We start from the raw sequence: 72,089 nt of genomic DNA, 5'->3' as shown, positions 1-72,089 counted from the left end.
GAATAGAATTCTTTGTTAGCCATTGAATAACATGCAACAATAGCTGCAACTATGTATTCTGTGCTACACATATGCCAATTCAGAAGAACAGGGCCCATGGAAATATCTATAGAAAGCCAAGGTATATGAGACAAAGAGTGGAGAGACTGTAAGAGACGGGTCATTAATTAATGCAATTACCCTCTTCTGAATAGTCTAGAAGGTTGAGAGGTTTTGGGGAACTACCCCCAGCTGGGGGAAATATTCCATGGTAGGACAGATTTGGGATTTGTACTGAGCGAGTAGCTGTTTAAAAGAAAAGTAACGCCGACAGCGAATAAGAAAACACAGTTTTTTAGATGCAGAGGATGCAATATTTGTAATGTACTTATGACAAGGGAGATTAGAAGTCAGGGTCATCCCTAATGTAGGTATGTGATCTTTAGAAATCTGAGTGCCATCGAAGGCAAGCATTGGAGCAGTAGACTCCTTTTTGCGATTTGGAACAGAGGAAAACTAGTATTAGTGAAATTAGAAGACAAAGAGGAGAGCAGTGAGCATTTAGAGAGAAAAATGACTACCCAAGTTCATAAAAAACTATTAGATAAGAGAAGCTTGTTCTGAAGACCTCCATGTAAAACACGATTAAAAGCCTTAAAAAATTCAAGGGCAGCTGCTTAAGGTTTAAATTTTTTGACCAAAGATATGTAACATAAGCCATGTCGCCAACGTACCAACATTGGAACTTTTAATAAGGAATTTTCGCATGGTAGCCCCAAGTTTGTCCAACTCGAGCAGCGAAATGCAATATTTTCCCCTTATAAAAACTTTTTTTCGTCTTGATAACGTATGTTATGAACACAAAATACACTCCATTTTGGGATATGCACAGAAGATTGACTTACCAATAGCCAAGAAATTCTTCTATTTGGGAGAGGAAGCCAAGCAATTCTTGGTCAAGTTGCCTCTCCCTCTCAAGGAATTCTTAACCATTGAATGTTGGTTAAGAATTTTCTTCCTTGCTCATAGATTTGTTGCCTGTCTTCATTATATTTTTCCAACGTGAACATAATTTGATTCGATACTATGACGTGGTCACAAAGGAACTGGATGTAAAAAATAATTTTGATATCATATACTTGAATTTCGGGAAAGCTTTTGATACTGTTGCACATGGGAGACTGCTGTACAAATTGGAGAGGTATGGCATTAAGGGTAAGTTGCTACAATGGATAAAGGGTTGGTTGAAAGAGAGACGACAGAGAGTGGTAATCACTGGACACTGCTCTTCGTGGACGAATGTTAATAGTGGAGTTCCACAGGGTTTGGTGCTAGGCCCATTGTAGTTTTGCGTATTCATCTATGATATTGAGGAAGGTATATCAGGCTTAAAATCCAAGTCTGCAGATGATACAAAGGTTGGCAGGGTTGTTAATGACAGTAAAGACAGTATGCTACTCTAACTGGATTTAGATAAGTTGGGCAAATGGGCTGAGAAGTATCAACTGAAGTTTAACATTGACAAATAGAAAGTATTGCATATGGGTAGCAATAACCCAAGAGAAAAGTACCAACTGTGTGGTACAACATTCAGAGAAGTGGAAAATGAAAAAGACCTGGGGTAATTGTGCAGTCAAATATGAAGTTTGCTGAGTAGTGCAGACGGGCTGCCAGGGCAGGTCATGGAGCCTTGTTAATGATATGTAGGAATTTTGCTAGCAGGGACAGAGAGGTGATTATCCCATTGCACAAGGCAAGTCAAGGTGTGGCCTGACCATTGCCTTTAACAGGATAATTACCTCCTTGTTCCTGCTAGCAAAATTCCTATATATTATTCAATGAGGTCTGGAGGCCTCATTTTAGGATGTAGAGCTGCTAGAACGAGTACAATGAAGGAAAACAAGGTTGGGCCAGTTTATCAAGAAACAAAGAAGGGTAACATAAGGCCAGTTTATCAAGAAATTGACTTAATAATACATAGCATCTTTTGGAATCGAAATAGTCTTGCCATTGTGACGAGAACTTACAAGGTCCCAAAAGCATTCCACAGGAACGTTGGTCCATGCAGAATTAATTCCCTTCGACAGTTGCCTCGGATTAGTCTCATATCGCTGCTGTGAACTGCTCAATCTACATCATCCCAGATTTGAAATCTGTGAATGAGCAAGCTTTTTTTCACTCTGTCGCTTAGTTAATCAGTCTCAAGCACAGATAGCAAGGGGTTTTTTCGTCCATCAAAACAGGCAAATCGACTAGAGAACACACGCAATTTACAGATTATATGGGTATATGTAATCATTTACAGGTGACCCTAATGTCATATCAATATCAATCTCGTGACATGGTGCTTTATCTTACTAGCATTAGCATAGGCACATGATGCAAGAAAGCAAGCTTATAAGCATCAGGCAGAAAAAAAAACCACCTCATTTCACCCATCCATTCGCTCCAAATGTTTGTCTAGTTGTGCCTTGAATCTGTTTGAGCTATCAACTTCAACGACAGGTGGAAGTTTGTTCCACCAATCAACCACCCGCTGGCTAAAGAAATCTTCTGCACATCAATCCTACAACTGTCTTTCCTCGATTGAATTTATGCCCTCAGGTGATTATTCTGAGCAAGAGGAAGAATCCCATCAGTATTGAGCATGCTCAAACCATTCACGGCTTTATATACCTCAATCAGATCGCCTTGCAGGTGCCTAGTCTCCAGACACTGTAATTTGCAAAACTTAAGACTTTCTTCATAAGAGCAACCCTTTGTTCTATTCACTAATCTTGTTGCCCTTCTCTGTACTCCTTCCAACAGCTCTACATCCTTCTTAAAATGAGGCCTCCATTGCCTTATACAAGGGCTAGCTAGATAATCTTGTAATAACTGAGAGTAAAGTGGAGGAGAAATTGTTGAAGATAAACATAAGAAAGGCACCTCAGGTGGATGGAATCTATCCAGTTATATTAATGGAGAAAGCAAAGGAAGTAAGCAAACTCTAAGCCATAATTATGAGAACTTCCTTGGACTCAGGGGGGGGGTACCCATGGACTGGAGATGTGCAAATGTGACCCCAATCTACAAAGGAGGATCAAAGGTTGACACAGGTAATTACAGACCTGTTAGATTAACTTCTGTTCCAGGGAAATTACACTGGTTAAAGCAACATTGTAGGATCATCTAGACATGACTTCAGTTATAGCTCAGACATAGCATGGGTTTGTTAAGGGGAAGTCTTGTCTGACCAATTTAATTGGATACTATGATGTACTCACAAAGGAACTGGATGCAAAGAATAATTTTGATATCATTTATTTGTATCTTTGAAAGGCTTTTGATATTGTTGCACATGGGAGACTGCTACACAAATTGGAGGAGTGTGGCATTGGAGGCAAATTGCTGTACCCCAGGGGCTCACATCTGGTGAGTATGGGTTTGGACCTTGGCAAACCCAGGGTCCTGAGCTGGATATCATCATTCTTTTCATTCTTGGTGATTCCCCTCTGACTCTCTCTCTTTCAGGATAATGTGGGAATTTTTTTTTTTTTAGCTGGTACAGCATAAGCCTGGGGCTTCCTTGCACCATGTGGCTAGTAATAATAATAATATCATCAGAGAAGGAACACTTCCATTGGAGGCAGTGTTTTTGTGTGAGGCAGAATAATGATCACAGCTGCACCCCTCTTCATGTTTTTGATAGGGCTACCATAACTGAGTACAGGTCCTTTGAACCTTATGTGCGACTCTTTGGGTGTCTGGTTGGCCCAGATTTTCTTTTCATGTATGACGGTACAGCACATAGAGCTCAAGTGGTGGAGGAATATCTTGAAACTGAAGTTATCCAACTGCCGTGGCCAGCACGATCACCAGACTTAAATCTGATCACACATGTGCAAGACGCCCTTAGACATCGCATTGCTACACCAACAGCTGTTATTTGGTGAGCTAAGGTCTGCACTGTTGGAAGAATGGGATTTGTTTCCACAAAATCTTATAGACACCCTTATATCAGACATGGTTCACCACTCTCAGGTCTGTTTAGCTATTCGAAGGGACCATATGCCATACTGATATCATGTAACCATATTTTCGAGCATCTTATATCAACTTCTGTAATGTGACTTTTTTAGTAATTTTTATACAACTCCTATAAAAGTCCTTTATACATAGTTTCTTGCTCTCTCATTTCATGGTTATTGTGGTACATTACCATACTAAATTTTGTACCGCTTCATCACAAGCTACACGAATTACACATTTTCTACACGTTCTGTTAATTTGTCAAGCAGTGTATTCCACTTTCCAACACTTTGCACCTGGACATGATCACTTCTCTTAACAGAATCCTGCCTGCACACATGTGAAAACTATTGCCAATAGCCGTAAACAAAAAGATTGAGAAATTAAAATATGTTTCATAAAGCTTCCATTGGTTATTCCTTTTTTTGCCTAACCCCCTATCTAGTCAATATTTTTGTCCTACCTCCACACATTTTCTAAATACTTCAGAGTAGCCATTGTTTGAGAGATGGCTTAAGATACTTTGAGAAATGTTTACCAGCTGTCGAATAGAAATCGCAACATTTTAGTTTGGCCTTGTTCTTAATTCCACAGCTGGTAAAGTGTTTTGATACTTAAGTCATTTAGTGTCTCCTGAATAATTTAGGATGTGTGCACAAATGCTTTGTTGTGATACAGTAGTTAACTAGACGTTTCCTGTCCCACTTGAAGATTCAGTTTTAGACCTTCAATATAACTGTCAAGACACAGTACTAATAACATTTTTTATAATAAAAAAGGTGATATTCTCACACTTGCCAGCAACATTCACAGGCAGCATACCTCCTTTGCATGTGGAGATGTGCTATGCTTTCATTGTGTGAATTTCATTTGATTCAGGATTGCACCGTTGGATCCAAACTCATCTCTAGTGATTTATTCTGCTTAAAATGTCTTTTTTCTGAAATCAGTTGGTGTTATGAGGTGAACATAGATGTCAACCTTTTTTCAGAAGTCAAGAGACCCAACATAAATTTTTCATTCTTAAACCTTTCAAAATGCTCATGCATAGCCATGCTCAGAAAAGATTCTACCTGAGCCTTGCATCTCTCCAGGGCTGAACTAATTGTTTAAATATGCAAATTGTATAAAAACTATGTATAAACTTAGCTTAAATTATGATTTAGAAAAATTAATTAAATGCTAGATTCTCATTAGTATTTGTTTTCTTTTGAAGGTTAGCTGAAAAGCAACAGCACTTCCCACACCAGTTCATAAGGGAAGAAGCTGTGTCCACTACAAAACCTTCATTACACAAGGATGAAGCAAGTTCTGCCAAAATACTAAGTTCTGTAGTATCAGAAGCATTGCATCCTGAAAACAGTGACAGAAGTTCCACTGCAACTGCAACTTCTCTTTCACGGAACTCTGCACAAGAGACCATTGCCGAAGATACCCCTCTTAGTATAGAAGAAATTACAGATGAATCTCTAAAATCAGCATCACCTAAAAGAATTTCTGAAGTAAATAAAGTAGTAAATGTGCCTACACTATCTATTCCTGAACATCCCATAGCAGCATATGGTGATTCTTATTTAGTTTGGTCGAGAAATTCTTTACCATCTGAAAATCACACAGTACAGCAATCTCCAAAAATACAAAGATCTAAACGTGGTTTTCCAAAGAATATGTGTGCAGTTATGTTTGTTCACGAAGGAAGAAATGAAACACTAAACTTAGGTGGCATAAACTTAACACCTGCTGAGCCCTTTTACTCGTTTTCAAAACATAATCAGGTAAAAAATCCTCCATGCACAAAATTATCTGTCCAACTTCCATCAGAATGTTTTGCACAGTGCAGAAATTTCAAGAATAAATCTTCCCTCAATACCAGAAAGTACAATTTAAAAAGGAATTCTGGATCTCTGTCAACTACAACCCAGAGAATCAGACAGAGAGGAAGAATTATGGGCCGACCTGATCACGACTGTAATTATTCAGCATATCCACATTCTTTAATAAGTCAGCTTATGCCATCACGTGAGAAGCCAGCTCACACTTGTGTATCGGATCATTCCCACACTAAAAAAGAAGAGAGATAAATACCCTACATGTGAAAAATTACAACCCACCAAAACTATCTTCCAATGGCAAACCAGATTTTTTTTAAAAAAAAGAATCAAGAAAAATTTATTCTTTGAATAACCAATTGGGGTGAGAAGAATACATCCCTCTACAAATTACATTCAATATGAAACAGAAAATATAATAGCAGGAAGAAATATAATTCAGCCTTTGAGCTCTGAAATGTTCCTTCTCAAGAAACTTACTTCTCTCCACCTCTGTTTACTGCTTCACTTGATATACACTAATGGAAATGTCCTCTAAAAGTATGGGATATCTGATAGAAATGAATTTGAATCTCTTCTTATAATTCAGAAACATCAAAACAAAATGTATGTATCCAAAATGTTACCAAGAATGGCTGTCAAAAAGGAAATCATTTAACCAGATTCAACAAAACAAGGGTATGCCATGGAACTTTTCCATCAAGCAGAAGAGCAAATACCATTTTGAAACAGAAACAGCAGCTGAGTAAAATCAAAATATACTAGAGTAAGAAGACAAACAGAGAAGACCAAATTATAAGAAACTTTCGATATGTATGGAAAAAAATTATCTCAAGCTTCTTCGGTCCACTGAATGCTACAACTAAATTCATAATTAAGGTAAAAAAAAAGAACTCTGTATTCAGTTGTCATTCTCTTACCAGTCATGACAGGAGATACCAATCCAACTAATGTGTAATCACAGATTCAAACTGTTTCATCCATGTTATCTTCTTTTAAAAATATACAATGAAAAGGTCTTCTTTCACAATTAATGAGAAACCAATTGAACCAACTGTCATCAACCTCTTATAATGTACATTCTGCATCTGTATCACGTGGAACTACAACAGCTGTCGTGAAAAGGAGGAAAAAATGGCAAAAGTCATCGAACTTTTGAATGAACCCACAGAATCTGATGGCCCAATTACCAAAAAACTAGAAAAGCAAAGGACCTATATTAAGAGGCAATAATTGGTATCGTTTGCTATAATATTCATGTGAGAAACTGTTTGATTATGAATGAAGATGGAAAAATTCATTGTGAAAATACTTTAATGGCTGTGCTATACTCACTGTAAGTCTGATTAAATTATCAGAATTAAATGGTAGTTTTGTAACTCAGTTTTTTTTGTTCTATGTTCTGATCACACACCCAATTCTGACATATAAAAAAAATCAGATACCACAATACCACAAAAAGTTGATTTATATAGTTATAACGTTTAAGTTTGTTCATACAAACAACTGAACAAAATTATTCAACAAAAGTAGTTTAGTTATCAAAATTCAGATAGTTACCATTCCCTAAGTACTATTTCTTGCAATGCCAAACTTGTATCTTATATCTGTGTACATCACTTGGAATATTTCTGTGCTCATTTTAGATGGCAAAAAACAAGATGACAGTGTCAGAAGAACAATTCAGGCATATAATGTCTATAGGAAATGGTGTGGAAAAGAACAATAAAATTAGTCAAAATGATGTTTCAAAATTTGCATTCAGCTAGAGCAAGGGTTCCCAACCTTTTTTTGCTTGTGGACCCCCCTGAGTTCTAACTTTACATATGTGGACCCCCATTTACACATATGTAATATTCCTAAATGAAATATTTATTTGTAGGTTAGTAAAAGCTAATAATTAAACAATTCCAATATAATATAAAAAATGTAAATTACAAATTTTGAAAATTTTAATTGATAAAACTGAAACATTTTTTCTTGTAATGACAGAATTAGTAAAAAAAAATTAATAAAAATACTATTTCAAACAACATATATAAATTTATTCCTAAGGCTATTAAATAGGATCCCATTAAATAGGCCCTACTAATGAGATCCTGTGGCTGATGTTTTGATATTAGCATTTTAATATCTGGCTCCAATTTTGTGAGAGTCAGACGAAGATGACCTCTTTTTACTATATCAAGTCGATTACGATTTTTTGTTAACAACTGTGTTACACGACTAAAGCCAGATTCCACAAGATAAGATGATGGGAAAACAATGACATACATTTTAGTTTTCTCCCATAAAAGTGGATATTTACATGCAATGTCACTATTCTTCCGTACATCATGCTTTCCTTTTTTGAATAGACTTCCAACTGTCTCATCAGACTGCAATTCAACAAGTTTCTCTTGTAAATCAATTTCAACATCAGCAACATTTACCTCAAATGGAATCAGCACCCAATCTGGGATGTTCAGTTCTAGTAGGTCCTTGAACCGAACTTGCATGTCTTCATAATTTTTTTTAAATGATCAACATACACAACACAATCATCATCTTTTAAATCACTGCTAACTGAAGCAAGGTTTGGAAACTGGTCAAACGCACGGCGTGAGATATTAAGACTGTACAATTTGAGTTTTCCTAGGAATGCATTAATGGCTTCTTTGCTAGATATTAAATCACAATTATGTCCTTGCTGCAGCTTATTAAGAGAATTCAGTTTTTCAAACACATCTGAGAGATAAAATATGTCTGTTTTCGTGGCAACCAACTGTTTTCCAATCTCCTTTTCGTTTAGAAATGATACAATACTGTCCCAAAGGACGACGAAGACTTTGATGCACCTCTGTATGCATTACAAGAGGTCACATCCTTCTTCATTGTCATCACAAAATTTGCGAAAGAGACGATCTTGAAGAGCATTAGCCTTAATGAGGTTGACAGCTTTTATTACAAGAGTTAAGGCTTCATGAAGACGTCCACTCAATCTCTTCGCCACCAGATGTTGGCGGTGAATCATGCAATGTATGTAAAATACTTTTCGAAATGCACTTTTTAAATGAGTGATAAACCTTCTGTACCTACCGACTATGGAAGGAGCGCCATCAGTAGCACAAGCCATTAAATTTTCGAGTGGAATATTTTTTTCTCTAAAATAAGACTGGACTTCCTTAAATATTGTTTCACCTTTAGTATCTGTTTTGAGGAATCTTGCAAAAAGCATTTCCTCTCTAAGTTGATTATCATCCATACATCTTACATATGACAATAAAAGTGCTTCATTGTCCATCAAAGTTGATTCATCGAGTTGCATTGCAAACTGTTTCACTCATAATTGAGCAATAAGTTGATTTTCTACATCTTCAGACATTTCATCAATTCATCTGGATATTGTGTTATTGCTGAAAGGAAGGTTATCGGTAATTTCACGTGCATTTTTGTTTAACATTGTTGAAATTACAACTGATATCGAAGGCAAGATGACAGTTTCACCAATGCTATGTGGCTTTCCAGATTTTGCTATTATTTTGCTGATTTCATATGATGCTAATAAACCGCTATCTTTATTGCTTGCTTGTTTACTAAAAATCTGATCCAATTTGTTTCTTCCTTAAAAATTATCTCGTAGTTTTTGGAAATACTCCACTGATTTATTTTTCTTTTCGCTGTGCCGTCTCCAAATGTTGACGAAGCATACTTGGCTTCATGCTGTCATTAGACAGCACAGTCATACATATAAGACACATTGGTTTTGTGATATTCTTTGGTGATTCAATAAAACCATACGACAGATATTCAGTCAAATATTGTCTTGTTTTCTTCTTTGCATGAGCCATGGGTAATCTGAAAACAATAATATTATTATCAACCTCAAATATTTAATGTTGGAAATGCTTGTAGGTACTAATGTAAATATAGTTCACTAGAACAATAAAGTTCAATAACACAAACAATAGATTTCACCATGACAATGCCGATTACTCACTATAGAATGAAATTACTGCCTCTGACTGACTGACTCTTTCTAGATTAGTCGGTGCTTAAATAATGTTTTCTTCTTCGAGAATTTTCTATGGAAAGAAATTTTTTTTGCGTCAACTAAAGAAGGCTCCAGAAAATGCGAGTATCTTCTAACTGCAAATTTCTGGACTTTTCTATGACATTAGTTTATTTTATTATTATTATTTTTATTTAACAAATTATTTTATTTATAATATTTTATCATGAACCCCTTAGCTCATATTATGGATCCCCAAAATACAATTTTTTTTTTTCTTGTGGACCCCCTCAAAGCTTCTATGGACCCCGGTTGGGAAACGCTGAGCTAGAGTAACTGATTGTTGGAATAAATTTAAAGAAAGTTTGAACAAATTATTAGAAAGATAATTTCTTTTAGAAGCCTGAGTGAAAAAAAAATTCCACTTTCTATATTCCCTAAACTTTACTATCCACCATTCTATGCTTGTGAAATCCCTGTATGCTTTATAAAAACAAAGAAATTTTCTTTTCTTTTATATACATCTTTTTTTTATTTTAAAGAGAGAAAAAACATTATTTATGGGACTTATGGGCAAAGCCTGATATCTGCATATGATATTGCAATAAATACTTATCTTAGATACAAATTTGAGAATTTCTAATTTTCAAGCAGTTCCAAGTCTGCACAGAAAGCATTTTGTGTAGGATACTTAAATTTCTTTCTGCAGCATGAAATACTGGCATGAGCTCAAGTAAAGCTTGCGTTTGCTATGATCATCCATAAATATTATAATCAGCGGCAGTGTGAGAAGTTAGTATTACTATTAGCCATATAGTGCAACAAAGGTATAGGCTTTTGTTGCATTGGCCAAAAAAAAAAAAAAAAATAGATAAGAAAATACAAATTATGCACTTTCCTCATCATGTAGATTCCACTTTCTATATTTTCTTCAAACTGTCAGCCTCAACTACCTGCGAAAGAAATTGATTCCAATAATCAACAATTCACTGGCTAAAAGAGAAGTTCCTAACTAGTCTTAAATCTTCATCCCCTGTAATTTGAATTTACAGCCTAGTTCTGGAATTCTTTATAACAGTCAAAATTCTGACTGCATTCATTTTACTCACCTCTCAGAGCCTTAGAAACTAAATCAGGTTCCCTCTAACATGCCTGGTTGCCAAGCTCTGCAGCCCATATAACTGAAGTCTTTCCTCATATGGTTGTTTCTATGCAAATTGCTTGTTTTTCAATCTTTTTAAGAAGCTCGGTGTCTTTTTTTTTTTTCAGTGAGGCCTCTATACTTGGATACAGTATTCCAAATGCAACCTTACACAATGGGATTATGACCTCCCTATCTCTACAAGACATTGTTTGATATATTATCAATAGATGGGCTTTCTTGGCTGCCTGTTTACCCTGCTCCAAGAACTTCATATCTGCCAGTATTGTTTTTATTTCAACCCCACCAACTGTATGTTATTTTGGGGTTGCTATTCCCCCAAGTGCATTCTGCTGCATTTCTAACCATTCTTGAAGATCGTTAAAGTTGTCCTGAAGGAGTGCTGCTTGGTATCAATCATTAAGGACTCTGAAGCTTGACATAATATATAAATTTTGACTTCATGCCCTCTATCCTCTTACTGATGTTGTTAATAAAAATCAAAAACAACAGTGATCCAAGAACTGATCTTGAGAGGCCCACCTCTGACGTTTGTGAGTAATGAAGAATATTCATTACTCACAAACTTCTACCTCCTGGCCTGCAGCCACCCTGTAATCCATTTTAGAATCTTTCTAGTAATTTTAACATGTTCCATCTCATACAGTAATTTGCCCAGTTCTCAAATGCCTTGCTAAAATCCAGATAAACTATGTTGAAATTGTTCCCTACATCTAGGTCATGTAACATCAAAATACATAGCCGGGTTAGTTAAACATGATTTTCCCTTAATAAAACTAAGTTGGCTGTCTTTCAAATTCCATTTCTATCTAAATGTTCCTGGCTTGCACTGCTAAATCACTGCCACTACAATTTTCCCTATCACTGAAGTCAGACTAACCAGTCTGTAGAAACCAACTTCACTCATAGAACTGCATTCGTGCATTAGTGATACATTGGCACTTCTCCAATCCAAAGGAATCTCTCCTTAGTCCAATGATTTTGGCCTCATAATTAACCTCAATGGTTCAATACACTCTCTGGCTCACTCACTCCCTCAAAATTACTGGATATATGCCATCAACTCCAGGAGTCTTAACTTGCTTTTAGGCTTGAAAGTTTTTCTAATAAAGTCATCTGTAATTTCAAAAATTCTAATTTCATATCTCAGCCTCTCCTCATTAAAGGGCCTTTCAACTGTAAAGACCGATGTGAAATACCTATTCAAATTCATCAACAACTTCAGCTGGGTTACCTAAGACTTTCCCAAACCCAGTCTACAAGGATATCTGATCTGATTCATTTTCTTCTTTGTACTGTATTTGCATACATGAAAAATTCCTTTTCCCCCATTCTTTGCTCACTCAACCAGTGCTTTCTCATACTCAGCATTGGCCTCCCTAACCTATCTGTAGTACTATTAAAGATCAGCTTGTAACTGTTGTAGGTTTCAGTACCTTTTCATTGCTCTGTAACTTTCTCATTATATCTTTTTCTGCTCTATTTAGACTGGCCAGCTCCATATTTATCCTTTTTGGCATCCTCTTCATGCTATATATTCTTAAATGGTATATATGCATTCGTGGCTCCTGTGATCACTGCTTTAAAGGTATTCCATAATGCTAATGTATTTGCCGTCCCTTTGTAATCTGCTCATATTAATAGATGCCGTATAGTGCTTTAAACTATCATAGTACATATACTTTTCTGAAATTAAAACCTATGCCTTTAACTACTTAAACATCTTTCAGCTTCCAACTAACAACTGTAATGATGAGGTCTAGAATATTCTTATCTCCAGTATTTTCTCTAACATGCTTGTGCAAATAATAATCATCAAATTTATTTAAATATTTTGTTCTCCACTGGCGAATTTCCCTCCTACTTATTTCAATCAATTAGGGACAGATTGAAGTCACCCATAATAAAACATTCACACTTTCCTGCCCATTCCATCCGCATACAGACTCTCATTATATTCAGCACAATCCTCTGTGCTGAATATAATGAGAGTTTGTAGATTAGTCCCACTACACTGATTCTATGCCGGCAGGCACAATTCTGATTCAGCAAAAGCTCTTTTCACACACTCGAGCTGCATTTGATAAGAAGCATGACCCCATCACCCTTTCTATCTCCACCTTTCCTAAATACATTATATATATCAAAGTGGAACTCTTCATTCCCAATTTCCATATTACATTTCTGTTAATCCTATTATGTCCAAATACAGCATTAGTTGTCTTAATCAGGAGTTCAAATTCACATTTTACAACAACATATCTGACATTACTGACAATAACTCTCAGTTAAGACTAAATGTTCTTCTATAGTTTACTACCCCAATAAAGCCCTTGAAGTTATTAAGGCTTCTTTCCCTAGCTTTATCTTCCCACTCCTTTGAAACATTGCAGCCTTTAGATCATGCCAATATCAGCTTTTGCAGCAACCTGATAGAAGTACCCCCCCCCCCACAAGGCACTAGGAGGAATCAGAAAAATGAATAAGAGAGGTATATCCTCGCTGGCAGAAGAGAGAACCACAGGGCACATATACAAAATTTTTGGGAGTAACAGAAGGCTGGTTCATATGAAGTTTACTTTCAAGTAGCATGTCGTAGATTATTAGAATGAATTGCTTGCCACAATGATCACAGCAGACAGTTTGGTAAAGTTCAGAGCAGAACTGGATAGCCACCACTTTTTGGTGACAAAGAAGGTATGAATGGAAAGTTTTTCCCTTTTCTTTTCTTTTTTATTATTATTTTTTTCTTATATTATTATAAGACAGACAAATATTATTATTTGTCTGCTTCCCTGCATCATTTATCCATTATAATATTAATACTATTATTGTAAAATTTGCTACAGATTTTTTAAAAATTATATTGAGTAAAAATGTTTGTTTCAGCATAGAGCTAAAAATCATTTCGGATTTCAAGATATTGAGGTTCTTTAATTAGAAAAGTATTCCTTTTGAATTAAATCAGTATTTTAAATTGTTATACCTGAAATATTTCAAAATTCTGCAGCTAGCTTTAGAATAATGCAATTACTGTCCTTTTATTACTGAGATTTGAGCTCTTACACTTTAGAATGCCTACTTACCCACCAATGAAGGAACAATAATCCATGAACTGATATCATTGTCCATCTGGATAATTGTACCAACTACACTGAATAACAGTACTAATAAAAATAAATGCACAAGGCATAATATACTATGAACTAGTAATTTACCATAAAACTCTGTGTAAATACACAATCCTTCATTCATAGTAGTAAACTATTGTAGTTGTGATAATATGGTCTGGCTTTTCAAGAAAGGGTTAGCTATCCACTGTAATTTGCAATGCCTGTATTGACAGGAAAATATTCTTCAAAAGAGATCAAAAGCTGTGTGAGGTGGTCAATTATTGCTTTCTGTAAGTCTGACTTTGCAGAGAAGGCATCGTATTGTACTGCTTCAGCTCTCTTTCTCCAAAGAATAATTTTATCTTTGAATGTAGAGATTTTATCATCAGCCATGAAAAGTGACATGCTTTTGCCTTGAAATGATAAATTCAGTGTATTTCACTTAGTCAAATATATCAGCAAGGTATGCAACCCTTTATGAATATAATATGTCAAATTTTATCTTGAGGAGTTTTTTTTGTGGCTTCACTTTACAATCAGCAAGAAACCACAATTTCAGAGAATCTCATCTGCACTGCTATACCTTGACTTTAGCCAGCGTGCTTCAGTGTAAAAAAAAGTAAGCACCTCAATCGCCGCCCATTTCATCACAAATCTGCCATGCATTTAAGTTACTAGATTTCACATAATTAATGATTTCTATTAGTGCCTTAAAAATATCTTTCAGTTTTGCAGGAATATTTTGAACAGCTAAATTTTCCATGTGGAGTACACTGACTACTTGAACAGGAAGGGTGTGCTACTGCCTTGATTCTCATAACAACACCTGAAATGGGACCTTGCAAAGCCTTGGTACAGTCAGTACAGACATTATTCAGTCAAGTTTATGAGCACTAAAAAGCTGTCATTTTTACAAAAAAATATCAGCTTCTGTTGTAGTGGTTTTAAAATCGTCGCAGATAAGAATGTCTTTGTACAGCTCACCATTATACAAGTATCGAATAAATACTAACAGAACGGCTAGGCTACTGACATCTGCACTCTCACTGAGTTGCAAGGTAAAATAAGGCAACAACTTCAATCTATGAATGAGTTTATTGAGAAGATCGGCTGAGCAAAGTAAAATTCTTCTTTTTAAGAAGAATTAGAGTGGCACCTGTTTTATTTTTGCTGATTCATTGAGCCCGAATATTGTTACGGACAGATGAAAAGTTTTGTTTGTTTTGTTTGGTTTTTAGGAGCATTAGCATCTAAGGCCATATTGCTCCGGGATATGCGGTGGTCATTCCCTGACCTTTCCGCATCCTCCATATTTGGTGGTGACGGGCTCGAAACCCGGTCTAATCAAGAAGCGTGTGCTATGCACTACTGCTCCTTCCCACCTGGCTACGGAGGCGCCAGATGAAAAGTGTGTGGCATTATCAAATTTTCACCAATAGTGCGAGCCTCTCCTTGACAACCAATGCTATAGCTCACTTTCAGTGAGGCTTCTAATAATTCTCTTTTTATGACTCACAAATACAGATTTCATCAACAAAATCTTTTTTTTTTATGAAATACTTCTTTTTCTCTTCAAAATAAGCAACGGACTTGCCATTTGTTGATTTCTTTCAAAACGCCTCGTCAACAGAGAGGATTTCAAATAGTTATTGTTGAGTTTCTTTTCACATATTAAAGACAGAGGGATTTGATTCTGCTCATCATCACAGTACTAGAAGCCATATTTCAAATATTCATTTTGATAGTGTCATGATTTTTTTGTTTCTTATCTGGAGCCAAATTTCTCATGACGGACTTGGTGAATGATCATAATGACACCCGCCAACTGGTCTGTCATATTGAGGTGTGCTCTTGACCTGTCGGAACCATAATAAACTGATGTTGATGCCGGAGAGCATTCATGAGAGAGCAAGATCATGCAGATGTGGCAAGAATATGAAAAGGATTCAATAATGGAGATATTATTATTACTAGTTATATGGTGCAAGGAAGCCTGAGGCTTATGCTGCACCAGTCAAAAAAAATTCCCAAGTTACCCTACCCTACCCTGAGAGAGAGAGAGAGAGAGTAAAAATCAGATTAAGAATTTTCTTGCATAATTCTTATTCCTGTTTAAAGATGCAAACGGTAAATACAACAGAATTATTTGAGTATTATTATATAAAGGGGAACCCACTTAGCATAAAAATACTAATATATAAGACTCACAAGAGTGTGTTGTTAAGTCTGTGCTAAGTGTTCAGGTCAGCTAAGAAATGACTGTGTGCATTAAATCAGAATGTAAGAAAGAAAAGCTGATAATGGCCAACGGAGCAGTTTACTTTATTTTTTTTAGTAACAAAATAATGCTACATCAGGAGGGGGGAAAAAATCAGAAAGATCATTGACCCAAAGATAACTGATAGCACTTTTGTCTCTTTCAGTTTCTTCATCATCATCTGTTCTTTCAATTCCTGTACTAACATCTAAATGATCTTTCCTTTATTTTTAAATTTCTTCTTTGGTAGCTTCTTTGTGCCATTTTCAGTTCCTTCATTATCAGCTGTATTTTTAGTTTCAGTAGTAATATCTAACTGATCCTGCTTCTTTTTTTGTAATCTTGTTCTTGGTCGCTCCAGGATGTCTTCTTCAATTGTTTCATCATCTTCAGCTGTACTTTCAATTCCTGTATTACTATCTACATTATTATTATTCTTTTTTTTAGATTTTTTCTTTGGTGGTGTCTCAATGTCAACTTCCATTTCTTCAACATTATTGGCCTTTCTTTTTTGTAGAATCTCTTTTCTGGGAACATATTCTTCAAATGCTCCATCACTACACCACATACACTGCATGGATATTTTGAATTCTGCCATTTGATAGCCAAGGAGTTTCTATAAAAAATAAAAGCAGCAGTAAATTAAATCTATTTTATGGATGCCAAACTATCATCACTAAGGTATTTAAAATATAAAAATATTTAAACACAGTGGTTATAATAAAATCTTGGGGGAGGGGGGCAAAATTACAATTTTAAACAATGGCACATAACATAACTGCATATAACTGGTATAACAATGGCTATTAGTTCAAATATTACCCAGTCAGCATGGAACACTGTCAAAGGATTTAATGGGCTAAATCAATTTTGTTCTCAACAATTAATTACAAGGATTTTGAAAAATGCAATGGCAACAGGTAATTATAAGAAAGCAAAAGGTGACAAATGTAATTTTCAGACCAGGATATCCAGATATTAACTTCCCTGTGGTTTGAAAGATGTCATGTATCTGAGGGAAAGAATCCAAGTTCTTTCATTTTGGGATGAGGAAGTGAAAAGGTGTAGTACTGAGAATTACTCATTAGCATTTTTCTTTGAAAAGATTAGCATGTTTTGTTCTGAGGGTTCATCATTCCTGCTTCCGCTCTGGCATAGTGCACTTTGGCTGCGATATTAGGTTGCACATGGACATCTTGGAGGAACGAATCCCAAAAGAATTTCATCTTCAGTAAGTGTATATGTATTATTTTATTGTAACCTTTACATACTAATTAAATTATAATAACTCCTGAATATTCTCATTTGTATCGGATGAATTTTTATTTTATTTCGGATATTTTGAATCGTAATGATGAGAAACTCATACACTGAATTACAGAGAATCTTCAGTATATCTAAGCATGCTTAATATTAATATAATTCTAATACGTATGTGCATAAATGGAAAACTTCTCTGCAGTATTTTTATTTATTATTATATTTAATATTTTATTTTATTTAATTTTTTCTCATTTTCTCATATTCACAATATGAGATATAATTAACATGATGCCGTTTTTAACTATATTTTTAGAATTTGCTGCATACTGATATACTGCATTTGCACACACTTGTGCTTTATTAAATTTTTTTAAAATTGGTTATTCGATTTTTTTATTTATTATTATTGATTTTTTTATTTATTATTATTCAATTTTTAGTTTCAGAGAAAAATAGAAGGTATGAAGGAATCTATGTATTTATCACTTTTTTGTGGCAGATAAGCTCAGAAAAGATCAATAATGTAGCCCCGCTGCTAATCAAAGATTATGCACTCTTATTTACTGTTAAGTGCTGCGTAATATTTAAGAAATAAAGGATATTCTAAGTAATTTAATGATAACATTTTTGTTCATTTTATGTACATGCTTTGGTAGTTTTTGATTGGTACATTTGCCATACTTCACCTTTATTGAGTTGTTACAACTTGTTAGCATATGTCTCTTAAATATTATTTTTGTAACAGTTTAAAAATAAATATTTATTTCTGTTTTTCCCTCCCTCAGATAACAATGAATGGCAACAGAAAATGGCATCCTGTCCACAAAAAATTTCATTATAATAGTGACACGAACAAGAGTAAATGTACTGTTTGTAAAATGGACTTGAAGGGAAAACATTCAGAAAACTTACTGAGACATTTAAAAATAAAACGTGTCGCCGACTATGAGGATGTTTTAAAAAAAAGAAAGCAAAAATAGTTTCCACAGCTACCTACTATTACAAAATTTGTTACATCTAGTGTTAGAAAAACCGTATTGGTTGAAATATCTGCAGAAATAGTTAAAGATGCATGCGTGGAATTAGTGACTGTAAATGGTAGACCATTTTCTCTGCTTGAAGACTCGGGATTCTAAAAATTATTGAATCCAGTTGTTATGGGACATGGTAGTAAACTTCAGATAAATCGTCAAAATATTCAAGATGAGATAAGTAGATGAGCTAATCATTCGTGTAAAGAACTTACAGCTGTTTTGAAGAGCAGATTAATTTCTTTGAAAATAGATACTGCAACTCGATTTGAGAGGTCAATTCTGGGAATAAATGTATAATTTTTTTGATTGTGACAAGATTGTTCTAAAAACACTTGCAATGCGAGAATTGAATGATTGGGCTACGAGCGGTAATTTATGCAAATAGTTTCAGGTGTCTTGAAAGAATTTGAAATTAAATTAGAACAAGTGTATTCTTTAACAAAGGGGCTAATATGATAAGGTCATTCAAATTACTTGCTCAGGAACAATCCGGAAAACTCGATATTGAAGATGATACTGAAGATATTGAAGAATCTGAGACTACAGACTCTAGTGATACAAATGTATGTAAAGAAAATTTCCATGATCTACATGTTCAGGGTATTATGGTATCTGTTCGTTGTGCTGCACATTCTCTGCAGTTGGCTGTTAAAGATGTTCTGAAACATGATGAACTGAAACTTCCCTTGGCATGAGCAATGGTGAAAAAGCTGCGAACCCCTTCTATCCTTATAGACTGTGCAATACTAGACTGTGAAACCAGATGGAATTGCATTGTTAATATGTTACAACAGTCTTATGGAGCTAAAACAATTTTGCATCGATTTATCTGTGTCCATCAAAAGAATTGCATTTGTCAGCCAGTGTGTGGCAAAAGATTGAAAATACTATAGAAGTTTTGGAACCCGTTAGGGCAGCATGTGAAGTGCTGCAGTCAGAATGTAAAGTGGATGTTAGAAACACTGAAAATGAATTGTCATCTTGGTAACCTCTCTCACGCTACAAGAAGTAAATTTGATGGAAAGCAAGCGAGAACTTTTTAGCTTATATGTATCTTGACCACAGGTACCAAATATTACTAGATAATATCCAAAAACAGAAGACTAAGGAACATTTATGATAGCTTGTGCCAACTAAATGAATTATTTCAGACGATATGCTTGACCGAACTGAACTGAACCGAACCTAACCACTGGTCAAAATCGCCTTTTGAACCAAACCGCGAACCAAGCTGGTCCAAAATTTTAGGTAGTTTGCAGCTCTGCTTAAGCTGCTCGAAGAAGTACAAAATATGTTCAATGTGAATGATTTCTAGCTATTAAACCAGATTGTGTTTTTTTTTTTTTTTTTTGCTTTTTTTTTTCGCCTACCTAAAATTACTTTAGCTTGATATCAATTAATGCACTAAAATATTTGGATCAATTCACGCTTTTTATATCATCCATATTGCTCATTATCCTTATATATCAATCCATAGCCTTCCCCATAGAAAGCCATGGTTTATCATTAAATATTTTGAATTCTAAATTAAACTAACATTTGCAAATATTTATAGTCAATATGAAAACTATAATTTTTAAACCAAAATCTAAAAAATATATACAAAATGTTTAATTATTAACTAAAAAATCATTCAATTTTCCTTTTTTGGAGTGGGAGGGGGTGGAGTGAGAGTTGGAAAGTGGTAGCATTAATTATTTTTGAGTGTCCTTTTAATCCAGTAATAGAAATCTGGCATGTCCTTTAATCCAGTCATAAAAATCTAGCAACCCTAGGTACAGGCAATACTGGTGCTACTATCCACACAATATGTAAAAATGATCTCAATTTGACTTTTCTGCATATATATATATATATATATATATATATAGTACTGCTGCTACTACCTTTTCCACATGCCTCATGTTATTAGTTTAGTTACTATTCAGAGAAATGAGAGAATTTCATTAACATACAGCAATTTTTTTAACATGAGAAATTAAAGCTTTTAATAAATTTTACCAATATGTTTGCTTGCTCTGGTGTTAGTGAATCCCCTTCTTTACACACCTGATAATCTTTAACAAGTGTTACAATACCTATGAGAGAAAAAAAAAAAAAAAATATATATATATATATATATACATATATATAGAGAGAGAGATTTGAAGCTAGATGATTTAAATACAGGTGGGTCCCGACTTTACGAGTTAATTTGTTCCCAGCGGGTGCACTCATAAAGCGAGAATTTATTTCCCACAGACATAATGTTAAAACAGGGATTATGATCTCGACAATGAAATTTGACCATAGTAGTGTTAAATAAATAAAGGTAAACAAAACAATAGTTTATGCTTAAATAATGATTTATTTATCCAAAGAAATGAAAACACAGCCTTTAAAATCTAGCAAATTATAATAATAAAGAAATTATTTATGTTTTACAAATGTTAATGAATGTTTATTCTTCATCATCATTGACTAAATGCACACTAGTTGATGGTTTATCACTCATTGTTGGTCAGGCACTGGTTGTTGGAGTCATCATCTTCTTCAGAAATGCTTCACGGGTCATTTTTCCCCCAAAACATTCTCTTTTCTTTATAAATTTCATGAAAAGATCATGTAACATCAGTGTGGTAAATGCTTTATGTTATCTGAGTTCAAGCAGACGAAACATTTTCATCTGCCTGAACAAACAAAACATACGCACAGTAGTACTGTATTGTATAGCTATGCGTGTGGTTTGAAATGCCGTACAGGTTGGCCTCGATTAATTCATCCTGCAAGTGCATCGTGCAAAACGGAAACACATTAATTGAATATAATAATCAATAGGAAAAATTATAATTGGTCCGTGACCTTCAGGAATGTCCATAAAGAATTTTAAAAATACCTTTTAAATAACTTTTTAAATGTATATCATGTAAAAGAATATGAAAATAATTACAGAATTAAATGTTTATTGCATAAAATAATGAAGAAACTATTTGTTATGAAAATATTTGAACAGAGTCGTGGGAACAGTGTTGGCTTTCTTTTTTTCATCAATCAATTTCCGATGGCTGACAACAATCTTCTCTAGGCCCTGGCAAAATAAATATCGCAGATAACCTCAAAAAAAAAAAAAAAAAAAAAAAAAAAAGTTTGTGGTTTTCTGCGATACGAAAGATTTCATCTAAGTTTTTTACCATTATCTCCTTTGTGGTAACATTTTCATCTGGCTCATTTAAAAATTTAAATTTTAGCCTGTAGTTTTTTTTTTTTTTGTATTTAAAAATTCTAATTTTTAAATGCAAGTCTGCGCATGACTTTATTAATGGGAAACAAACAAGTAACACACCTGCTTCCAATGGTTGATGGAACACATTGAGGCAGGCAGCGGGCAAATGCTTGTTTATTGTCTGTCCGACGCACAGTAAGCTTAGAGCAAAATTCAAATCTTTTTCAACTATCACATAAAAAAAGATCGCATTAACTGGAAATCTGCATCGTGTAAAGTGGTATAATTTTTTCAAATAGCGGTAACTGAAAAATGCATTAATAAAACTCGCATTATGCAAGGCCTGGCTGTATTTATGAATGTTTAGCATTTATTTATTGCAATTAATGTTCATATTTTCGATTTTGTTGATACTTGAAAAAAAAAAGATTTGTAAACTTGTAAAGAGAAAACTCGTAAAGCAGGAACTGCCTTTACATCTTTGTATAGTAATCTTAAGAACAAATATCCTTTTCTAACAAGATATAAAATGCTTTGGGTTGTCTAAATTAAGTGACAACATATCTAAGAACATGAGTTAGCATTGCACACTTTTTTGTTTAGGAGGAATGTGGTTTAGCTGCCTGTTTTTTGGATTGAAAGAAAAAAAAAAAAAAAAAACCATGTTCCCAGGAAAAAAATTAATACAACTCTTACTAGGAAAAAGTAACTCAGGCATGGTGTGGAAAAAAACTGATAAAACTGTCTTCCATATGTCATTTGCACATTCCTTCTAATAATCTGTTCAGCCCTTCTTTAAATTTATTGACGCTTTGCACTTCCACAAAGTTAAGTCTAGTCCAACAATCAGTTAACTCTCAAGCTAAAAACAAATTTAAGCACATCATTTGTGCAATCACCCATTTAATTTTTTTATGTCCCTTATGTGTGATGACTGAGAAAAGGTCAAAATGCTGTCAATATGTAGCTTACTCAATCTTTTAAAACCTTAAACATCCAATAAGGTCTCCAAGTAGTTGCTTAATTTCCAGATAGTGCAACTTACAGAACAAGTCTTTCTTGGTAAAAATTCCCTTTTCATCCCCACCTAATCACTCTTTTATCCGTCCTGGAAAATTCCTGAACATTACCAAAAGAAACAAGTTCTTGTCCTAGCAGCATGGCTGCAGTGCTGTACAATAACCCATAGTAGTAACCTGTGTTATTACTATGAAAAATTTGCTCAAATGTATACAACTAGAATACAGACAATATGAGTTTCCTATTAGCTGTCACATAGAGAGTATTAATATTTCTGAAAATTCCTACAAAAAAGAAATGACTTCTATTATAATAATTTACATACAGTTCAAAAAAGTTAACTGCATAGCAAAGTACATTACCATATCCTGACACTCTTGTGACATTCTTATAAAGGCAGGCTGAAAAGTACTGCTCTTTAATTTATGACCTCCACAATACGTGACACAGTATGTTTCGAATAGGTTCTCCAAGTAGCACACAGTTTCTAGTTAGTACATGAGCAGCAGTGCTTCTGTGTGGTTGTTTGTTTATAAGTTACACTATTTTAAATGGAAACATCTTTGAACATGTAGCTCAAACAACATGCAGTGTTATTGAGTTTCTGACTGCTGAAAAGAAAAATTTTCAGCAGTCAGAAAACGGGACCACTATCAGTTCCTCCAGTACACTGAGACACTGGATAAGCTAAAAAAAATAAATAAATAAAAAATAAAGCCTAGCAATACAGCAATATAATGAACTGCATAGCAAAGTACATTACCATGCCCTAATATTCTCACAACACAATTATAAAGGCAAGCTAAAAAATAATGCATCAATTCATAACTTGAGCACTAGGTGGCATAGTATGTTCCAACTAGGTTCTCCAAGTAGCAAAGGTGTTTAGTAAGTGTTTTGTACTAAATAGAAACTATTAGCAACCTCACTAGGGCTGTTCAAGGATTTCATAAATGAGATTTAAAGTTGTTCATCATTAGCATCAAGTGACTGTCCCTCCCCCACAAACCTTAAAGAGCATCTCCAGGGTAACTTAGATGAGGTAAAGCAAGCATGAATGTTGGCAATCCAGCCAAAGGAATTTTAATGTTATTTAAGTTTTCATTTCCACTTCAAAGTATAAAGGAGAGATACTCTTTTCATATCTATCCTCCAAACAGGAGTTACCTGAGTCAATTGTCAGATAAAGTGAAAACATCTCCTCAAGTTGAAATATCATATGGCAGTTGCCATGCAATCATACCTAATATTTAAAACATGAAAATATTTATACAACTTCCTTGTTAAAGTTTTTAACAGCAGATTATAGGTAAATAAGAGCTGAACATTCAGAAGACTTGTTTAATGTTGCAATCGTGTTCCAGGATTTCAAAGAGCAACAATCAATTGTGACAGAAGATGAAATCTAGTACTATTTCTATGAAACATAAATAACACATTGGTTCTCCGAATAAAAGTCTTGCATTTCCTAGAAAAAACTTTTATATTGACAAGATTAAAGGTAACGTTATGCTATAAACAATATTTTGACTATAAAGACAATTCATACTGAATTTATTCCAGGAGATTACACTAGCAAATATGTGCTTAAAAATCATTAAGCACTTGAGAGCTGCAATACCTGATCCGTGGGCAAGAAAAAACTGAAATTACTCCATGACAATGCTTCTGATCGTTGTGAGACAGTAATTTTTTAATACCTTTCCAAACACTCTATAACTGTCTTACATAACTACTCTAAAGCCTAATCTGACTATGTGATAATTCCAGAGTATAAACAGAAAATTTATTAATTTATTTATTTAACATCCCACTTGTTCATTCTGATTTTTAGACTACACGATTTTTATTTATTTTTCTCAGTTGAAGGACTCAATGAGATTTTTCAGCAAAGCAGAAGTCATGGCAGCCATGACAACTGCAATGAAGGAATTTTTGAAAAAGGACTTCAAATAAACTGCCTTTGCAATCATGATTTATTGAAGAATGTGTAAAAACAGCCAAGGACATTATTTTGAAAAATATTATGTGCAATTATCTGTAAATATTATATCTTATATAAACAGTAAATTTTTTACTAGATTATACATAAAAACACTTACACACTCTGTGTCTATATGCAATTACTTTATTGTGAACCAAATGATCAAAATACATTAAAAAAATGTAATATATATGTATAAGGTGTGATAAAAAAAGTTCAGGGGACCAACTTTATATCTTGATATTGAAACGTGGTGAGTTTCGACTTGTCACAACATGTTAGGTAACTTGTCTACACAAATTATGTGAATTTATCCATTTATCTGCACTCGGTCAGAATTAGCATGCATTGAACAGAAGGTGTTTCATGTGTTTCTGTCTCAATTCAAAATGACTGAATTTACTGAGCATGCAATCTGCATCAAATTTCTTTCAAATTAGAGAAAAGAGCAACAGAAACTAAAGTACTAAAAACAGTTTTTGGGGGTGATATGTGTCTTCTTCAAACTTTTTTTGGTGGTTTGAAAAGTTTAAAGTTGATTACTTTTTTTTTTTTTTTTTTTTGATTTGGTAGTTGTTGGCGCATTGGCTTCTGTGGCCATATTGCACCTCCCAAGGTTTTTTTTTGCAGTACTTTGATCCAAGCCCGAGGCGGGAATCGAACCCGCGACCTTTGGGTTGCCGGTCAGGTACTTTACCCACTCGGCTAGCCCGGTCGGCTAGTTGATTACTTGTTCATCAAGGATGATCCTCACACTCTGGCCACCCTTCAACTTCAAAAACCAATGATTCAATTACTCACATCTATAATCTGATATCAGAAGTGATTGATGTTTAACTATTTTTGAAGTTGCTAGTGAAACTAGTATTTCTTATGTTAATCAATAACATAAGAAACATGTTAATCAATTTTAATGACATTTTGGGAATGTGATGCATTTCTGCCAAGTTTGTGCCTCACATCCTCGCTGATGATCATAGAAAGAAGTTCTCTCATGTCAGGATCTTTCTTTGTCATGGCAGCTGATCCTTACTTTGCTTCTCCCATCAATGTATGACTATGAATCAGAAACAAAGGCCCAATCCTCTCAATGGAGGAGTCCATTTTCTCTAAGTCCCAAAAAGCAAGATTATCATACTACTGACTCAGAGGCTGTTGTTCATTATGAATTTATCCATCATAGTCAAACAACAAAATAGGAATACTACAAAACAGTTCTACAGCAATTTTACGATGCAGTTCAGAGAAAGTGATCATAAAACTGAATGCCAGGGAACAGTATGAACAGTGCCAAGGAGAGGATCTACCTGAATCACCAGTATTCTTCATCATTTCCCACATATTAGGTCAGTCCCTGAACATTCTGATTACACCTGGAATATCCTGATAACTAATACAATGTAGCAAATCAATTGACTATAAGGCTACACTTCAAAATTCACTATGGAACTCCATGATCAGGATAAAATAAAACTTCCCAATGTTGAATTGCTCCTACTAATGTCAACATATGAGTAGAACAGTTCAAGATTGGGAAATAAGTTTAGTGTAGGGCTAAAGCGGCCAAGTGGTCAATGTAGGAATGCAGTAATACATGCATTTCACTTGACCATGGTTCAAACCCACTGACTGCAAAATACAATACAATGATAACATTCTTTGTTGAAATGAATAATTGAAAATTCCTCTGACCTATGGGGGTCATGCTAAATTATAAACAACCTTGTTTTTAGGCCTAATGTAGCCGAGTGGTAAATAGTAGTAGATGCCTTTGAGTTAACTGCTGTTACAGCCCAAGTAATCACTAAATACAGTTAATGATAATATTTTTGTCAAATAACTAGTTGTACAAAGTAACTAGAGGCCATTATAACCGAGTGGTCATGCACGAGGGTGCATTAGTACACGTGCCTTGAATGACCGGGGTTCAAAAGCCTGTGACTGTTAAATATGGTGCTGTTTCTTGTATTATCTCAATCTTGTAAACTCCTCTGACCATGTGGTCATCCAGGAGTATAAACAGAAAATTTATTTATTTATTTATACTTCTCTGACCTATGCCATTGTGCCAAACTATAAACATAACAGTTTTCTTTATTCTGTTTAATAATAGCCTTTAATAATAATAGTTTAATAATTTTCTTTAATAATAGTCTTAAAGTGCATTCTAAAACATAGCCTTATAATACATTTTACTAAACTGTTCTGTTTATAGTCCAGTATGGAGGTTAGGAGTTTACAGCTAATCATTTATCAACAAATTAGCAATTATTTAACACTATTAGTGGTTATATGAATTTGAACTACAATCAACCTAAACATGTATACAACTGTACTTCTGTATTGACCATTAATGGATACACACACAGGATGGTACAACAAAAGCCTAATGCTTTCTTGCATTGTGCGGCTGATACTAATACCATTTTCTTTTTTTTCTTTTTTTTTTTAATCATTTAGGGCACAAAAATTCAAATAACATAAACAGTGTATGCTTTTAATATCCAATTTATTTGGTCAGCATTAACAATCTATGTTATACCTTTATCAAATGAGAAAATTTTTCCCTTCCTTAATAAGAAATTTTAAGAACATAGGACAATGTATTCAAAAGAAGTTATGGATTATTCCTTTCTGTGTCCGTTAATATTTTCTACAGTTAATTTTCATGCTAACTCCCCCACCCCACCTCCCAAGAAGCATAGTGTTGAAATATTTTTAAAATTATATAAAATTTACCTTTCTCAAGACTGGTGGGCATTCCTAACTGCCGTAGATACGGTTCCAAGGAGTGAGAAAACTGGGATAGGGGACCTTGGTCTAAAACTACTGTTTCTGTTGCAATGCATCCTGAGCGAGCATAATCTGGATCAGTGAATTTATTAAACCATCTATAAAATAACATTTATATTTTTCAGGTATAAATAAATCATAACTTTAGTTTTACATAAATCAGGTGCATTTGTCTTTTATTTATTAATAAAATGATTCAATGAAATTCCAATTTAAAAAACTCCATAATTTTAAGTTATTTCAATAAATTGGAGTTGCATAATACCAGCAATCATAACAATAAAGCAATTACCACAATTTCCACTATGGAAGTCCATCAACAATTTTAAGTATATCCAGGCAATTATCCTGTAAATTGTGATCATTAAGATGATCAGTGGCAAGAATAATATTCTTATTATTATTACAGCAAAACTTCATTACCATACATATTCCCCAGGGTTCAGTGTTGGGCCCCATTGCTGTTTTGTATATTTATCAATGATATTGATGAAGGTATATCAGGTTTAATGTCCAAGTTTGCAGATGATACAAAGGTTGGCAGGGTTGTTAACGACAGTATGCTACTCCAACTGGATCTAGATAAGTTGGGAAAATGGGCTGAGAAGTGGCAACTGGAGTTTAACATTGACAAATGCAAAGTACTACATATGGGTAGCAATAACCAAAGAGAAGCATACCAACTATGTGGTACTACACTTAGGTTGGTAGAGAATGAAAAGATCTGGAAATAAGTGTGCAGTCAGATATGAAGTTTTCTGAGCAGTGCAGACAGGCTGCCAGAGCAGGTCATGGGGTATTGTCAATGATATACAGAAATTTTATATTTTTGTACACTCACTCAACACCACTCAACCACCCTTTTATCCATTGTAGCTACTTGCCTTTAATACCATACTGCTCCAATCAGTAGTATCGAAAGCTTTCCTGAAATCCCAGTATATATAATATCAAAATTATTTTTTGCATCCAGTCCCTTGGTAACAACATCATAGTATCCAATCAAATTGATCAAACAAGACATCTTAAAAAACCCATGCTGTGTCAGAACTATAACCACAGTCTTGTCTAGCTGATTCTGCAATGCTTCATTAAATAGTGACTCCATTATTTTTCCCTGGAACAGAAGTTGTTCGACTGGTCACTAAAGTTATCGGGAGCATGATCACCAGGAAAGGACCTCCAGGCATCTGTCCATGGCATGGGGAGTCAAACCTGGCTCGGAAAATACAAACCCTTGATAGATAGGACCCTGACAGCCACTAATACTCTGGGCAGGTGGCATTTGAACACCTCCAATCTGTAGGAACCCCCCCCCCCCTTCTGAATCCAAGAATGCTGTCACAATTAGGTCCAAGGGTTTGCTTAACTTTTCTGCCTTCTTTTAATATAACTGGATAGATCCCATCTGCCCCAGATGGGATCTATCCAGTTATCTATCGATTCCTTATTTACTTTTAGGCTCGGAAATTTCCCTTCTACTTTCTTCTCAGTTATGCAAAATCATTTTGCTCCAAGTTATAACTTGATGTATTTCTTGTTTTCTCATCCCTAAAAACTTCTTCACACGAGTGTTTGTCAGAATCTTGAACAGGCTCATCAATAATTATGCCATTCATTACTAGTGGGCCAATATTCATCCCTTTCATTTTGGTGTTAACATACGCAAAGAATTCTTTGTTACATTTCTTGTCATCAGTTCTGTGATTACTTCCCCAAATGCCTCTCATTTAGATTTTGTAGTTAGTAACATCATCAGTTTGTCCCACTGAGAGTAATTTAAAAACTAAGATCACTGTAGTTGCTTTTATGAAAGCAAAATCCCTTAACCTTAACAGTAGTTATATCTTTAAGTAATCTCGCATCAATATACACTGCCACCTTACAGTTCCTTTATCTGGATATTCTTAATGCACAAAGAGGCACAGCTGGTAAACAGATCAAGAGTACTGTTTTCTCTTGATGCTTCCCTAACATGCTGCTGTAGAAACAGTCATCCAATAAATCCAGAAAATTTCTGCTATTGTGTGAGAGAACAATCCACAACTTTTCTGTCTAATGCATATTTTATACAGAATCAAAAGTTAGTAATGAATGTGGTGCAAAAGTTGGAATGTGGAAAAGCAACTATGATAGAGACAGTGAGATGTATCACTTGTTTATGTATTAAATGTGTCCAACAAACTGCAAAGAAAGTTTAATTAAATTATATTCCAAGAAAAGAAAGTTTAAAATATCCCAAACTACCACCTTCAACCACAACAAACATATGTATAGGAAATGACTGGTCGATGCATTTGAGATTTCTTTTATGTCATCTATTCCTGACATCCAAGGATTTTTTATCAAAGGAAATTATGTTATTATTACAAATGGAATGTAACATTTGTACATCAAATATTGGTTGAACACATTTAATGCATGGACCCATGCATTAAATGTGTTCAACCATGCACCCATTCCATTTCGATAAATGCCAGCCTAAAAATCCTGTTTAAACTCCTCATTTACTCTTAAACCACAAATTTCATACAAAATATGCTTCAGAGAGAGAGAGAAAATGTCAGTGAGACAGATCTGTAACCTTTGCAATCAGCAATTTTCTTCTATCTTCCACTAACCTAGAGGGCTAATCCTGGAAATATATGAATTTCATCATTAGGGATGCTGGCTGTTCAATGAAAAGAACAGTGATGTAATTACGTTTTATTCAAGTTAAGCTACCAGTCTTGAATTCATTATTTATGGATTATCTTGAAAATAACTACACATCAACTAATCTCACAAATGAAGTCTTTTCACTCATTCATTGCAAAGGATTATGCAACTACCAGATGTCTAAACTAAGAATGTTGATTAGTGTCAAGGAATTTGAATAAATACATTAAAGGTCACAATATGGATTATTTTCTTGTAAAGGACACGCTTTAAATAAAAGATTTCCTATTACTTTCTTTGATACTACATAATTATTTTTTCTAGTTTAATCAAGAACATATATTAATTAATATTGTTATCTACTTTTACTACAGCCAGTGCTTCATGTGCTTTACAAAGCTCATTCCAATTCTGTTTGGGTTGATGCCAGAACATAAAAAATTTAAAACTGTAAATTAGAAAACATACTTCTCCCATAGGGGTGCACTTATACATGGCAGACTGTCAATCCATCAAAATCCAATTGCAACACTGAAGCAAAAAAATAAGGAGCTTTTGGATTTTCCTCATGCTAATTATGGTTAAAATGATTAAAGAAATTAATTTAAATGACACAAGGTTTAAATGACATATGATTAATTTAAATCCCTTATATCATTTAAACTAATCTTTACAAATTTCAGCCATAGAACATTAATTTACATTTTATCTTATTAAATAAATTAATTTACATTTTATCTAATTACATAAATTAATTATATTTTATTTAATTACACAAAAAAGTTGCAGACAGCATTTATTAGTAGTTGTAAACAATGTAAGGCAGCAAACTTCCACGACATTGACAAAAAAAAAAAAAAAAAAACATACCCACTTCATTTGTTCATCCCTTCTAATACAAGGTAATTTTTTTTTTATTTGTCATACCATTTTATTATTATTATTATTATTATTATTATTATTATTATTATTAGCTGTATGGTGCAAGGAAGCCTGTGGCTTATGCTGTACCAGCCAAAAAAAAAAAACATTCTGAATTACCCCGAGAGAGAGAGAAGGGAATCACCAAGAAAGGATAGAATGATGATATCCAGCTCAGGACCCTAGGTGTGCCAAGCCCATACTCACCAGATGTGAGCCCCTGGGGTCAGACCGCCAAACCTCTTTCTATAGAATAATGATGTTGTTAGTATGAAAAATCTGAAGTGAGCATGCAAAACTGTAAAGAAAAGAAATAACAATGAATAAAAAATTGTCCTATAATTTGTATACATCTTCCTTAAATTTATTCAAACTCCACTTTACCAACACCAGACAGAAGTTTGTTCCAACAATCAATCACTCTCTGGCTCAGAGCAAATTTTCATACAACTATCCCTTTCCAATATGTCTTGTCCTCTTGGATATGTCATGTGAGAAAGAGAAAAGATGCCATCAGCATTTAGTTCACCTAATCCATTAAAAGCCTTAAAAACTTCAATCAGGTATCTTCACAGCTGCAGTTTTCAGACACTGCAATTTACATAACTAAAGTCTCTCCTGTTAAGAGAACCTTATGTATCTGTGTATTATACCTGTGACTAATCTTGTTGATCTTCTCTGCACCCTTCCAAAAGACTACATCATTTCTGCAATGAGGCTCTGAGATATGTATGCAGTACTCAAGATGTGGCCTAATCATTGCTTTAAACAATGGTATAATCAACTCCTTGTCGATACTGGTAAAATTGCTAAAATTCCTGCACATCACTATAAAACCCACACAAGCCATCCTAACAGCCTGTGTTCACTCAGAGAATTTCATTTGAGACTGTACAATTAGGTTATTTTTAATCTCTACTACCTTGAAAGCATACCATGCAACTGGTATGTTAATCTGAGATTACTGCTACTCAATTTCAGAACCTTGCATTTAGAGATATTTAACCTCAATAGCTACTTTTCAGTGCACCTTCCTAATTCATATAAGTCTTGTTTCAGTAACACACCCTAACTGTAGTCACCCTACCAACCATTTTTGGTATCATTAATTAATAATAAAAACAGTAAGAGGCTCAACACTGAACCCTAAGGATGCCACTAATAATATTAATCCACGAAAAGGAATGGCTATAAAAACACTATTTCCTGACACAAAACCACTTCTTATTCATAGCAGTAACTTGCTCTTAATGCCCCTCTGTATCAAATTATATAGCAACCTTTCATGTCAAATGGCATCATAAGCTTTGCTGAAATCTATGTATATGATGACAAAATTCAAAGTCATCAAATGCAGACACTGTTGGGATTTCAAAGATGGTGTCACTCAGATATAAGGGGTGCAGAATTTGAATATAAGGAGTACAATAAACACAAAATGTGCTTACATTTGTCAGCTCCTGGCATCATTGCAGGCATGGGGCACAGAATGAGTTTGTTCACTGTCCCCTGCCTCCCATCCCTAGCAACGAGGAGGTGCATCAGGTTTCGCAGTGCACTGATGGTATTCCCAGAAAAGAGCCTCCCCCTTCCCCCCCAAAAAAACCATTCTGAAAGTTGTTGTTGGAGGTTTAACGGTGCAACAGCAGCTAAAAGCCATTATGCACCAATCATCCTGAAAGAGTTTCAGAAGGAAGAAGTGGGGGTATGTGAATGGAAATAGGTGATAGGTAGAGTAGGGAACATAATGTATATGGAAAAAACAGATAAGTTAAGAGGGGTTATGCTGTTAGTTAAGTACATAAAATTTAAGGCAGTGCATTCAGCTGATATGGGTGGCCAATGCAATGTTGAGTCAGTTTGGTATGACATAAGCACCAGGAACGCAAAAATGAGAGCAGGAGTGTATTACAGGCCTAATGACTGATGAGTATAAGAACAGATGTACAGAGAAACAGACTGGGCCAGTAAATCAGAATGTCTTATAAATGGGGGATTTTAACTTTCTAGGTATTGATTGGAACCTGTGAGTTGGTCACTCACAGACTAGCAAAGGCCTTTGTAGATTTACTAGATGACTGTTTTCTACTACAACATGTTAGAGAGGCAATAATGAGTAAACTCTTGATCTGATTATCAGCAGTGATTATTCATGCATTAGAATCTGCAGATAAAAGAACTACTAGGTTGCCGTGATCACAGTGTATTGATTTGGGATTAACTTAAAGATGTAAGTAGCATTAAGGGTAAAAGGAGGAGTTTTTGCTTTCATAAAGGTAACTACAGTGGTCTCAGAGTTTGTAAATTCTATACGGTGGGACCAACCGATGATGTTACCATCAGCAAATTCTAAATGGGAAGTGTTCAAGGAATTAATCATAGAATCCATTAGACTTTTTGCACCAACTAAGAAATACTCTTCAAGGTATAGGTCAAAATGGATGACAGGTGAACTGGTGAAATTCATGGCAAAGTAAAAAAGTGCATGTGATGTATATGAATTGTTGGGCAACACAGAAGCCTATGGTAGATATAAACACGTATGTAATCAAGTTACAAAGGAGGTCAGGCAAGTGAAGGCAGATTACAAGAAATCTTTGGCAAAAGAAGCAAAACCCATGTTTAGTCTCTAGAGCAAAGTTTCCGGCATCCCCCTCCCCCCATACTTTTCCTTCAACCCATGCACGGTACTAAGTACTATAGGTTTTGATACCTTTCGTGTTTGGGATTTTCATAAAAAAAAAAAAAAAAAGAAAAGAAAAACAGCAAAGACTTCTTTACTTATGAAAACACTAGAAAGAAGGGGATGAATCAAATTGGTCCACTTGGTATCAATGGTTTGACTGTTGATGATCCTGCTCAGTTTGCTGACAAACTGAATGAGCATTTTGCATCTACATTCACACATGAGGAATTCTTTAAGGAAGGGGATGCCAGAACTTTATCAAGCTCTAATAGAGAGCTAAATGATTTTGCAATAACTGAGAGGAAAATGGAAGAAAAATTGTTGAAGTTAAACATCAGAAAAGCATATGGGGTGGATGGGATCTACTCAGTTTTATTAAGGGAGGCAGTGTAGGAAGAAAGCAAACCCTTAGCCATAATTATAAGAGTATCCTTGGATTCAGGAGAAGTCCCCACAGAGTGAAGATGTGCAAATGTGTCCCCAATTTACAAAGGGAAATCAAAGCGTGACACAAGCAATTACAGACCTGTTAGTTTAACTTCTGTTCCAGGGAAAATAATGGAGTCACTAGTAAAAGAAATGCAGGATCATCTAGACAAGGCTGCAATTATACTTCAAAACACAGCATGGTTTATTAAGGGGAAATCTCATTGGACCAATCTAGTTACTACAATATGGTCACAAAGGAACTGAATGCAAAAAATTATGATATCATATATTTGGATTTCACAAAAACTTTTAATACTGTTACACATAAAAGTCCACTGTACAAACTGAAGCCATGTGGAATTAAAGGCAACTTGCTGCCATGAAAAAAGGGATGGCAGAGTGGGAGAAGACAGAGTGGTAATCAATGGACACTGCTCTTCATGGACTAACGTCGTTAGTGGAGTTCCTCAAGGTTTGGTGTTGGGACCATTGTTGTTTTCTGTATTTATCAATGATACTGATTAAGGCATATAAGGCTTAATGTCCAAGTTTGTGAATGATACAAAGGCTGGCAGGATAGTTAATGACAGAATGTTAATGCAAAAGGATCTAGAAAAGTTTGGCAGTTGGGCTGAGAAATGGCAATTGAAGTTTAACATTGATAAATGAAGTACTGCATATGGGTGTAATGTACCAACTGTGTGGTACTATACTCAGGGTAGTGGAACATGAAAAAGACCGTGGCCAGGACAGATCATGGAGTTCTGGCAATGCCATACAGTTTTGCTAGCAGTGATAAGGAGGTGAGTATCTCACTGTATAGGCAATGGTCAGGCCATGCTTGAGTACTGCATACAGGTCTGGAGGTCTCATTTTAGGAAAGATGTGGAGCTGCTGGAACGAGTACAGAGAAGGGCAATAAGATTAGTAAGCGGAACATAGTGGTGATTTTACCAAGAAAGGGTTTAGTTCTGAAAATTTCAATATCTGGAGACTAGGCACCTGCGAGGTGATCTAACTGTGGTGTTTAAGGCTTTGAATGGATTAAGCAAGCTCAATGCTGATGGGATTCTTTCTCTTGCTCAGACCACACACAAGAGTCACAAATTCAAATTAGGAAGGACAGTTGCAAAACAGATGTGCGAAAGTTTTCCTTTAGCCAATGAATGGTTGATTGTTGGATTGTGTGTTCCATGTGTTGTTTTGGAAGTTGATAGTTGAAATAAATTCAAGGAAGAACTAGACAAACTACTGGAGGTAATGAATGGGCGAAATGGGAGGTGTCATTCTTTTTTCCTTTTTTTTGCTGATACAGTATAAACTTGATTTCTTGAATCATTTGTCACCACTAATGCTAAAAATTACTATTAATTTTTACATCCAGCTTTTCAGCTTTGTAACTTGTCATAACAGTTGATTAGATTGGTCTGGGTCTCCCCTTAAGGTAATTACAGCACAAATCTGTGCTGTAATTATCTTATAGCACCATTCCTGTCACAACCACCCTGAAAAATAATGGAGTCTCAATCACAGACTCCATTATTTTTCACTGGAACAGAATTCAAACTTAAAAAAAAAAAAAAAAAAAAAGTAAAGTGCAGCCATTATCAATCCACTGCAGGATGGAAGCCTCCTCAACAATTCATGCTGAGGGAAATGGATCATAATCTGCCATGCTGGTCCAGTGTGGGTTGGCAGATCGACCATATTCAGCAGTCAGGGGCGTGAACCCAGTCTTCTAAAAGAGCGTGTGCTACTGCACTCCCGCTCCTGTCCACTCGGCTACGGAACTTACAGTTCTGTAATTATTGACTTCACCACCTTGATCCCTCTTTGTGAATAGAAGAAACATTTTAATATATCCAATCAGTAGGAACATTCCTTGAATCTAAGGATTCTCTCATAATTATGACTGAAGGTTTACTTACCTCTTTTGCTGCTTCTTTTAATATAATTAAATAGATTCCATCAAGATCATCAAAAGGCTCCAGGTTATCACAAAACCATTTAGTTCCCAATTACAATTAGGTATACATCTAGTATACCCATCCCAAAAAACTTCTTCATATGAATGTGGATACAAAATATTCTAGTGATTTTGTAAGTTACAATTACTATTCATACCGCTATTGTATTGGTCTTTTGGCATGAATATCGTAGCATGTAACGAGTAGCGCAGTGGAATAGTAGGGTTTTAATTTCCAATCCTGTGAAAATAGCACTCAGCGAATCCATGCTAAATTGGTAGCATTTTAAACTACAATCTCCCTGTATAATAATACAGAATCTATCAAATCTAGCTACTTCCTACCAGTGAAAGGTTATGTTGGACCTTCAAATTTTTCTTAAGATCTTCACACAAAACTCAGTGTCTTTCCTTGAATGTAGTACTCATGGAAATTCTACACAATGCATCATCTTATAGAAATAAATTTAATAACATTTAAAAGCATTGCTATCCCACCACATTCCAAGACTTTTTTCTTGTTCTTGATTATGGTTTTAATAACAGATCCCACTAAATAAATGTTTGGCACAGATCACTCTGTGCTCTACAAAAGTAAATCTTTTCCAGCAGCCTTCTTTTACCTTCTTTAAATCAATACAATTTCTAATTCACTTGGTCACTGTGAGATGATTTTAAATTAAAAACATTCTATGCTATGTAATATTCTTTATTCAAAATATCATGAGAAAAAGAGAGAGAGGGGGGGGGGGATGTTCCAAAAGTTACACAGAGACAAAATGTAATAACTTGAAAAATGTTCATGAACATATGCTAAATTATATCTAATTAGCAAATACTCTACCATTTAATTCTAAACAGGTCCTGATTCTAAGGATATATAATTTATTCTTGAACCCTTAATAACATGTCTTCACTGAACTTTGCACATTTTGATATCATTTTCTGTTGTAGCTCTGCAGAACTAGCTGGAATGATCTTTAATACACAGATTTCAGATATCCTTAGATTAAAAAATAGAATGATATGAGATCATGTTGGCTATTCAGTTGTCCGTTGTCTTTCAATCCACCTATTGGAAACTCTTTGAGGAACCAATGGGTGTTGAGTACAAAGTACGGCAGTGCACAGTAATGCCAGAAAAACATAATCATGCATTGTGATAATTCAGTATCATTAAAGAAACATGCAAGTAATTGCTGCAACACAGTCAGATAAGTTCTGCCCATAGTATTGTTGAAAAAGTAGGGTTCCAGTAACTGCCCATCCCATATTCCTACCAATAACATTACTTGTGAATCATGCTGAACATGGTTACTTCAGTCTTCACTGTACACTAGTCCAATATCTCAAGTTATGTCCATTAATTAAAAAACAAGGCTTCATACTGACCAATACCGAACAACAATCATCTTGCAGAAACCATTCACAAGACTGTGCCGTAGGCTCCATGTCATTGCCATGAAGCTTATACACAAGCTGAGTCTTATACAGATAGAATTTCTTACTTGTTAGAATGTGATGCATTCTAACAAGTAAAAATTTATTGAACTGATTCCACATTTTTGTGACAGCTTCCTTAAGAACTTGAGTAAAAAAAAAAAAGAAAATAATAATAATTAATAAATAAAAAAATATATTTATTTTAGTTTGAGAAATAATATTCATATTGCACTCCATTTTTCTGTCTATACTGCTGGGGGACCATATTGCCAGATGGAAAATCAAAAGTGCAGTGAGCATCATTTTTCAATCTATTTCAATGGCTGCACTGAAATAGTACCCGCTCCTTTATTTAAATAACATGTTTATTTTATTTATTATTATTATTTTTTAATTTTTTTGTATGATATAATCACCCAAAATCCATTACATTCAAATACCTGGCAAGGCACAAGAAGAAAGATTACAGGAGTTGCATGAAGTCAGCAAAGAAACAAGAACATGACTAACATTGTATATAACAGATGCTCACTTACACAAAAGAATAGCAATTGAAAATTAAGGCTCTTAAGAAACAGAGCAGTAACGCTATCTTGGCCAGATAATGACAAGCGGAGAGAAATATTAAAAAAAAAAAAAAAAAAACGGGAGTAGTTTAGGCTTAAGATCATTCATCCTGATTAGTTAAGGATGAGTGACTTTCAAAAAGTACAGTGACCTCTGAAAAAGTAATCTACCAAATAAGCTTAAAGATAAAATAATGAATTAATGTATTCTGCCTATCATATCATGGCATACACAAATGAAAAATGGGTGCAACATTTTTGGAATTACAAGATTCAACAAAAAGAGAAATATAGTTCAGGAAGCAAATAATGTTCCAAGATTTTATTTCAAAGAATAAAGAGATGAAGTGGATACAGGCCAGTCACTATTCACAGAACTCACATCAGATGGAATAAGGTAGTTAGTCACCAAGTGAAACCCAGCTCTTTGAAAGATAAAATGAATACTAAGGTGGGGAGGAGTGACACAATTCGTGCTTAGATTGCAGTACACTGTGTTTTATTAAAACATTTAAACAGTGGCAAAGATAACTCGAACGAATATGGAAGTTAGGTGAAAAGGCCTTAACCCAGCAGCAGACAAACCAAATCAAAGGTGATCATAATTCTAGTAATATGATAAAATATTTTCTTATATATACTCAAAATATTCTATTGATAGATTTCATTGCTAGAATTGAAATCACTCGCCCCAGAAGTGTATATAGAATTAATCTTACAGTAAAATGTAAACAAAATATGCTAATGAATTGATATAATAGCTGAAAAAACTATGTCAAACATAGCTTACTCCAAGACCTCTTCTTTTTCTTTATCTGTAAACAATAAGCCACACTGTCCCTTTAAATAATGGCTAATCTTGTGTACATTTTCTTTATACTCTTCATCTGGAGTTCTCCCTAATGCTAATGCCATTACTTTATTCTTGCCAAAGAAAAATCTATAAGAAAGGGAACGTTAACAAAGTTAACTACATTCAGTATCAGAAAAAAAATGTTCCACCCTAAACAAATACATTATTTCTCTAAACTTAGGTATATAAATAGTTAAAGGTAAGGCAAGAAATGATCAAAACATGAGGAGAAAAATTTCTGCATCATTTAATGCAGAAAACCAGCATATATAAATATGAAGGGTGACTCCCATTAGCTGCAGAGTAAGCTATTGTATGTCTTGGCGGAAAGTCAAAAATGTGTCTGATATCCTCTTGAGGAATAGTAGTAGTGGCATGTGATGCAAGAAAGAAAGTGTATGAGCTTATGCAGCATCAGCCAAAAAAAAAAAAAAAAAAATATCACACCATTCCCTCCAAATGCCTGTCCAGTTCCTCCTTAAACCTATTCAACCTATCAACTTCCACAACGACAGATGGAAGTTTGTTCCAGCAATTAACCACCCGCTGGCCAAAGGCAAATTTCCACGCATCTATTCTACATCTATCTTTTCTTAATTTGAATTTATGTCCCCTTAGGTTCTTAATCTGAACAAGTGGAAGGATCCCATCAGAATTCAGCATACTCAACACATTCAAGGCTTTATACACCTCAATCAGATCACCACGCAGGTGCTTAGTCTCCAGCCACTGCAATTTGCAGAACTTAAGCCTCTCTTGGATCCCTTCATTCCCCTCACCAATCTTGTTGCCCTTCTCTGTACACGCTCAAGCAAATCTAAATCCTTCCTAAAATGAGGCCTCCAGACCTGTACGCAGTACTCAAGACTTGGCCTGACCATTGCCTTATGAATGTGCAATAAGGATATCTAGAACAGGTAAAAACCAATAATACTGCAAAACAGTTATCTTTTAAGCGCACAAAAGTTGACATTGTACATGGTGATTCACTACCAGTGCGACAAACTTGCAAGAGGTGTAGGGGGCACAAAGATGAATCGGAATCACATAGTATTGCAGGGTCCAAAATGCCTTCGTCATGCAGTAGAGGACGTTGAACGGGAGGTCGCATGAACAGCGATCCCGCTGGAAGTAAGCATTTGCGAACCGGTTCCCGAGGTAGTAGGATGGACGAGTATTCAAACGTTGAACTGGCCGACATGCACCTCGCGTATGGAGCTGCGGACTGTAACAGACATGCCACTCTGTGCTTTGTACCAGGAACGTTTCCCACACAGGTGTGCTCCTCATCATGCGATTTTCGCATGTGTGCACAGAAGGTTATGTGAGACTGGTTGTTTCACGAGAGGTACCATGAATCGAGAGCGAACAACGAGGATGCCAGACAATGAGGAGAATGTCCTACGTCTTGCAGACGGCAATCCGAGTACCAGTACTCGAGCGATAGGCCAACAATTGGGTATTTCCCAATCCGCTGTATGGATGATACTGTCAACAAACCAAATGAGTTCATACCATCTGCAATCATTGGAGCCTGCGGATTATCCACTCCGGAAGATTTTTGCTACTTGGTTTCTTCAACAGAAACGGTTCGCAAATGCTGACTTCCAGCGGGATCGCTGTTCACGCGACCTCCCGTTCAACGTCCTCTACCGCATGACGAAGGCATTTCGGACCCTGCAATGCTATGTGATTCCGATTCGTCTTTGTGCCCCCGACACCTCCTGCAAGTTTGTCACACCGGTAGTGAATCACCCTGTATATGTTAGTATTAGCCATATAGTGCAAGAACGGAACAGTAAAATGTTTACTGGCCAAAAAAAAAAGTAGATAAGAAAATATGAAACAAATTTTGCACCTCTCCTCACATAGGTAACTATCCAGTTGACCTTTGAATTTATCTCAACTACTTGGGGAGACAACTTGTTCCAATAATCAATGATTTGCTGGCTAAAAGAAAACTACCTACAATCTAGTCTAAACCTCTTCCCCTGCAATTTGAATTTATGGCTCCCAGTTCTAGAAATCTTTGCAACAGAGAAAATTCCACTTTCCCTTGTTTTACTAATGACTCTGAGCCTTATAAAATTTATAAACACAGAGCCTTATAAACCTCAATCAAGTACCCCCTAAGGCACCTAGTTGCCAAGCTCTATAGCGTGCACGCCCGCGCAAGCACACAATCTTTCCTTGTACTATTGATCTTCTGCCAATCTCACCAAATTACCCATCTTTGGACCCTTTTAAGAAGCCCAATTTCATTTTTTCAGATGAGGTCTTCATACTTGGACACAGTGTTCTACATGTGGTCTTATACAGTTGGATTATGGCCTCCTATCTCTATAAGATACTGTTTGGTAAATCGTTGACAGAACACCATGGGCTTCCCTGGCCACCTGTTTACACTTCTGAGAAAAACTTTATATCTGCCCATACTGTAACTCCCAGATCCCTTTCTTCCTCTACTGTTTTTACTCCAACCCCACCAACTGTATAAGTTATTTTGGGGTTGATATTCCCTAAGTTTAAGACCATGCATTTTGCTGCATTAAAACATAGCTGCCACTTTTCTGACCATTCTTGAAGCCTGTTCAAGTCATCGTGAAAGAGCACTGCTTAGCAATGATCATTGACAACTTTCCCAATCTTTATATTGTCTGCAAATTTTGACATCATATCCTATCTCCTTATTGATGTCATTTATGAAAATAAGAAACAACAGTGGTCCAAGAACCAATCTTTTGGAGACCCCACTTCTGATGTTACTCCAACTTGAAGAATATCGATTAATCACAACCCTCTCTCTGCCTTTTGCTGTGCAGCCACCCTGTAATCCATCTTAGAATCTTTTCAGTAATTCCAATGTGTTCCAGCTTGTTATACAGTAACCTCTCAAAAGGGACTGAGTCAAATAACTTGCTAAAATCGAAATAAACTTAAAATTTTCAAAGAAACACGCTCCTTAATTCTTCCAACGATGATTAATGACAAATTACTCATGTTTACTTAACATAAAACAATGTAATTTAAAATAAAAAATGTGATTTTTACTTTAACAAGTTCCATTTTTTGTTTCCTTTTATTTGAGTAAAATTTTTGAGTAAATTTGAGTAAATTTTTATGAGTAAATTTTTATGTAATACTATGGTATTGTGCACTTGTTTTCAGCACAATAATGCAATAATTTCTACTTATGAATGCCATGACAGAATACAGTTTATGCAAAACACTGCACGAAATTCAATTTAAGAAAAACATGAGAAGAAATGGTTGCTACTCACTATTCAAGACAACATAAGCATATCATTTAGCCTGTTACAAATTTATCACTGAAATAATTTACCGATCATATATTCATAGTAATAGACTAGAGTTTCAATTTCGCCTTTAAATGGAACAATCCAATTTCCAGTTGGAATGACTAGATAATTTAAGGTTGAATCTCAATCTGGTGCTAGATGTGGTGTTGGATATGTAACCATTGATACATACTTTGAGCATGAATCGGTACACTGCCACAAAAATTTCACAGCCCACTGCTGGAATTTATATGCTTCTGGTTGTGATGTTATTTATTATTTGGTTTTTAGGAGCATTAGCAACTAAGGCCATATTGCTCCGGGAATATGCGGTGGTCATTCCCTGACCTTTCCGCATCCTCCGTATTTGGTGGTGACGGGCTCGAACCCCGGTCTAATCAAGAAGAGTGTGCTACGCACTGCTGCTCCTTCCCACCTGGCTACGGAGGCGCCTTTCTGGTTGTGAATGGCTCTACTGAGTATAAAAGGAAACTTACATATTTGTTTGACATTACAAGGGTTATATCAGACTACATTATATTAGGCAACCCACTCTGAGCTGTATTTTTATATAAATACTGAGTATTCACAGGGCTACCATCGTTGCTAATTAATATTATAACTCCTTTTCAAGTTTTCAGTCATCAATACTTCAGAAGCATATTCATGTACAATTCAATTAGTGTTAAATTAAAAGAACGTACCATTAACATCTTGTACAATCCCTTTTCATTCGGTGTCAATGCACACAATTGTTGATGCTGACTTCAATATGTAACAATTAATGGGCCTTTTAAAAAAGATACGAAGCTTAACATTAGTGATGCTCGGTCTGACAGATCCCTCACAAAAATACATATTGCATGTTAATTGTCAGTTCAGTGAAAATCTACAGACTGTGTACCATTTTGATTGTAGAGGTGTCTAAAGAATTCAGGAACATATGATGAAATCTTACCCTTCATGAATATAATGGCATTAATTCTTTCACAAGTGAGTTCCTGGAATGCATGTGGGTTCGTGTTGCTAAATTTCCAGAATGCATATTGGCCTGTGGTGGTAAATTTTGAAAACACATATGAATAATAGGTGGTGAGTTTCAATGGTGATGGGCTCTGTGGAGTGAGTTTCTTTATCAATTTAATTTAAGTTTTGTAAAAATGAACACCATGTAATTAAACAATTTAAATATTAATATATTTTTATTTTTATTTGAATGTTCAAAATTAGGGTGAAATTATAGCCAAAAATCAAATTAGAATGAAGAACAAAAAAAAAAATAATAAAAAATCATGAAATAACCATAACATAAACAAGCTCATCAATTACTTCTTGGTTTTTGATACAGTAATATTCTCTTCACCTATTTACACATCGTGTGATTCGGTTTCATCAACTTATAGATTACAGAGAATTTATTCAATTATGATTTTTGCAATTCCAAATAGTACAATTGCTGCTTAACAGCCACAAGTTTTCTTTCCAATTTTCAGAGCTACTATCTTACTGCCATCTATTATAAATTGTCTTCAATTACTTGGTAACACAGATAAGATATAGCAACATCTATTTGAAGATTCCTAGATCATTTCTACATAAATAGACACTATCTGAAATGGCTTTGAAATGTGTATATACATACATCATAATCCACAGAGTCTATATACATGAAAAATATATATGCATGCACAAAGGGGGATTAAACATACTACAAACCAATCACACAAACTGTTTCTATATATTTACTCTACTTCAGCAACTAAAACAAAATAAAAATAGAGAACTGCTTATAAGATAGTTATATTTAGAACCTTTTAATTATACACAGAACTTCAACTAATTACTTTTGGTATATAACTAGAAAGAAAACAAATTCTGAACCACTTTTAACTTTTGACAGGAACCAATCATGAGATAAAAAAACAAATGAGAAGATAAAAATGTTTCAAAAACAGAAAAAATTGAACTTTATGGAACAGTTTTCTGAGAACAGCTTTTAGAAATAAAATTAATAATATTTACATTTCTTTACCTGCTAGGTTTCCATTCCTGACGAACATCTCTAAGTTTACTGTTGCGCATGTTCTGCACTGAGAAGAGAAATATCCTAGCATAATTATCAGCAGCCTTCCTCAACTAAAAACAAAAAGAAATTAGATATTTATGCTTATTCAATAATTATAGCTTAAATATTTTAAGTTTCAAGAGTTTAAGGTTCAGTGAATGAACCCGACCCCCATGATTAGATTTAATTTTAAGGCTAACTGAATAAACCTAACCCTAAGATTTATTTGTTTTGTGACATAATAAACCTATAAACTGAACTTAAAGATCAATACTAGAAACTCCAAATCTTGTAAAACAGTGCACGAAAATAAATTTTTTGCACTAAAAAAACTCAATTAAAAAACCTTAAAACTATATATGGGAAATTTAAGTTTAGAAATTTATTACTTAGAATGATTTTAAATAATGGTCACAACTCCCAAGTAAATTTAGTGCTTAAAATTGAAAATTTATTGGGTACTGAGATAATTCAATTGCATTTTAGTGAACCAATGGATAAATACATGCAGGAATTACAGGAACAGCACTAAGGCTTCAAAAAAGAACACCAAATCACAGAGAGAGAGAGAGAGAGAGAGAGATAAAGGTTGTCAAGTAGTTGAGTACAGGGTCAATTTATTTACTTATTAGCTCACTAAATTGTAACTGAATTATACTCAGTACCCAATAAATTTTCAATTTGAAGCTCTAAATTTATAGAGTTAAGTGTCCATTACTTGGTGTTATAATGGCTAAAATAATGCAATGAATCCAACATTTTTCTGCATGTGCCAAAAAAATAAAGGGGAGGAAAATTCTCAATTACTCATACTTTTCCCATTGCCAAAAAGTGGCTACCCAATTCTGCTCTGAACTTTACTAAACTTTAAGACTCTAATCTACAACACATTCCCCGAAACTTCATGAGATTCAACCTTCTATTACTCCCTAAAATTTTATATTTGTGTCCACAATTCTTGTCTCTACTACCAGTAAAAATATACCTCTCATGTTCAGTTTACTGATCCAACGTTTGGGACTTATACAGAAGTAAACAATCACTTTATACACCCCTCTCCCTCCCCAAGGTGGCCAAGTGCCAAACTTTGCTGCACACACTTTATAAGATATACTTCATATGAACATCAATTAGTATGCCTTACCAATCTGGTTGCCCTTCCATAAACTAATTCTGGAAGCTCCATGTCTTTTTTCAAGTGTCACCTTCAGGTCTGGAGGTGACACTTGTCTTTCTTCAAGTGTCACCTCCAGACCTGAACACAATATTCTAAATGTGGTTTCATAAAGTCTTACATAAAGAGATGATGGACACCCTTTTCCCTACTTGCAAAGGTATTATATATCAGAGATAGGACACCATGTGTCTCCCTAGCCATTTGTTTACACTGCCCAGAAATTTTCATGTCTCACCGAATCATAACTTTTAAGTTTTTTTGTCCTGAACTACTTTTAACTTTTCTACTCGCTTATAATGTAACACCTTCTATTCCCTAGGAACAAAACCTTTCATTTTGAAGTATTAAACTCCATTTGTGTACCTGACCTAGGTCATTTTGAAGAAAAATGGTCTTCTTCTGGTCATTAATCCCCTTTAAATCATCAGTTAACTTGGATAACTTCCCTGCACTCCCACATCAATGTCATTAAGGAAGATAAGAAACAATACTGATCACTGAGGTATTCCAATTTCTACACTGGTGCAGTATGTGGAATGTCCATTTATGACTATTCTCTGTCTCCCATCTTTTAGGTAACTCTTGTTCCAATGAAGGATATTACTATGAATCCTAATGTGCTCCAGTTTACATAACAGCCTTTCATGGGTAAACATATCAAAACCTTACTGAAGTCGAGGTAAATAATATCAAAGTTGGGCCTTACATCCAAATGTTTTATGACTTCATCATATTAATTAACTAGATTGTTTAGGCAAAACTTCCTCTTCAGGAACCCATGCTGTGATTCACTAAGGATGCCATTCCTATTGAGATGGCCCTGTACCTTTTCCTTAACTACTGACTTCATACTTTCCAATTACTGAATTCAAACTCACTAGTTTATAGTTGTTCACAATGTGTTTTGCACCTCCTTTGTGGATTTGGGAGTCAGGAGTGGATTGTCCAAGAATCTAATGATATTCTCATTAACCTCTCCAATTGAATGATGCATTCTCCCCAGCTTATAGGCAGCCGTTTTTAACATAAAAGGATGTATTACATCCATTCCTGGAGCCTTACTTTCAACTCAGTTTCATTATTTTATCCATTCTCTTCTCCAAGCTTGCTATATCACTTAATTTGATGCAGTTTGCTCCTATCTTCAACACCATTCTTTAAGAAGGTTGAACTTTCAACTGTAAAAATCCTTGCAAAAGCACCTATTCAAATCGGTCACTATCTGCTGGGCTTTCTATGTTTCTTCTGTTTTGATCAATAAGGGGTCTATCTCATTCACTCTCCTTTGTTTGTAGTCACAAACAAAAAGAACTCTGTCTCCATTTTCAGCTCTCTTTGCTAATGTTTCTCATATTCAGTTTCCATCTGTGTTATCCCATCAGTGGTTTTATTATATATATGCTTATAATACTTGTATAAATCAGTATCTCAAAATAGTCTGCAACTATCCTATGGTTTTTCTTTTGCTCAATTAAATCCCTACCCTCCCTTGTCATCCACTTGGGCATCATTCTTTTGAAGAATTGATCCTCTGAAACAAATGCTGTCTCTGTTTTCAGCTCTCTTTGCTAGTGATTTCTCATATTCAGTTACATCTGCGTTATCCCATCAGTGGATAATTTCTCATATAAATCAGTTAAATCCCTACCCTCCCTTGTCATCCACTTGGGCATCATTCTTTTGAAGAATTTATCCTCTGAAACAAATGCTGTCTCTGTTTTCAGCTCTCTTTGCTAGTGATTTCTCATATCCAGTTTCCATCTGTGTTATCCCATCAGTGGTTTTATTATACATATGCTTATAATACTCATATAAATCAGTATCCCAAAATAGTCTGCAACTATCCTATGGTTTTTTCTTTTGCTCAAGTAATCCTTGAGCAAAAGAAAAAACCATGGAAGACCTCCCTTGTCATCCACTTGAGCATCATTCTTTTGAAGCATTTATCCTCTGAAACAAATGCATTTGCAGAAGACAAAAAAAAAAAAAAAAAAAACCTTCCCATTTCACCTACACATTAGCACCAAATGTTTGTCCAGTTCTTCCTTAAATTTATTTAAGCTATCACAATGGCAGATGGAAGTTTGTTCCGGCAATCAACCACCTGCTAGCTAAAGGCAAATTCCCACACATCTATTCTGCAACTGTCTTTCCTCAATTGAATTTATGCCTCCTCAAGTGCATAATCAGAGGAAGAGGAACAATGCCATCAGCACTGAATTTGCTCAAACCATTCAAAGCCTTATACACCTCAATCAGATCACCTTGCAGAACTTAAGCTTTTCTTGGTAAGAGCAACCCTTTGTTCCCTTCATCAACCTCGTTGCTCATCTCTATACTCGTTTCAGAAGCTGTACATCCTTCCTAAAATGAGGCCTCCAGACCTGTATGTAGTACCCAAGTTGTGGCCTGACCATTGCCTTGCACAAAGAGATAATCACTGATAATCCAAAGAGATAATCCTTATCCCTGCTAGCAAAATCCCTGTATATCAGTGACAAGACCCCATGAGCTGCTCTGGCAGCCTGTCTGCACTGCTCAGAAAACTTCACATTCGACTGTACAAGTATCCAAAGGTCTTTTTCATTCTCCACAACCCTGAGTGTAATACTGCACAGTTAGTACATTACTCTGGGATTACTGCTACCGATATGCAGTACTTTGCATTTGTCAATGTTAAAATTCAGTTGCCACCTCTCAGCCCATCTGCCCAACTTTTCTAGGTCCTGCTGCAGAAATGTACTGTCATTACAGTCATTAACAACCCTGCAAACCTTTGTATCGTCTGCAAACTTGGACATTAAGCCTGATATAACTTCATCAATAACATTGATAAATATAGAATACAACAATAGGCCCAACACCGAATCCTGGGGGACTCCACTAATAACACTAGTCCACAAAGAGCAGTGCCCATTGATTACCACTCTCTGTCGTCTCCCACTCACTCAACCATCCCTTTATCCATAGCAGCAACGTACCCTTACAGCCATACTGCTCTAATTTGTACAGCAGTCTTCTATGTGGATGGCTGAAGCTTTCAGGATAAATCCTGAAAGCTACAACTCATAATACTTTAATTCCCATAACAAACTTATATACAATAGCATATACACTGGTGTGCAAAACTTAAGGACCAAAACTATTTCTAAAGGTTACAACCACAAAATCTTTACTTAAGGTATTCTTTACTGATGAGAGTAGATTTAGTCTCAGAAGTGATTCTTGACATCAGCTAATCTGGCAGAGGTTGGCACATGGTATCACCCCACAAACATCACTGAAAGGGATCGATATGGCGGTCCAGGTGTTCTTATCTGGGGAGGCGTTATCTTGGATGGACGTACACAACTCCAGAACTGATACTGTAACCGGTGCACGCTACACACAGATTACCTCAGTACTGAGGTAATCCTTTCCCATGTGCGTCTGTTCCGAGGTGCCATTGGCCCTGAGTTCGTGTTTATGCATGATAACGCCACACCCCATCACAACTGCAGCTGTTGATATATTTTTGGAAAGTGAGGACATTGTTCGAATGGATTGGCCTGCCCGTTCTCCCGATCTAAATCCCATCGAACACATATGGGACGCTCTGGCGGGACGCCTAGCGACATGTCCACACCCACCAGAAAATGTTCACCAGCTGAAGATGGTGCTGACAGAGGAATGGACGATGTTACTGCAATAACTTATCAACAACACTGTTCTAAGTATGGACAGGTGGTGCAAAGCCTTCATCGACATTAGGGGTGGCCATATCTCCTACTGAGGACCACCTCTTCCCTTTGTTCCATCTTTGGCAGTGATGCATCTGTATCATAGCAGCCAGTGCTACGTTGCCATTTTTGAATAAATTCCCTCTGTACCATTTTGTTTCCGTTGTTGTGTCGGTGTTTTTTCCTTCATCATTTCTGTACCTCACGAGGTTCCTTTGGTATACTTTTCCCATATTCAGGCCACTCCTATGAGAAGCTACAGATGAAAACCTGAATGGTCCTTAAATTTTGCACACCAGTGTAGTTGTTCCCCCCCCCACACCCCAGATAATAGAGCCCAAAAAATACCTCAATCCACCACAGTCCTCACCTTGAAATTGAGGCAATCACCATTCCCATTAAACACAGAAATCTCTTTGGACATTGCCCATTTTGTGACATTATGGTCACTACCTGAGCCTACTGACAAACTATATGAGTATTTTGCATCCACATTCACACATGAGGGATTCTTTAGGGAAGTAGATGCAGGAAATTTATCAAACTGTAACAGTGAGCAAAATGATTTTGGAATAACTGAAGAAAGTGAGAGAAATTTTGAAGTTAAAAAAAAAGGGGGGGAGGGCACCTGGGATGGATGGAATCTATCCAATTATATTAAAGGAACCAGCAAAGGAGGTAAGCAAACCCTTAGCCATAATTATGAGAATATTTTTTTGGATTCTGGAGATATCCATGTTATAAATGGAGATGTGCAAATGTACCTCCAATTCACAAAGGGTTACATGAGTAACTACAGATCTGTTAGTAAACTTCAGTTCCAGGGAAAATAATGGAGTCACTGGTTAAAGAAGTAATGCAGAACAATGTAGACAGTTGCAGCTATACTTGATGCAGCATGGGTAATTCTTGTCTGACCAATTTGATTGTATACTATTACGCAGTAACAAAGGAACCGAATGCAAAAAATTATTTTGATATCATATACTTGGATTTCAGGAAAGCTATTGATACTGTTGAATATAAAAGACTGCTGTACCAATTGGAGTAGCGAGGCATTAAGAGCAAGTTACTGCTCTGGATAAAGGGATGAACAAGTAGGAGAAGATAGTGTTTATCAATGGACACTGCTATTTGTGGACTAATGTTATTGGTGGAGTCCCACAGGTTTCAGTGCTAGTTGTTGATTTCTGTATTTATTCATGACACTGATGAAGGTATATCAGGTTTAAGGTCTAAGTTTACAGATGATACAAAGGTTGGCAGGATAGTAAATGACAGCAATAAAGGTATGCTACTGCAACAGGATCTAGAAAAATTAGGCAGAGGGGCTGAGAAATGGCAACTGAAGTTTAACATTGATGAATGCAACGTACTGCATATGGGTAGCAGTAAGCTCACAGTAATGTTCCAACTATGTGGTACTACACTCAAGGTAGTGAAAAGCAAAAAAGAAATGGGGTAACTGTGCAGTCAGATATGAAGTTCTCTGAACAGTGCAGTCAGGCTGCTAGGACAGCTCATGGGGTTTTTCAATGATATACAGGAACTTTGCTATTAGGGATAAGGAGGTGATTATCCCATTGTATAAGGCAATTGTCAAGCCACATCAGTAATATAGAGTGGGATATTCAATAACCCTGAGCCACCTGTAGTTTTTTCTCCTGCTTTAGCTATGCACTGACGAACTGTGACTGGTTATAATGGTGGGGAAAACCTGGTTGTGCATGTGGAACCTATTGTTTGTGTGCATGTCAAGAAATCACTGTTTATGGAAGAGTTTAACCACAGATTTAATGAAAATTTTTTATAGTGCTATACCAAAACCAGGCATTTTTAATCTTTTGTTTTGCACTCTCCTGGAGTGAAGTAAAAAAGTCACCAGATCATGCTAATGCTGTATGGCCAGCCTAATAAGAGATAGAACTAAAAGAGAGAAATTTAAAGTTATATCATAGCCAAAAGAGTCCTCAAAGAAATTATAAGATTTTTGCAGGACTTTTGTACTGTTTCCTTTCATCTGCTTTTACAGCCAAGAGGATTTTTAGCATTAGTAGACATATACTGCAAGAAAGCAAGCTTATATAGCATCAGCCAGAGCCACCTGAGCTACTCGTGCAGCCTGTCTGAATTTAAACTGCACTGATAATACAATGGTCTTAATTCTCACAGCAGAACAAACTTACCTTTGTAATGAGTTTCCCTGATATTGCACTACTTTCAAGCAGATGGATGAACCAAAAAACTATTTGTTTAAAAGACTGCTATCAGAGTCTGTTTCAGAACTAACTGGTCCCTCATAAGATAGCTTAATCTACATCATAATTTTGACAACTGTAAAGAACTTCTTTACAACTTTACAACTGATGAGGTACCGCTTGGTTCTGAAACAGGCTGTGATAAGATTAAACAAATAGCTGATTAGCCTTTTGGTGCAGCTTTCTGCCTGAAAGTAATGTGATACCAGGGAAACTTGCTGCAAGGTCAGGTTTGCTCTATTGTGAGAATTACGACCACTGCAGTGCCTATGCAGTTTAAACTGTTTTTGTAGTAGTAGTAGTAGTGGCATGTGATGCAAGAAAGCAAGTGTATGAGCTTATGCTGCATCAGCCAAAAAAAAAAACACACCATTCCCTCCAAATGCCTGTCCAGTTCCTCCTTAAATTTATTCAACCTATCAACTTCCACAACGACAGATGGAAGTTTGTTCCAGCAATTAACCACCCGCTGGCTAAAGGCAAATTTCCGCACATCTATTCTACATCTGTCCTTTCTTAATTTGAATTTATGCCCCCTAAGGTTCGTAATCTGAACAAGTGGAAGGATCCCATCACAATTCAGCATGCTCAACCCATTCAAGGCCTTATACACCTCAATCAGATCACTGCGCAGGTGCCTAGTCTCCAGCCACTGCAATTTGCAGAACTTAAGTCTCTCTTGGTAAGAGGATCCCTTCATTCCCCTCACCAATCTTGTTGCCCTTCTCTGTACATGCTCAAGTAAATCTACATCCTTCCTAAAATGAGGCCTCCAGACCTGTACGCAGTACTCAAGGCATGGCCTGACCATTGCCTTATACAGAGGGACAATCACTTCCTTCTCCCTGCTAGCAAAATTCCTATATATCATTGACAAAACCCCATGACCTGCCCTGGCAGCCTGTCTGCATTGCTCAGAAAACTTCATTCTGACTGCACAATTACTCCCAGGTCTTTTTCATTTTCTACCACCTTAAGTGTAGTACCACACAGTTGGTACGTTTCTCTGGGGTTACTTCTACCCATATGCAGTACTTTGCATTTCTCAAGGTTAAACTTCAGTTGCCACTTCTTAGCCCATCTGCCCAAATTATCTAGATCCTGTTGCAGTAGCACACTGCCATTACTGTCATTAACAACCCTGTCAACCTTTGTATCATCTGCAAACTTCGACATTAAGCCTGATATACCTTCATCAATATCATTGATAAATATACAAAACAACAGTGGACCTAACACCAAACCCTGTGGGACTCCACTAATAACATTAGTCCACGAAGAGCAGCACCCATTGATTACCACCCTCTGTCTTCTCCCACTTAACCATCCTTTTATCCATTGTAGCAACTTACCCTTAATACCATTCTGCTCCAATTTGTACAATAGTCTTCCATGCGCAACAGTGTCAAAAGCTTTCCTGAAATCCAAATATATAATATCAAAATTATTTTTTCCATCCACTTCCTTTGTAACCACATCATAATATCCTATCAAATTTGCCAGACAAGACTTTCCCTTAACAAACCCATGCTATGTCTCAATTATTGCTGCAGTCTTGTCTAGATGATCCTGCAATGCATCTTTAACCAGTGACTCCATTATTTTACCCGGAACAGAAATTAAACTAACTGGTCTGTAATTACTCGTGTCACCCTTCGATCCCCCTTTGTGAATTGGGGATACATTTGCACATCTCCAGTCCATGGGAACCTCCCCTGAGTCCAATGATGCTCTCATAATTATGGCTAGGGGTTTGCTTAGTTGCTTTGCTGTCTCCTTTAATATAACTGGATAGTCCCATCCACCCCAGGTGCTTTTCTTATGTTTAACTTCAATTTCTCCTCCACTTTGCTCTCAGTTATTACAAAATCATTAAGTATCCTGCTACTATTTGATAACCTTCTGTCATTTTCAAACCTTAATAATTCCTCATGTGTGAATGTAGATGCAAAATACTCATTCAGTTTGTTTGCTATCTGAGCACGATCATCAACAGTCGAACCATCGATGTCAAGTGGACCAATCAGATTCATCCCCTTCCTTTTAGAGTTTATATAAGTAAAGAAATCCTTGCTGTTTTTCTTAGCATCTTTTGCCAAGGATTTCTCGTAATCTGCCTTCGCCTGTCTAACCTCTTTTGTGACCTGATTACAGACTAGCTTATATCTGCCATAGGCTTCTGAGTAGCTTGATAATTTATATGCATCCCATGCATTTGGGATCCCATGCATTTGCATATAATTTATATGCATCCCATGCACAGGGATGGGATACACTTAAATAGAAAGGGTGCAAGAATATTTGCTGATGCTATCGAGGCAGTGTTAGGTGGGTCGGAAAACTGCTAGCTTGGGGGGGAACAAAGACCAATAGATTGACAGTAGCCACTGGCAGAGGTGAAAGAGATTCTTGCACTGCTTCTATTAGAATGAGCAGAAGCCTGAAAAACAAGATGCATGGTATTTCAGAGACTGCTGGGAGCCATTGCGGTACAAATAAACACATGGGTTGTGTTAGGGTAGCTAAGAATAGAAACAGGTGCAGGTATACTTGCGTGTACACCAATGCTAGGAGTTTAGTAAATAAATTTGATGAATTTGAGGTATTGCTCAAAACATCAAAGGCAGATATTGTTGGGATATCAGAGACGTGGTGTTACACAGATATAAGGGATGCAGAACTGGAATTTGGGGAGTACAACGTCTACAGAAAGGATAGACAGGATAGGAAGGGGGGAGGGGTTATGCTATTAGTTAAGAAACACATAAAAACCAAGGAAGTGAAGCCAGTCGACATCGCTACACAGTGCAGTGTTGAGTCAGTTTGGTGTGACATAAGCATTGGGAGATCAAAATTGAGAGTAGGACTGTGCTATAGGCCTAATGACTCTGATGAGTATAATAAGGAACTGTACAGGGAAATAGAGTGGGCCAGTAAATCAGAGAGTCTTATAATGGGAGATTTTAATTTCCCAGATAGTGACTGGAATTTGGGGGCTGGTCACTCACACACTAGAAAGGCTTTTGTGGATTTATTTATCGGTGATTGTTTTCTACATCAGTATGTTCGGGAGGCAACTAGAGGGAGTAATACTCTTGATTTGATTATTAGTAGTGATTCTTCATGCATTAAGAATCCGCAGATAAATGAACCACTAGGTGGCAGTGATCACAGTGTGCTGAAGTGGGATTTACTCAAAGAGGTAACTACAATTAGGGGGAAAGGAAAGGGTTATTGCTTTAGTAAAGGCGACTACGATGGACTGAGACAGTATTTAAATTCTATACAGTGGGACCAACTGATGATGTTACCAACAGCAAATTCAAAATGGGAAGCATTCAAAGAACGTATCTTGGAAGCTACTAGGCTTTACATACCAACTAAGAAATATTGGCCGACCGGGCTAGCCGAGTGGGTAAAGTACCTGCCCGGCAACCCAAAGGTCGCGGGTTCGATTCCCGCCTCGGGCTTGGATCAAAGTACTGCAAAAACCTTGGGAGGTGCAATATGGCCACAGAAGCCGATGCGCCAACAACTACCAAATCAATCAATCAATCAAGAAATATTGTTCAAGGTTTAGGCCAAAATGGATGTCAGATGAACTAATGAGGCATATGGCAGAGAAGAAAAATGCATGGGATACTTACAAATTAACACGACACAGAAGCCTATGATAGATACAAGTTGATATGCAACCAAGTTACAAAGGAGGTTAGGCAGGCGAAGGCAGATTACGAGAAATCCTTGGCAAGGGATGCAAAGAAAAACAGCAAAGAGTTCTTTACTTATGTAAACTCTAGAAGGAAGGGGATGAATCAGATTGGTCCACTTGATATTGATGGGTCAACTGTTGATGATCCTGCTCAGGTAGCTAACAAACTAAATGAATATTTTGCATCGACATTCACACATGAGGAGTTATTCAGCAAGGGGAATGCCAGAGGTGTATTCAACTCTAGCAGTAAGCTACAGAATCTTGAAATAACTGGGAGTAAAGTGGAGGAGAAACTGTTGAAGATAAACACAAGAAAGGCACCTGGGGTGGATGGGATCTATCCAGTTATATTAAAGGAGGCAGCAAGGGAAGTAAGCAAACCCTTAGCCATAATTATGAGAGCTTCCTTGGACTCAGGGGAGGTACCCATAGACTGGAAATGTGCAAATGTGACCCCAATTCACAAAGGAGGATCAAAGGCTGACACAAGTAACTATAGACCTGTGAGCTTAACTTCTGTTCCAGGAAAATTAATGGAGGCACTGGTTAAAGAAGCACTGCAGGATCATTTAGACAAGACTTCAGTTATAGCTCAGACACAGCATGGTTTTGTTAAGGGGAAGTCTTGCCTGACCAACTTGATTGGATACTATGATGCAGTCACAAAAGAACTGGATGCAGGGAATAACTTTGATATTATATACTTGGATCTTAGAAAGGCTTTTGATACTGTTGCACATGGAAGACTGCTACACAAATTGGAGCAGTGTGACATTGGAGGCAAATTGCTGCTATGGATAAAGGGGTGGTTGAGTGGGAGAAGACAGAGAGTGGTAATCAATGGACACTGCTCATCGTGGACTAATGTTATTAGTGGAGTCCCTCAGGGCTCAGTGTTGGGTCCATTATTGTTTTCTGTATTTATAAATGATATTGATGATGGTATATCAAGCTTAATGTCCAAGTTTGCGGATGATACAAAGGTTGGCAGGGTTGTCAAGGACACTACTGACACTACACTGCTGCAACAGGATCTGGAAAGGTTGAGCAGATGGGCTGAGAGGTGGCAAATGAAGTTTAACATTGACAAATGTAAAGTACTACACATGGGAAACAGCAACCCCAGAGCAACGTATCAACTCTGTGGTACTACACTGACAGTGGTAGAGAATGAAAGGGACTTGGGGGTGATTGTGCAGGCAGATATGAAGTTCTCTGAGCAGTGCAGACGGGCTGCAAGAGTAGCTCATGGAGTATTGTCAATGATATACAGGAATTTTTCCAGCAGGGATAAGGAGGTGATTATTCCATTGTACAAGGCAATGGTCAGGCCACACCTAGAGTACTGTATACAGGTCTGGAGGCCTCATTTCAAGAAGGATGTAGAGCTGCTGGAACGAGTACAGAGAAGGGCAACAAGATTAGTGAATGGAACAAAGGGGTGCTCTTACGAAGAAAGGCTTAAGTTTTGCAAATTACAGTGTCTGGAGACTAGGCACCAGCGAGGTGATCTGATAGAGGTGTATAAAGCCTTGAATGGTTTAAGCATGCTCAATGCTGATGGGATTCTTCCTCTAGCTCAGAAAAATCACCTGAGAGGGCATAAATTCAAATTGAGGAAAGACAGATGTAGGATAGACGTGCGGAAATTTGCCTTTAGCCAGCTTGGTTGGTGGAACAGACTGCCATCCCTTGTGGTGGAGGTTGATAGCCTAAATAAGTTTAAGGCTCAGCTGGACAGGTATTTTGAACGAACAGAGGGGTGAAGTGGAAGTGGGTTTTTTTTTTTTTTTTTTTTTTTTGGCTGATGCTGCATAAGCTTGCTTTCTTGCATCAAATGCCTCTACTAATGCTAATGCTAATTTTTCTTCTCTGTCACGAGTCTCATTAGTTCATTTGATAACCATTTTGGCCTAAACCTTGAACAATATTTCTTAATAGGTATGAAACTTTTAGTAGCTTCCACGATTAATTCCTTGAATGCTTCCCACTTAGAATTTAAAAACTGTCAGAGACCACTGTACTCACCCTTACGGAAGCAAAAACCCTTTCCTTTACTCCTGATGGTAATTAAATCTTTAAGTAAATCCCACATCAGTACACTGTGATCACTGCCACCTAGTGGTTCCTTTATCTGCAAATTCTTAATACACGAATGATCACTGTTGATAACCAGATCAAGAGTATTACTTTCTCTGGTTGCCTCTCGAACATGCTGCTGCAGAAAACAATCATCCAATAAATCCACAAAAGTCTGACTAGTGTGTGAGTGACCAACCCACAAGTTCCAGTCAATATCTGGGAAGTTAAAATCCCCCATTATAAGATATTCTAATTTACTAGCCCACTCTATTTCTCTGTACAATTGTTCATTGTATTCATTCAAGTCATTAGGCCTATAACACACTCCTACTCTTATTTTTGCTTTCGCAGTGCTTATGTCACACCAAACTGACTCAACAGTGCACTGTTCATCTATATCAACTGGATGCACTTCTTTTGATTTTATGTTTTTCTTAGTTAACAGCTTTGATAACTGAGAGCTATTAAGTGCTCGATAATTCCTATATTCTATTATATTATAAATCAACAGGGATTACCTTTATTTTAGATATAGGAAGCTTCTTTTCCAACTCTCCTAGTCCAACTTGCTAATAATTCTTGAGGATGGCGATATCTATTTTGTACAGCAGGTGGGACATCTTCCCCACTGTCAGAACCGTAGTGTTCAGACCGTGCGGTCTCAACAATGAGCGCTCATGGCTGCTGTCTACAAACACCATACTTCTGGCAGCATGGAAACGATTACTTGGATTGGCATAAAATTAGGTTTTTGGGGTCTAAACTGTTTAATAAATATGGACCGATTATTTCTTTCGGTCCTATAGCTGGACTTCAGAGTTAAATTTAGGGGTCTAATAAAATTGGATATGGGGGGAGGGATTATTCTCTACATTCCTTAAGTCGGACTAGAACTGTTCGGGCGTCATGTTCACAGGAACAGAGCAACTCACAATTAATCCGAAACTTTTGTCTTATGCTGTACTGTTTGTTCTTCACGCATGCGTATAAGTGACCAATCGTTGGACAATAGGAATAGCCTATGGATATTGATTGAAGTTTCATGTAGTTTCATCTCTAAGGTTTCTGCAATAAGTAGTTTGTGATAGTTGTGTTGAATATTTATAATTTTTGTTTCATTAAAGCTGAATGAATGTCGTTCATTTATTGCGTGGAACAAAAGTTCTGATGCATTTGAACAACCCGCCCGCACAGAAGCTTCGTGTTGTTTTGCTCGAAGCTGTGCCACTCCCATGGTAGATCCTAGATAAACAGTGTCACAATTTTTGCATAGGATGCTGTATATGAGGTCATGCTGTGATTGGAATGTGGTGTTTGAAGGTTGATTTCTGAAGAATGTGTATAATTTGTTCATGGGTTTTGCTATGATTTTCATGTCGGTTCCCTTGCATATTTGATTAAGTTTATTGTACCAGTACTCGACATATGGAATGGTGATGAAATGTATTTTGGTCTTGTCAGATTTTTGTGCAATATTTGTTGCGAGGTTGTTGTTATTTATTTTATCACGGGCTATTGTTTTGACTTTGTTTATATAGGTTAGCGAGTAACCCCTATTTAAGAATCTTGTAGTTAATTCATTTATTTCAGTGGTTAGAGAAATTTGGGTGGAAGAATATTTAAAGGCATTAAGAAATTGGTTCAGCATGACCGATTTTTTGTATGGTTGGGGATGATAACTGTGGAAATGCAAAAGCATCCCCTTATTAGTGGGTTTTCTATATATGCTGAAATTTAGTTTTTGTCCTAATCTGCTAATTAATTAACAGCATAACACCTCCTCCCTTTCTATCCTGTCTATCCTTTCTGTACACATTGTATTCCCCAAATTCCAGTTCAGCATTCCTTATATCTGTGTGACACCAGGTCTCTGCTATCCCAACAATATCCGCCTTTGATGTCTTGACCAACACTTCAAATTCATCAAATTTATTTACTATACTTCTAACATTGGTATACATACAAGCATACATGTTCCTATTCCTAGTTACCCTAACACATCCCATATACCCACCTATTTCAGGATGATTGCCATCCATCCCTGAAACCCCCAATACCCCTTGCTCCAAGTCACTACTTATTCTAATAGAAGTTGTGCAAGAATCACCTTCACCTTTGCCTATGGCTACTGTTAATCTATTAGTCCTTGTATCCCCCCAAGCTATCAGTTTTCCAACCCATCTAACACTGCCTCAATAGCATCAGCAAATATTCTTGCACCCTTTCTATTTAAGTGTATCCCATCCCTGTAGAAGCAGTCACTCCTGTGAACAAGTACAGTCCAGGCTGAAAAAAATTCTATCCCTTGAGCCTTGCACAATCTTTCCAGGGCCGAATTGATCGACAAGACTCTCATCATATACTCCCTTCTATCGTGTCTGGGCAGAATTGCAGACACTTTCAAATTCAACCCTAATTCTCGGCTTTTGTTCAACAGTGACCTGTACTTGTTAAGTAATTCTGCCGGTCTCCTACTCTTAATATCATTAGTGCCAACGTGTACAACTATATCACCTTTTGTGCCCTTAAAAGATGATATCCGCTCTACAACGTCATCAACCTTTGCCCTTGGCAGACATACCCTGGTCCTGTTCCACCTATCCTTTTTACAAAGCATGTTTCCCGTTTTCCTGACAATAGTCACCAACAACAACTACTAGTTCCTGTGGGACCAGCGCATTCTGCCTTGGGGGTTGCCGCTGTGTTGCGTGATGACCAAGTGCAAGCTCTGGCGTTGATGTGGGCAGCTGAGAGCCTGATGGGCTCCTCAATTTTGATCTTTCGTGGGCATCCACCCTGTCCTTCAAACTCTCATATAGGCCCATAACAATGCTGAGTTGTCGCCTGATTTCCTTACATCGTGCACACACAAAAACATTCCCCATGGCAATATCATGTTCAGTTCCAGAGTTCGGCAAACATTTCACAAGTTGCACATTTTTTTAGGCTGTGATGCGTTGGAGAATCGCCCCCCCTCACTTCTCCCCCCGGGTCACAGCACTCCTGCCACTTTGTGCCCGTTGCTTTGTTGCTCTAGTTTGGGGCATGACACTTTAAATTAATAAGATCAATAAATTAAATTAATTAAATTTCAATACTACGCTATCTAATAGAAACAGTGAAGCGTATTACTCTATATAATTATACATTAGAGCTACCTAGCTACCTCAATTAAAAATTTGAATTCCCTACCACTATATACAAAAACAATGAATGCAAGAATCAAACGAAATAACGGTTTTACCTATATTAAGTATTAATCTACAAAAACTCTTTATCTAAATTAAAATAAAAATAACCAGCGTAACTATAACTATAAGACTATATATTAAGTACAATATAAAATAACAATTATGTAAATAAAAAAGCAAACACTTATCGTTTTTTCGGAGCCTGTAACTCACAGCTGTAATTTTTTTTTTTAAAGAGCGTCAGCACCCTCTCTTGTGGCCAGCAAGATTTAAAGAACAAAACAGTAATGCAGCATCTTATAAAAACAGAAGTTTAATTTTTTTGCATGGATTTTTAAGTCAAATACAATCTTGGCCTTTAAAAGTGCCAGGTTGTTTTGTTAATATTTCTGGATTTTAAAATGTTGAAATGTTGACTTTTTTTGTGTGTGTGCGAAATACACCGGATTTTAAAGTATTCCAGATCGTAAAGTGTTGGAGTTTACAAAGTTTACTGTATATATGTAGTAAATGTAAGTACATTGGTATTAATTCATGCTTAGGATTTTATACTCACCACTTAAGTTAATCTAAAAATGTTAGATGAATTTTTGTGCTTCAAAGGCTTGACTTACATGTCTTAATATATACAACACTTAAATCCAATCCTTCTAAAACTCAGTACTGTCTTATTTCTCACAAAAACAGTCTAATGCTTCTATGCTCTTTGATGACACTCAAATTTCTAGATAAGATTATATATCTCTATTAGGCCTATTCTACACATCTGAACAGATGCTTGTTATACTCATCACAGTCATTAGGCCTATAACACACTCCTACTCTCATATATGTTTTCGGAGCATTTATGTCACACTAAACAAAAAAAGGAAGTGGTGGAAAAACTTCTATCTGGTGTTGTAGAAGTGGGTAGTTTGAATAAATTGAAACCATGGTGCTGGGGATTTCAAGAGCTGCTGGGAGTCATCATGAAACAAGTAAATACATGGGCCACGTTAGGGCCCATGTATTGACGATATGATGTGCTGGTCAAGACATCAAATGCAGACACTTGGAATTTCACAGGTGTGGTATCACTCAAATATACGGGATGCAGAATTTGAATATGGGGAGTACAATATATACAGAAAGAACAGTGTATAGTGTAGTTTGACTAGCTGCACCTGTGGGGGGGAAGGTCCCCAACTCCGTGACTGATACTTTAAGATGTACACGGTACTCTGTAAAGGCCAGATTGCGCGTGAGTTAGTGTAGGGTGTGTTGGTATGTTGTTCATCTGGCCTCTTAGTCTAGGAGCCTGTGAAAACCACCAACCCCTAGTTAATGTCCTTCGCCATGGGGGGGTCAGATCAGTAGGAAGAAAGACTCTGGTAAGGTGACCATGGGGTTGCCTGAGCTTCCCAGCCCAGAAAAATTAAAATAAAGAAAGGAAGATAGGGAAAATAGTGCTGTTGTTGTTGTTATTTGGTTTTTAGGAGCATTAGCAACTAAGGCCATATTGCTCCGGGAATATGCGGTGGTCATTCCCTGACCTTTCCGCATCCTCCGTATTTGGTGGTGACAGGAAAATAGTGCAAGTAGAGGATAAATGAGGGAGAGAACAGTGGGACAGAGGTGAAGTTGGCTGCCAGGTTGAAAGGGTGACAGTAGGGAAACCTATGGAGTAGGAAGCCCAGCCCACCCCACCCCACCCCAGAGGGGGGGAGTTAAAAAAGTGATGGTGGCTAGTCACCAAGCAAAAGTGGGATTTGGAAGTCCACCCATGGGGAGTAAAGATATAGGGAAAGGGAGCCCCATATGTATGAAAAGGAAGGGGGGATAGAGTGGGGATAGGGGAGGAAGTAGGAGTAAAAGGATGTAAGTGGAAGTATCCACCTTAGGGATTTGAAAAGGGGATAGATATGGAAGGGGGAACTTGGAAGGCCATCTCCCCCAGAGGAGATGGAAATAAAGGTCATGAGTAAAGTCTAGGAGGTTGCGCGTGGACGTCGATATCTCACACCTCAAGAAGGGGTGCTAGCATCCCACACCCATATACAGGGTGTCTCAAAAATACACGGCATAACTTCAGGAATGAGTTCCTCATGTGTAGACAATAAAAATATTTTATATCAACATAGTTCCGGAAATGCTTGGTTTCCAAGTTTTGAAGGTCTGTCTATGACACTTAACTGTTCACATCACCTTATAGTAATTGTTCAAAATGTCCACCTTCTGCCTAAATACAGGCCTCACATCGACGTCTCATTTACTCGTGAAGATGATGCCAAATTCCTAGCATGTTTCATATTGTCTCACAACCTGCCACAATTCGATTGCAGAGAGTTTCCACATCACCTACCGGAGTCGAATACACCAATGACTTTAAATGGCCCTACGAGAATAAATCTAGTGAGTTAAATCATTTGAGCGTGGAGGCCAGGCAGTTGGTCTACCCCTTCCACTTCAGGAGTCGTATATCTTGGTCATCCTCTGTTGGCAGCACGAAGTGTAAAGGTCCAATGTTCACAAAGGCGGTGATGGATACCTTCAAACGTTTTCCTGTCTGGACATCTTCGTTCTGGGAACCTTTTGTGGTACAAACGATGAGCCTCCAGAGCCTTGCTGTCTGCCAAACCATACATAAAGTGCATATCCACTTGCTCCTGATTTGAATACATGGTCGGAATGGAAAACCATTAGATCCTGTCAGTACCTTGTGATGAAGGAAATCACCTGCGGGAGATAAGACATCCCGGTTAATAACTCGGGAACCAACCATTTCCGGAACTATGTTGATATAAAATATTTTTATTGTCTACATATGTGGAACTCATTTCTGAAGTTATACCATGTATTTTTGAGACACCCTGTATACCTCTGTGAATGAAATCCAATAAAGACTCCACCTGATATATCTAATTGCCATAAATATCTTCCCAAAGGGTAAAATGTGTAATTAATGGAAATATGAGAAATCATGAAAATAGCAATCATGACAAAAAACATACATTTTATCACATTTATGTGTACAAACTGAAATGACAAGTTAACGTAATAATATTATGTACTATAAATCAGCAAAATAAGTCCTCAACATTTTGTTGTTCCTCCTCAAGCTGCAATTACAGCCTTGCAACGATCTGGCATAGAGTTAATCAGCTTCTGAGTTGTTGTTGTTATTTGGTTTTTAGGAGCATTAGCAACTAAGACCATATTGCTCATGGGATATACGGTGGTCATTCCCTGACCTTTCCGCATTCTCCTTATTTTTTTTTTATTTTTTTTTTTTTATGAGAACCCCAAACACGAGAGGTATTATAACCTATAGTACTTGGTACCGTGCTTGGGTTGGAGGTTGGGAAGACGAAAGAAGATATTTGTTGATATTGGACTTGAACTTCTATAGATTGTAATTTTCAGGAAATACATATGAAGGAAGGTTGTTCCAGAAAACGGCAGTTGAATGAATAAATGAGGAAGATGAAAAGTTGGTTCTGTGGGTTTGAAGTTGGACAGTAAATGGATGTTGGCTGGTGGCGGCACGTGTTCGGACTGTTTTGAAAGAGAGAGCGGGAATTATAGAAGCCAATTCTGAAGAACAGTGCCCATGGAAGTATCTGTAGAAGAGGCATGCAGCAGAAACAGTGCGTCTATGAGACAGCGAGTGGAGAGACTCTGTTAGAGATGAATCATTAATTAACCTAACTGCCCTCTTCTGAATGGAATCAAGAAGCCTGAGAGAGGTTTTGGGGGCACCACCCCAGATGTGGGAACAATATTCCATGGCAGGGCAGATTTGCGATTTATACAGAGTGAGCAGTTGTTTGGGAGAAAAGTAACGCCGAGAGCGAAAGAGAAAACCAAGTTTTTTAGATGCAGAGGAAGCAATATTTGTAATGTGCTTGTGCCAAGAGAGATTAGAAGTCAGGGTAATCCCCAAAAGAGATATATCATTTTGCCTAGAAATCGGAGTGTCACTAAAGATAAGCATAGGAGCAGAAGAATCCTTTTTGCGAGATATAAGACAAGATTGAGTTTTAGAAGGGTTGAAATCAACTAAGTTGTCTTTGCCCCACTGGAGAATTACCTGAAGATCGGCATTTAAGGAATTGGTAGCAGATTTTCGAGAACTTGAAGCTGATTGAGCTGGACAAGGTTTCTCAAAATGGAAAGTTGAATGCAATGTGCTATCATCGGCAAAACTATGGATAGGATTTCCAGTCAATGGAAGAAGGTCATTGATATACAAGAGGAAAAGAGTGGGGGAAAGAACTGAACCTTGGGGGACACCGGCATTAGTGGAGAAGTTAGAAGACAGAGAGCCATCTACCATCACCCTCAGTGAGCGATCAGAGAGAAAACTGGATAACCAATTACTAAAAACAGTTGGCAAACCATAAGATGGAAGCTTGTTTAGAAGACCTTTATGCCAAACACGATCAAAAGCCTTTGAGATGTCAAGAGCAACTACTTGTGTTTCACCGAACCTTTCCATTGAATTAGTCCATAAATGGGTAACATAAGCCAGAATATCACCAGTGGATCGACACTGACGGAATCCATACTGGCGATCGTTGATCAGACGGAAGGTTTCTAGGTAGTTTAAGAGTTGGCGGTTAATTGATTTCTCCATTACTTTAGAAAGAGTAGAAGTAATTGCAATGGGACGATAATTGGATGGGAGGGATTTGTCACCCTTTTTAGGAACTGGCTGGATATGAGCAAATTTCCAAGCAGAAGGAAAAACACCTTTGGAATAAGAAAGTGAAAAAAGGCGGCAAAGAATAGGAGTAAGTTCAGGAGCACAGGTTTTGAGAACAAGTGGAGAAATACCATCAGGACCTGGAGCTTTCTTAGCATCAAGATTCATCAAAATCCTTCTGATATCCTTTTGACGGAAGAACACAGGAGGCATTGAATGGAGTGTGTTAGGAATGGTGGGAGGTGTTTTACCAAGATCATTAATACATGAGCTCAAAGAAAAATGGGATGCTAACAGGTCAGCTTTATCCTTGGCTGAAGTGACAACAGAACCATCTGGTTTGGACAGAGGTGGGAGCAGAGATGGGCAAAAGTTGCGGCCAATAGCTTTGGCAAGAGACCAGAATGCTCGGCTACCATTAGGGCAAGAAGCAAGTTTTCTACTCTTAGCCTGTTCAACTCTAGTTTGGACTGATTAATAACTGCTTTACAATTGTTGCGAGCTTTGGTGTAGGCAGAAAATGAAACTGAAGAATTAGAAACAAGCCAATTACGATATGCAACGTTCTTCTCTTGGACAGCCTTAGCACATTTATTGGAAAACCAAGGTTTAGATATAGGACGAGATTTTAAAGTGGAGTGTGGGATAAAGGATTCCATTCCTGCAAGAATAATTTCACTGACACGATCTGAGCAAACGTTGACATCAGAAGTTTTGAAACAGTAATCAGACCAAGGAAAAGAAGAAAAGAAGTCTCACAGGTCATCCCATTTTGCATTCTTGTAATGCCAAACAATACGAGGTTGGGAATAGCCATGAGATAAAGGTTCCATTGGAGAAGAGGCAATCACCAAGTTGTGATCTGAAGTGCCTAAAGGACCTCTCACTTCAACCTTGTACTTAGAAGGGTTGTTTGTGAGAAAAAAATCAAGCGTATTGGCTGTATGATTAGGATTGTCCGGTATTCTTGTAGGTAAATGAACAATCTGTGCTAGGTCATTAGTAATTGCAAAAGCCTCAGCATCTCGACCTGCTGGGTCGGTGTGACTAGAAAACGGAAGCCAGCTGGAGTTGTGAACGTTAAAATCACCAAGGAAAATTACCTCACTGTTAGGAAAGTTGGACTGGAGAAAGTAAAGTTGCAAAGAGAGGAAGTCAAAGAGCTCCAAGTGATTAGTGGAGTTGGGAGAACGGTAGAGACAACAGATGAATTTTACACAATGAGGTAGAGAGATTTTAAGCCAGAGAAGATCAAAGAGAGGAGATTCCAAATTGCCAAGTCTCTGACAGGGAATATCAGAACGGACATATGCACAAGTACCACCTTTGGGGCGAAAGGAATCATACAGCAATTTGGTGGCTCACAGGCTCGAACCCCTGTCTAATCAAGAAGCATGTGCTACACACTGCTGCTCCTGCCCACCTGGCTACGGAGGTGCCCAACTTCTGGGTATACAGTTGCCCAATTTCATGGTACCACACCCTTACAATGCTCTCCTGCAGCTGAATCTTACTTGTTGGCTTCTTCTGAGCAATTTTAGACAACATTATATACCAGAAATTTTCAATACAGTTGAAATCTGGACCGTGTTGCTGGGCCAGTCCAACACTGTAATGCCAGCATTTCTGAGGTATGACTGCATCTTAAGGGAGAAAAACGAGGGAAAACATTGGTGTAAGTATGTTTTAAGCTTTGTGAGACAAGAAGACAAACTCATCATTAAATCTAAATAGCATGAAACTTACCAATTTTGCTGTGTGGCAAGGTGCTGAGTCCTGTTGAAAAATACAGTTTTGGACATCCGTGTGGTGATCCCCAATAACATGTTTCAGACACTCCTCCAAGATAGCAGTGTAGGTTTCTGCATTCACCATTCCAGTAATAAACTTAATTCGCCCCACCCCTTTGCTTGTTATGCATCCACAGACCATCTGACTGGCAGGGAACTTTACAGTTGGTGTTATGAAGTCAGGATGGTATGTTCCAATTTTCGTCTTCTGACATATCGCTTCCCATCCAAACCATGCAGGTTGAATTTCGATTGACGGTGCCCCATTGCTCTTTTGTCCATGAAAAATGCGTTTTAGCTTAAGCAAGTAGCTTATTTCTCATTTGTTGAGTCAACAAAGGCCTCTTCTTGGGTCGATAGGCATGCAGACCACGTTCTGAAAGCGATCTTTGAATAGTTATGGCGATTACGAAGGCGCAGTCATTTCAAATATCGACCGTGGGAAGGCATAGTCACTCTCTTTCAGCCTGATCCAGGTCTTCTCTTCACTAATATCACCGGTTTCATGTTTAATTTCAGCACCTGGGAAACTGTTGACTGGTGGCAGTCTATTTTATCAGCAAGAGCACACGTAGAAAGCCCTTCCTGGGACTGAGCAACAGCTGCACTTTTTTTTCTTGGTGTCAACTAAACATATGGAGCCACACTTCCACCTCCACAAAACAGGATACTGATGAGCGTGTATACCCTTCCAACGGCATATTTATAGAAATGGCTGATGCAACAATACCTTGAAATTACTGTCTGATGCAATAGAAGCGTTACCTAACACACTACCTTTGCTTGACAAACAAAATTACTGTAATAAAACAATACCTTATACGTTTCACTTCAAATGTTAGTTTTTTTAAGGTGAACAGTTTTTTTTGTCCGCCACCTGTATATATATACTTAACAGCTCTATCTTTGCAGCCAGTCGCAAAATAGGTGACTAGTTTCGTGAAAATACAGAAAACACTTATACAGAAACCTCTCATATAACATAATAATAATAATATATATAAAGAAATTTACAACCAATATCAATCCACTGTAAGATGGAGGCCTCCTCCACAAGTCATTATTATTATTATTAGCCATATAGTGCAAGGAAGCCTGAGGCTTATGCTGCACCAGCAAAAAAAAAAAAAAAATTCCCACGTTACCCTGAGAGAGAGAGAGATGTAGAAGGAAATCACCAAGAAAGCAAACAAGAAAGAAAAGAATGATGATATCCAGCTCAGCACCCCAGGTTTGCCAAGCCCATACTCACCAGATGTGAACCCCTGGGGTTCCATGTTGAGGACTGGACCATAATTTGCCAGCACTGGACCAGTGGGGCTTGAAATATGGTCTACTCAAATAGCATGTGTTATTGCACTTCCACTTCTAACTACTCAGCCACAGAGACCTCATTTATATATATATATATATATATATATATATATATAAAATGCTGAAATCAATTGCATATGCATTTAAAAAATATAAGTCCTGAAATTTCAAAACAATAAAAATTCTTTTCTCTGATGCTGTATAAGTTTGTTTGTTTGTTATTTGGTTTTTAGGAGCATTAGGAGCATTGCTCCGGGGATATGCGGTGGTCATTCCCTGACCTTTCCGCATCCTACGTATTTGGTGGTCACGGGCTTGAACCCTGGTCTAATCAAGAAGCGTGTGCTATGCACTGCTGCTCCTGCCCACCTGGCTACGGAAGCGGCGTGCATAAGTTTGCTTTCTTGAATCATATCCCAATATTAATGCTAACCGAGTTGAGGAAATAAATCAGAACAATCATATATAATGCTTACTGTATACTAAAGGGTTTTTCAAAACATAACGAAAACATTTAGCTTGATATTTCATAAATATTTTCATTTTCTGGTCAAACTTTTTTTTTTAGTTTTCTTTTTAATATATAGCACTGGTAGTAGCAAATGATGTAAGAAAGCAAGCTTATACAGCAGAAACACAAAAAAAAAATATCTCCCACTACATCTAATCATAATAGGTTATCTAGTTCTTATCTAGTTTAACCTGCTTCCTAAAGGCAAACTTCCACACATCTCTTCTGCAACCATCCATCCTCAATTTGAATTTGTGTCCATCATGAATGTGGTCTGAGCAAGAGAAAGAATCCCATCAGCATTGATGATCACTCAATCCATTCAAAGAATTAAACAAATCAATCAAATCACCTCACAAGTGTCTAGTTTGAAAGATGCTGCAATTTGCAGAACTGAAGCCTTTCTTGGTAAGAAATGAAGGGGTAAGAGCACCCCTTCATTTCTCATCATCAATCTCGTTGCTCTTCTCTGCACTCGTTCCAGCAGCTCTTCATCCTTCCTAAAATAAATCCTCCAACTTGTATATGGCACTCAAGATGTAGCCTGACAAATGCCTTATACAATGGGATAACTAGCAAAATTCCTGTATATTATTGACAAAACCCATGAGCTGTCCTGACAGCCTGTCTGCATTGCTCAGAGAACTTCATATTAAACTGCACAATTATCCCAAGGTCTTTTCCATTTTCCACTACCATAAGTATAATACCACACAGTTCATACATTACTCTTGGGTTACTGCTAATCATATGCAGTACTTTGCATTTGTCAATGTTAAACTTAAATTGCCATTTTTCAGCCCAACTTTTCTAGATCTTGTTGCAGTAGTATACCATCATGCCAACCTTTGTATCACCTGCAAACTTGGACAATAAGCCTGATATGCCTTCGTCAATATCATTAATAAATACAGTAAACAACAATGGACACAAAACTGAACTCTGGGGAAACCAAGCTCGTGTCAACTGGATACACTACCTTATATTTTATGTGCTTCTTAACTACCCAGGGGCTCATATCTGTGTGAGTATGGGCACACCCAGGGTCCTGAGTTGGATATCATCATTCTTCTCTTTCTTGGTAATTTCCTTCTACTTCTCTCTCTCTCTTTCTCAGGGTAACACGGGAATTTTTTATTTGCTGGTGCAGCATAAGCCACAGGCTTCCTTGCATCATATAGCTAATAATAATAATAACCCCTCCCCTCTTATCCTGTCTTTCCTTTCTGTATGCATTGTACTCTCCATTCCTTATATCTGAGTGACACCACATCTCTGATATACCAACGTCTACATTTGATGTCTTTACTAGCACATCAAATTCATAAAATTTATTTACTATGCTTCTAGCATTGGTGTACATGCACCTGTTCATACTCTTAGTTACTGTAATACAGCCCATGTGTTTCATTATTTTATGCCTCCCAGCAGTACTTGAAATCCCCAGCACCTTGCTTCATTGTGTCAATCAGGGAAGTGATACAAGGTACATAATTTATAGAAACTCTCTGAGGGCCTGCTTTCCTATGTCCGAAGTTGTTTATCTGCTCTCAAAAATGTCCACTGTAATTAATTAATTACAGAGAGATCACTCCGTATGTTACTACTCGTGGCTCCACAAACACACCTGGAGAACTATCAGCTGTACCCTATATTATAACATGGCGATATAAAGCCAAATTGATATCCTAAGAAGTTTCTTATTTTTAAAGGATACGTTGTACCTCAGTTGATATAATTGAGAGTTTCATGATCAAAAATGAACGACAGACTTACCTCTTCGATAAGATGTTGCTTCAGTTCCAATCGCTTTTTACGTACATTTGTTAAAGATACTGCAAGAAAATTAAAAATAAATATCAGAAAAACAGATATAAAAAATACCTAAATGTATTTCACAAACAAGTTCAAGAATAACAAATATTTAAATATATCATAAATACCTTGCTTATTACGCTTGGAAATCGGCATTTTCAAATACTAATACAAGCGATCAATATCTCAAAACAACGTGCAAGGGGACATTAGGCTTAGAGGAACGATCACATTTTTCACTTACAAAAGCGCCACCTAGCGACAGAAGCTGCAAATATAAATTAGATTAATTTGTATAAAATATACACTAACAGGACAAAATAATAGAAACCGCACCTGGTGTATACTATATAATAAAATTCTATTAGTTTAACGGCAGCTTACAGATCGTATCCATGCTTGTGTATTTTGTCTGTGAAATTGTATGTTCACGAACCGATTAGCATTTTGTACAGCTAAAAAACATCAAATATTCCTCCACCTTGGATCCCTTTCTACAGCATAAATTAAAAACGACTTCAGCAATTCTTCTAGCCATGATTTCTACATTTATTGGAAGTGCCTTCTATTGTGGCTACACCCTCGTGGGTAACACAATTGGTAGATTCCACGTCGTCCCCACGATGGGGGAAAAAGATCTGAATTCTAGTCCCGTCGATGACTGAAGTAATTTTTATGAATCTTTTTCAAACCGTGGCTGAGTTAGTCGGTCTCAGTCGAGGGCAGCATGGTTTTTTCTCCCGGAAACGGGTTTTCCGTCCAGCAAAGACAAATCGAACAGACCACACGCAAGTTGTGAGAAAGGTCCACAAAAATTCCTTCCGTCATTGACGGGATTTGAATTCGAGTCTTTTCCACCCGGTGTGGAGAAGGCAGTGATTATACCAACTGTGCTACGCACGAAGGCCATGTGATAGTACCTTCTTTGCCATTTCTTCAGTGACTGAACTGCAGTCCTTATTATATCAATTTATACCAATTTTCAACACTGTTATTTCAACACTTATTATACCAATTTTCAACAGTGCGAAATTTGCGCGCGTGTGTGTGTGTGTTTTATAGAACATTTTAGTAATTAAATTAAATTAGTAATTAAAGACAACTTTTATTCTACATAGGAAGTATTTAAATTTTCACTTTGTTTCATAGCAGATGAGATGCCCTCGTGGGTAGCATGTAGATATAATTATTATCCTCCTCATATCTCTCGACGGAGAATATTTCTATAACAAAGAGAGAGAGAGATTGGTGTTTGCGGGTTTTCCCAATTGTAAAGCCATACTGCTGTGAATTTAAAGAGGATTTGAAT

The 72,089-nt window shown here is 36.7% G+C and overlaps 1 protein-coding gene across 1 annotated transcript; it reads right to left on the bottom strand.

Annotated features, from left to right (window-relative positions):
- Positions 1-16,390: 16,390 nt before the first annotated feature.
- On the bottom strand, positions 16,391-71,034 carry RpLP0-like (ribosomal protein LP0-like). Its single transcript, XM_090385289.1, has 7 exons — positions 70,909-71,034; positions 70,742-70,800; positions 44,492-44,595; positions 39,098-39,247; positions 27,585-27,736; positions 20,641-20,717; positions 16,391-16,958 (listed from the first exon to the last, which is right to left on the bottom strand). The coding sequence occupies exons 1-7, from the start codon at positions 70,934-70,936 to the stop codon at positions 16,551-16,553; spliced, it is 978 nt and encodes a 325-aa protein (XP_090241415.1). The 5' UTR covers positions 70,937-71,034; the 3' UTR covers positions 16,391-16,550.
- Between the last annotated feature and the right edge of the window lie 1,055 nt (positions 71,035-72,089).

This window comes from Mastigoproctus giganteus, chromosome 11 (assembly GCF_048544385.1).
Source record: "Mastigoproctus giganteus isolate SK-2022 chromosome 11, ASM4854438v1, whole genome shotgun sequence".
NCBI classification, from domain to species: domain Eukaryota; kingdom Metazoa; phylum Arthropoda; class Arachnida; order Uropygi; family Thelyphonidae; genus Mastigoproctus; species Mastigoproctus giganteus.
The sequence above is the reverse complement of the archived record's forward strand: the minus strand, read 5'-3'. Positions and strand labels throughout refer to the sequence as shown.

Bases quoted from the DNA above. Each gene is read 5' to 3' on its own strand.
- RpLP0-like (XM_090385289.1), bottom strand. From the start codon at position 70,936: ATGCCGATTTCCAAGCGTAATAAGCAAG. The intron at 70,801-70,908 runs GTATTTATGATA...ATTTTCTTGCAG, and splicing joins TTCCAAGCGTAATAAGCAAG to TATCTTTAACAAATGTACGT. The intron at 16,959-20,640 runs GTAAAATTTATT...TATTTTTTATAG, and splicing joins CAGAGCAAGCAAACATATTG to AAACTCCTTGGCTATCAAAT.